The sequence below is a fragment of the Hippocampus bargibanti genome, linkage group LG03 (genome assembly GCF_051943395.1).
Source record: "Hippocampus bargibanti isolate YZ-2025 linkage group LG03, ASM5194339v1, whole genome shotgun sequence".
In the NCBI taxonomy this organism is placed as follows: domain Eukaryota; kingdom Metazoa; phylum Chordata; class Actinopteri; order Syngnathiformes; family Syngnathidae; genus Hippocampus; species Hippocampus bargibanti.
Window position 1 is genome coordinate 10,876,396 of NC_142736.1, and position 55,313 is coordinate 10,931,708.

General features: G+C 41.1%; 2 protein-coding genes across 8 annotated transcripts in view; both read left to right on the plus strand.

Annotated features, from left to right (window-relative positions):
• Positions 1-235: 235 nt before the first annotated feature.
• wdhd1 (WD repeat and HMG-box DNA binding protein 1) lies at positions 236-29,108 on the plus strand. Of its 6 annotated transcripts, none has more exons than XM_088991934.1 (27): positions 236-254; positions 2,704-2,794; positions 3,288-3,399; positions 3,509-3,660; positions 6,227-6,338; positions 7,486-7,536; positions 7,622-7,717; positions 7,793-7,885; positions 9,614-9,720; positions 9,870-10,011; positions 11,357-11,573; positions 12,696-12,883; positions 13,025-13,209; positions 13,759-13,770; positions 13,897-14,138; positions 14,923-15,060; positions 16,836-16,992; positions 17,461-17,575; positions 18,888-19,019; positions 19,102-19,319; positions 19,448-19,587; positions 19,663-19,719; positions 20,103-20,134; positions 20,310-20,474; positions 21,286-21,428; positions 21,653-21,788; positions 27,895-29,107. In XM_088991934.1, exons 2-27 carry the CDS (start codon positions 2,718-2,720, stop codon positions 28,081-28,083), a joined length of 3,408 nt encoding a protein of 1,135 aa, XP_088848060.1. In that variant the 5' UTR covers positions 236-254; positions 2,704-2,717; the 3' UTR covers positions 28,084-29,107. The 6 variants fall into 6 exon arrangements, with proteins under 6 accessions (XP_088848060.1, XP_088848061.1, XP_088848058.1 ...); XM_088991935.1 differs by lacking the exon at positions 236-254 and adding an exon at positions 2,376-2,474 and having other exon boundaries at positions 19,451-19,587; positions 27,895-29,108; XM_088991932.1 differs by lacking the exon at positions 236-254 and adding an exon at positions 2,376-2,474.
• An 8,417-nt stretch (positions 29,109-37,525) lies between these two features.
• The window catches only part of gch1 (GTP cyclohydrolase 1), a 27,613-nt gene continuing 9,825 nt past the window's right edge, over positions 37,526-55,313 (plus strand). For both annotated transcript variants that reach the window (XM_088991940.1, XM_088991939.1), the window contains exons 1-2: positions 37,526-38,216; positions 52,998-53,107. In XM_088991940.1, coding sequence (XP_088848066.1) covers positions 37,856-38,216; positions 52,998-53,107 — 471 coding nt within the window. In that variant the 5' untranslated portion in view covers positions 37,526-37,855. The remainder of the gene's footprint in view (positions 38,217-52,997; positions 53,108-55,313) is intronic.

Consider the following 55,313-nt stretch of genomic DNA (forward strand, 5'->3'; position numbering starts at 1 on the left):
CACAGAATATTTTGAATGATTCCACTTCAAAAAAGAACTGTAAATACGGTATTATTCATGACTGGAGGATTTCAAACATCCCATGAGCATCATTCATTCGATGTGTGTTTTGTGGTTTTGGTACTTTGGAGCTGCACGTCGCTTTTGCGAAAAAATAAATCTTCTAACCGTTGTACTAAATTCATCCTGTCTACTTCGACGAAGGCGGAAGTAGACGCCGAAACATGTCAGGTAATTGAACACCTACACTGTCTGTAAGTAAAGAATCTGCTTTAAATTATAAATCTTCTAATTCTTGTCAATCAACACAAAGTCCTTTCCCGGGTCATGCTTTTTAAATGGGTAGTTTAGATTTGGCCCCGTTGTATTCAAAGCATTTGTCGTTAATTTACTGGTGCATAGAAGTCGAGGGATACATTACAGTATGAATCTAATCTTAAAACACTCCTCTCCGAATATTGGGGTGCATATGATATTACCTCTCATCTTAAACCATATCCATCATCAGAATCAGAAAAACTTTATTCGTCCCACAATGGGGAAATTTGCAGTCCACAGCAGCAATTAGAAAGGGGGATGGGGCAGGGTAGGGAGAAAGCATAGAAAACAAGATACTAAGCAGAGTAAAATAAAAAATGTCAACTATATACTGTAAATGTGCAAAACCGTTTCATAAAAAAACTGTACACAGTGAAAGTATCAAGAAAGTCATATTGATATATGTAGCTGTATTGCATTATATTAATAAACAGAACATCCATCCATCAATTTTCCGAACTGCTTATTCCTCATTAGGGTCATAGGGTACTGGAGCATATTCCAGCCGTCTTTGGGCACGAGGGGGGGGGGAGAAGTAAATTGGTTGCCAGCCAATCGCAGGGCACACAAAGACAAATAACACTCACACCGAGGGACAATTTGTAGTGTTCAATCCGCCTGCCATGCAAGTTTTTGGAATGTGGGAGGAAACCGGAGGACCCGGAGAAAACCCACGCGGGCCCGGGGAGAACTTACAAACTCCACACAAGGTGGCCGCAGTAGGACGCAAACCGGCAACCTCTGCACTGTGAAGCCGTCGTGCTAACCACTCGACTACCGGGCCGCCTCATAAAACAATAAATATAATTCATAATGCTTCAGTGGTATTAGTGTTTCTGAGCTTTACAATGTCGGGATAGAATTAAATGCCATAAAAGTCATACTTCTTTGTTTCCTTGGAAAGAGGTCATATCTGGTAAGAGGGGAGGGTTATAGCCACTGTGACTGATTTTTCTGAAAGCCACTTAAAAACTTTGCATCGATATGTTCCATTCAACAAGCGAATCAAGCCTCTGAAGATGGAGGACACTGAATCGCTGTTGCGACCCCTAGAGGGGAAAAGACGAAAGGAAAAGAAGAAGTTCAATTTTAAAAAGTTCATCAAGGTACGATTAAAAAAAGTACAGAAGTATGATTTATTACTTTTTTTAAAAAAAGTACAGAAGTATGATTTATTATGATTTATTTTTTTGATCAGTTCACTGGTTCACTTATCCTTTTTTGGCCTAAAACACAGTCAGGCAAACACACAACATAAACGTTCTCTGTCGCTTCCTGTATGGTATTAGATTTCACTGATGTGCTTTTTAGACACCCCGGGTGCCTGTCAACGGAGGAGTTCCTGTTGTACAGATCAAATTGTCCCCTGAGGTAGAACTCAAAGTGGGGAGTGAGTGGAGAGTCAACACATGCCGGTGTTGTCTTTTCCAGGCACAGGAAGGACTCAGTCAATATTGTACCGGAATACATACATACATGTATGCATATGGCACTTTGCAAAATTCTTTGGCATTTATATATATATATATATATATATATATATATATATATATATATATATATATATATATATATATATATATATATATATATATATATACGTAAATGTTGATGTCACTGCTTGTTTTACATATTTTTTTCTTTATTTACATCCAAACCACTAACGGGCATGCACTTGTTGTGACACATTTATTTGGAAAGAACACAACACTGTTCTATTTCGTGTAGTAAGTGCGTGTGTGTGTGTTTGTCTACGTGAGTTATTGACAAATATGTTATTTATTTGCTTCCGGTTAATTTCTGTAGATGTACATTCTTCTGCTGCTAGATAACAAAACGAGAAGTAGAAGCCATCACGTGGATAAAATCACAGAATATTTTGAATGATTCCACTTCAAAAAAGAACTGTAAATACGGTATTATTCATGACTGGAGGATTTCAAACATCCCATGAGCATCATTCATTCGATGTGTGTTTTGTGGTTTTGGTACTTTGGAGCTGCACGTCGCTTTTGCGAAGGGGGCGTTTATAATGTGACGTCATCACGCAGTTGGCGGGACTGGGGACGTCGGTTTGTTATTTTCAACGAAACGCGGGAGATTCGGTGGGCGAAGATCACAACACTGAGTCGTCTTCCGGTTGTGAGTTGAAAATTGTACGTTGTAAATGTATCACAAAGCATGCGTAGGCTCGGTTTTAACATCACCTAGAACGGTTTTATGTGTAATGACTGCTCGCGTGTTTTTGTGTTCGTCGTGTTTCTCTGCTAGCTTACCTCAGAAGCAACAGTGGTGATGCTTACCAAATGTTGATGGAGAGTAACATGTAGAATACTGTACAAAAAGTCTGCCAACATTTGATTATTTTGCTCCTGTTCTATTTAGTTCGCTGATCGAAAATGCCTTGTGAAAGGAAGCCGATGCGCTATGGGCATTCAGAGGGACACACCGAAGTCTGCTTCGATGACACTGGAAAGTATGTCAATTTGATTCGTATTTAATATGCTATTCTTTCTGATTATGTGTAATTTACGGTACATGACGATGTTATCGGCACTATCCATATGTATTTATTATTGTTACTTGTTATTTAAACAATAGCGTTATTTTATAATAATAATAATAATAACATAATACCATTGTAACGTAATAATAACGTCACAATATTGAACAATAATGTTATTTTATTGTATTATTATTTGAAATTGTGGCGTTGCACAACTGTTTCCCGATGCATATTTTAACAACTACACTTAATTGGAGAAAATGCAGCACATTTTACGCAAGAAAAAGTATAATATCAATCCTCACACTTTAAGTTTTTGTCTCAATGCCAGAAAGTTTTATCAACACACCATCAAACAAATGCACATAACAGATGTGTTTATTTTGTTGCTCTGTTTCAATTTGTACCACTTTGACTTCAGTCCTCTGCTGCATTAATAAAAGATCCACGTTTACATCCCCAGATTCATAGTAACCTGCGGGCATGATGGAGATGTTCGCCTATGGGAAAATCTGGATGATGACGATCCAAGGTTCATCACCGTTGGCGAAAAAGCTTATTCTTTGGCACTCAAGGTTGATCATTTTTAGAAATGAGTTTTTTTAATTTGTGGAAAAAAACGTAATTGTGTTTTATTTTTATTAAACAATTGATGTGTTCACCTTCCACATGCTCTGTGTTCAGAATGGCAAGCTCGTGACGGCAAGCTCCAGTAACACGGTTCAGCTTCATACGTTTCCGGATGGTGAGCCGGATGGTATCCTTACTCGGTTCACAACCAACGCCACACACGTAACATTCAACACTAGTGGATCCAAAGTCGCTGCTGGCTCCAGGTATGAAAACAAACTTCTTTTTCACACAATTTCAGAACATTGACTCTTTCGAGGTCTGTTTAAAACTGTCATCAATGCGCATAAGCATGTTCCTCATTTTTGAACCGTGTCATTAATTAATTTTATGTGAGAGAAGAGGATGCACAAAACCGGGATAGATGGAGTACATTGATTTGCTGTGGTGACCCCTGAGGGGAAAAGCCGAAAGGAAAAGAAGAAGTCATTAATTAATTTTCTGTGTGTGTGTGTGTGTGTGTGTGTGTGTGTGTGTGTGTGTGTGTGTATATATATATATATATATATATATATATATATATATATATATATATATATATATATATATATATATATATATATATATATATATATATATATATAAAAGATATAAGATATAAGATTTAGAATACTACCTATCCTTATAGATTTATCTCTGGTAGGTTGTCCGTTTCTACAGCCTTGTTCACACTACGTCTCCCAAATCCTGTTAGCATCATACGTACCATTCATCCAAACTTAGTTTATGTATGAAAAGCAAAATAGAATGAACTACTGTACTTTAATATTTTTTCCAAAGTATGCTATATCCATACTACACGCAGAGGTGGAGAGAAATGTAATTCAAATCAGCTGCATCTTGAGTTCAGGGGGTCTGGTCATTCAAAGTGGGTATCAGACCTGCGTCTGCGTCATTCACACAACAACTAACGTCATAAAGACATTTGCTCAAAGCAATGCTATTTTTATCAGCCTTTTCCATCGCTATATCTGTCTCATGTGTTGGCCGAATTGGACCGTAACTCGGCAACATAATAACTTACATGGTGTAAAGTTGTGTCAATTTTTCATGTTCAAATGATAGTTACGTTTGTTATTCACAATCACTTCACTATTCCAGTTGAGTTACTCATTTTAGTAACGCATTGTATTTACCTGTAGTGTGAGCACGGCCTTTTGTTGTTCTTCGTGATTGACTGCTGATGATGAGAAGAGTCACAATGTGACACTGACCAGCTTAAGTGGTCCAGAAAATGAATATGAGGTTGTTATTCTAATGTGAAAAATATACTATTATGGTTGACTACACTGATTCCGCATGTTAAGAGTCTCATTAATGTCAATTGTGCATGTGGTGCCAAGCTTCTGCAACTGTGTTGAAGAATAGAGATAATTTTTAGTTTTGCTGTCACTGCACTTGCTCAGCAGTGACATACAATATTTCGATCTTCTTTTTGTGTGTGTTGAATCACATGTGAGTGTATCCAGCTGATTGTCCATATTCCGTTCTCAGCCTTCCCCCTGGAAATATTCAGGAGAACCAGATCTGAAAAAAGTACAAATGTCACTTTTATTTTGTCAAGCCTGTTTGGTGGCTCGAAAAGGAAATCATTCATGTCACATTAGTTGAATTCAGTTTCGAGCGTCTGATGACTCACCAGGAAATGACGTTTTTATGTTGAAAATTATTCTTCTGGTACAAAATAACCCTCACTTATTGATGTGCTTGAATCACATTTCCCGGACACAGACAGAATAGCACATAGATCGGTATATGATGAGCTCTGATTGGAGATGTCTGCCTGCTGTCACAATTGATTTGCGCAGAGCACGGGTTTTTATTGATGCTGGCATTTTTACACTGGTATTGTTTTGATGCTATATCGATTTTAGGAAATGTAGTCATTTAAAGGACAACTGACGTCTCCGGACAAGTTGTGTCCATAATTTGAAAAATGGCTTCAAATGACTTCTACTGGGCGTATTTTAATAAGATTCCACCGCATATAGCTATATTTTAGGTTTTAAGACTCGCTCTGAATATTCAGGAAGTCTTGTTTTTGAGTTGGTGAAGAGTCCGTACGTGACGTCATGAAGGACCGCCCCCTGACGGAAAAAAGACACCGTACATGCTGTACATGTTTGGTCTGAGAACCGTGTTGCACCCAAAAGCCGCCAGAAGAGGGCATCCAAGCTCCATATAAGGAATTTGTCAGCCTGTGGAAGCGGTGGTGGCTACTGGAGGTCGCCATTTTGTGCGTCTTTTTTGGGTGAGATTTTCCCCCAATGTTGCCTCAAAATGGCACATATAATTCTTTAATCGATTGCAAACATGTATGCTTTGCTCATCAGGACTATTTGAATCATATTCATAACTGGATGTGTAACAAGAAAGCATATTCTCCCAATCTGAAGCCATTGTTTTGATTCACAAGCAATGCAAGACGTCTTGGCGTGATGTCACGAACTGGGGGCGGGAGTTTCTGAAAATGCCCAATTCGCAGCTCAATTTTTTGCAGATTTTGGACACTTTAAGTCATTTTTATTGGTGTTTTGCATTTGAATAAAAATATACTGCGTGTTTTGGGTATTTTAGATGCTATAAAACGTTTTTCTGATGTCAGTTAAAAAACAAAAAAGTGACATCGGTTGCCCTTTAACGCATTGGGCATCTCTTGAACACTGAACTTAGAAATTTTAACTGTTGACATGCATCTTTTTTGTGAAAACCGCATTGCCAGCAAGTTATGAGTCTGCACATCCTGATTTGTCATTTCTCTCCTTTCCGCAGTGACTTCTTGGTGAAAGTGGTCGAAGTGTCAGACAGCAGCCAACAGAAAACCCTTCGAGGCCATGAAGCCCCGGTTCTAAGTGTTACCTTTGACCCCAAAGGTGACTTTCTGGTGAGTACATTTATCCTACTGAGTGTATTTCATTTGCGTATAAATGGGAACAAAATATGAATTTATTATGATGGACATCACACAACAAAAATAGCCATCGGTTAGGAGATTGGGGGGCTTCTTGTGACTTAATTCGACGGGGCCAGAAATACTATAGACTGCCCGTTTGGGAAAAGTAATACATCACAAAACAGCTGATGGCCAACACACCCCCTGGTGCCCATCAAATTACCGAGTGGTGATGTCTAACACTCCAGGTGCTGGACGGCACCTCCCTTCCAACGTTGTTGGTATAACTACTCTTGAGAATGGGTCAGTAATGTGGCCTGGTCTGAACAGTTCCAGGTCCTATTAGGACACTTACTCAAAAAAGTGTGGATAGTCACCCTAATAATTAGATTTGAGTAAGAATCTGATTGCAATCACATTTAACTGCAGTCTGCATGCAGCCCAAAATAAGCTAAAGTTGTAAGTGAATTTTCCGATGGAAACATATGGACGAAATGAAAGCTGCATTACCAGAAGTTACACATTTATCAGAAAAAAAGTCATTTGAATGATGTTGGAATTGTACAAAAACTCCAGATGCCTCAATATTGCAGGAGTGCATCTGGGAGAAAAAGAACCGCTTGTGAGAGAGAAAAAACATGCGACTGAGCAAGTATATGGTAATTTCCAAAACGAACGAATATGTATTTATTGCAATTTTGTAATCTTCCTTCAAATGTTTGCTTTATTGAATAAAGCAAATGTTTGATTTGGAAAAAAAATATTTCGGTTTTTTTTTCCTTGGAAAAGTTGTCGGCCACCCGGGCAGAGACGTTCTGTGAGTTGTACGCCCGGCAAAAGTTGCACACACGCATTCGGGCAGACGTTATTTCAGACACTGAATATACACAAATGAAAAAAAAATTGCCCACCCTTCAAACACCATGGCGTCACCTCTGCCTAAATTGTACCAAAGTACCACAGTTATTTATAGAGTATGATTTGATTGTTTGAGCCACTTCTTTGTGTCTTTAATATTTGAATTTATGATGCTGTTTTACTCAACTGCGTACGATACTTAGCTTGGCTCTTCGGCTCCAGTTTGTGTGCATAAAGCACAGCCGTATCATCAATTTCTATCAACTGCTTCTTTCAACAGGCGTCTGCCAGCTGTGACGGCTCAGTCATTGTGTGGAATATTGAGGAGCAGGTACATGAAAGCCCAACACTTGTCCACATAATGTTGTTTCATTCTGTGCCTGGTCCGTCTGATTGGATTTTGTGCATCAATTCAGACTCAGGTGATCAGCTGGCCTGTTCTGCAGAAGATCAATGATGTCAGCAATGCAAAATCGTTGTGTCGCCTAGCCTGGCAACCTCGCACGGCCAAGGTTAAGAGAACAAAGTGTTTATTTTGTCTTGTTATTCATCTAATGACACACTGTATACACGTTGTTTGTCATTAGTTTTTGGCGGTTCCTGTGGATACCAAAGTTCATCTGTATGAGAGAGAGTCCTGGAATCATGTGACCACACTGTCTGATGATCTGCTTAATCAGGTGAATTTTGCGCAGCTTTTTTGTTTGTTTTATAGTCAGTAAAGAGCTGTCGTTAACAATACAGAGGGACCTTGGCTTACGAACTTAATTGGTTCCCAGACAGAGTGTGTAAGGCGAAAAGTGTGTATCCCGAAAATGTATTTCCCATAGGAAACCATTAAAATTAGAATAATGCGTTCCCAGGTCCCCATAAAACATCATTTTCTACTTTCTAATTTTCCAAACCTTAAAACTACACAAAATATACTTTATTTTATGTATAATAAATGTGCTATAGTATTATGATTAAAGAAATAAACTGTACTGTACAATAAAGTCATTTTATTTACCTTTGTGATTGTCATTAATGGCTTAATCGAATGGAGTGTCCGGTGTCCTCTTTGACAACATCCATAAACCTCCTCTTCGGTCTTCCTCTCGGTCTCCTGCCTGGCAGTTCAAGGCTCAGCGTCCTTCTCCCGATATAGTCACTCTCTATTCTCTGGACATGTCCAAACCATCTCAGTCTGGCCTCTCTGACTTTCTCTCCAAAGGCTCTAATATGAGTTGTCCCTCTAATGTACTTGTTCCTGATCCTATCCAACCTGGTCACTCCCAAAGCAAACCTCAACATCTTCAGCTCTGCTACCTCCAGCTCTGCTTCCTGTCTTTTCTTCAGTGGCACTGTCTCCAGTCCAAACATCATGGCTGGTCTCACCACTGTTTTATACAAGGAGCGTCATCTAATTTCCCCAAAATATTTTTACCTCCTCCCGCCTCATTTTTGTCAGTCCAAGAGGAATCCATCTACACTGAACCGTATTTATCTTGTAGACCAGGGGTCGGGAACTTTTTGACCAAGAGCCATAAAAGTAAAATATTTAGAAATGTTTTCCATATAGACACTCACAAACACTCACACACGTGATTTCAGCAAAATGTCAGAATGTATTATTTAAAATAACTTTGTGATAATACTCACCATTAATATGAATAGTTTTCCGTTCCTCGTGATTGGTTAAAAAAAATCCAGCCAAACGATCGAAAGTCAACTTGCTGGGTCCTGAGGCGAAGTTACTGCTAGCTCGCCTGCACACTGCTCATTAGCTTGCACGCTTGCTTTCTGCTGTCTCTCACAGAAGTATATTGATGCTAACGTTAGCATGGGACTTGTCAAAGTTCCACTGATATTCAACTGTTTCATTCATGGTATTGTTTCATTGCAAATTAGGATCACGGCAGAACCTTTTCTCTCCACAAAGGCAAATCCTTCGGTCCATTCAACCTGAAGTGTACGATTCTCGTCTTTTTTTTTTTTTTTTTTTTACTTGTCAGGCTTATTTAAAAGGGGGCGTTTACCTGTTTTGACATCAATGACCATAGGTCGGTATAATCCAATCAAAATTGCGCTTTCCGCCAACTGCCGCCCAAACAGGAAATGAACAGCGAAAAAGTGAGAATATGTATTGAGTTTTATCGGCGAGCCAGATGTAATCATCAAAAGAGCCATATATGGCTCGCGAGCCATAGGTTCCCGACACCTGCTGTAAACACTATTATTATGTGTAATTGTAATGAAAAATAATAGCAATAAACAACTTCGCATATTTTTTAAAGAATATATTATTATTAGAACTGTCCCGCTGGATGCTTAAAAAATCTATAAAAATGTTTACCTAGACGTTTTACTCCCTGTTCATGTTAAATAAAAAAGGTGTTCTTCAAAATTTTGACTTTATTTACTTTCAGCTTGTCAATGTGGCCGCATGGTCTCCATGTGGAAACTTCCTGGCAGCTGCCAGCGTGGGGGGATTCATATTAGTGTGGGACGTTGAAAGCAAGCTGTGCATTGAGAGGTATGTAATACATGCAACATTGAAATTGAATGAATCAGTATTTTAATAATGGATATTCTTTTCAACTCTTTCTTATTTGAAGCTATTTAGTAACAATGAAAGGTGACCGTTGGAGTTCTTTGGATCAATTTGCCTTGTCTGCTCCACAGGCAGAAGCATGAGAAGGGCTTCACAGTTTGCAGTTTAGCCTGGCACCCATCCGGCAATCAAATTGCTTACACAGACACTGAGGGCTGCCTGGGCCTGCTGGAGGGTTTCAGTGCATCCATGCCTACAACCAACACTCCCAAGGTAACGCTCTGTTGTGCTGAGCATTTGTTTCTAGACCCACCAAAAATAACACTACTGTGTTTAAATTCCATGCCAATGTTCTGCACCTACCTGTAATTGTCATACTTTTGCTTCGAGAGGCTCTGGAAGCTGTTGCGCTACCATAATTTCCATTATTTACCACAAGGTCTCCCATACATAAGGGAATGCAAATCTGAATTAAAATCAAATCAGTCTTCCTCAGTTCTTTGTGATGGAGGAGCCTTGGAGAGGAATAGGAAAATCTATCACATTTTTTTTATAATTGCCTGTAGAGGCCACAACAGTGCAAAACATGACATGGATTCTTTTAGGAGAGGTTTCAATGACTCACATTTCTTTTTCACAAGTCATGTAACCCACTAATACCTCAGGTTTACTCTGAATACAGCATCCAAAGGACGACCGACGTCTCCGGACAAGTTGTGTCCATAATTTGTAAAATGGCTTCAAATGACTTCTACTGAGCGTATTTTACAAAGATTCCACCGCATATAGCTATATTTTACGTTTTAAGACTCGCGCTGAATATTCCGGAAGTCTTGTTTTTGAGTTGGTGACGAGTCCTCACCCGACGTCACTGAAGGAACGCCCCTCAGCGAGAAAGGACGTACCTTGCATCACCTCAATGCATTTTGCAATACTTTGTTTGGTCTGAAAACTTTGTGTTGGTCTGTGTTGATAGCGAAATTACAAGGAAAACACATTAATAACGCGATGGTGAATCCTTATGTGTAGCACCGAGCATCTGTTTGATATTCACTGACAAAAATTGTAAGGAATTAATCAGCCCCTTTCCACGGAGGTTTGTCGCCCTGTTCTGCCTCTTTTCGGTGCTACATTTCCCCCCCAGATGACACACATTCGGTGCTACATTTCCCCCCTCAAAATGACACGGAATAAATTCTTTAATCGATTGCAAACATGTATGCTTTCTTCTTCAGAACTATTTAAATCATATTCATAACTGGATGAGTAACAAGAAAGCATATTCTCCGAATCTGAAGCCATTGTTTTGATTCTCGAGCAAGGCAAGACGTCTTGCCGTGACACCACGAACATGGGGGCGGAACCTTCTGAAACTGGCCACTCCCGGTTTCAAATTGAAGTACTTTTTAGACAGTTTAAGTCATTTTTATTGGTGTTTTGCATTTGACTAAAAATATCATACTGCATGTTTTGGGTATTTTAGACGCTATAAAACGTTTTTCTGATGTCAGTTAGGAAACAAAAAAGTGACGTCGGTTGTCCTTTAAAGCAACCTGTTATTAATTTTTCACTAATGTTTTCTTTATGCAACATTTAACTTGTTCTGGACATCCAACAGGTGCCTGCAAAAAAAGGAGAGAGAGGCTATGAAGATCTATTCGACGATGATGATAATGACCAGGTCATGGATGAAGGACTGAGTGATTCGAACTCCCCTATTAAGAAAGAAGTCAGTGGAGTCCATGCAGATGAGGACGACGATGAGGATTTTGTCATACCTGCAACAGGGCGGGTGAAGAACAGAGGAGCCATACTGGATGATGAAAATTCACTTGGTGAGTGTTTGGTACACACGCATGACAGCTCCAGTTTTAGAAGGTATCGGCAGCTTGGAACGCAGAACTGTAAACGGCGAGTAGTTGAGTAGTCGATACAAGTCACGCATCTAAAAAGGTTGGTCGCTAAGCACCCGCGATGTCAATGGTGAAATCAAATTGTATCGTGTGAGCCCATGACTCCTCTCTGGCAAGATATTTGCATTTTTTTCTCTCTTGACTGCGCAACATAACATGTAGCCATCAAACTGGCTGCCGTTGTTCGCAAAGTTAGACGACAGAGTCTTCTGACTGATAAATACATTGAGGTTACATCACCACCATAGGAGCAGAACTCTATTGTAGGCAGCGAACCCCCTCCTGTACTTCAGAATCTGAAAACCTTTATTCGTCCCACAATGGGGAAATTTGCAGTCCATAGCAATTCGAAAGGGGTTGGGGGGGTGAAAGGATAGAAAGCAAGATATTCTATATATTTAGATATTCTTCATGCAATACTATGATAATGCAAAAACACCTTTCGTTTTGTATAATATTACATGAACACCTTGGACTACAGCTTGTGTGAAGTACCATATTTTCCGGTGTATAAGGCGCACCCAAAAGCATTGATTTTCTTCAAAAGGTGACCCTGCACCTGATATGTGAAGTAATATTGAGCCACAACAGATCTCGCGACTACTGTCAGCAACCACCGGCTGCATTTCTCCCTGTAGAATAAGTAGTGCGCAACACCAGCCTCTACTACAGCGCCTTATCATGTGGCATCCCTTATATTTGGAAAACTTTTATGTATTCATATATTATATCTGGAAAACTTTTCACTCATCGAAGGTGCATCTTATACTCCGGTGTGCCTTATGCTCTGGAAAATACGGTACTTGTACATACATTTTGTTGTTTATTATTATTTCTGTAGCAGTCTCTAATTACAGTAAAGTCTCGTTATATCGATATTGGTTATATCGATAGTACTGCTTATTACGATACTATTTCCATGAACGCAAGGAGAAAATTTACATGCCGCAGGATCGGATATATCGATAGTCCAGTTATATCGATATTTTTTCCGACTCCCGAGAATATCGATATAACGAGACTTTACTGTATGTCACTTCACAGATTCCGGCTCATTAAAATTTGGTCGAACTAAATTTGGAGACGATGATGATGATGCTGACAGTGCTGTGATAACTGCTGCTCCTCTTCCCGCCACCTTGCGGCCTGTCTATGAAGGGCCACAACCAACACCACCCCAGAAAGCTTTTCAACCAGGCTCCACTCCAATCCATCTCACTCATCGCTTCATGGTTGGTAACGATGTTGCGTTTTGAACGATTCTTTAAAAGTTTTATTTTCTTAAAACAAGTTTCTGTTTTAACTTAACATAAATGTGTTTCTCGATGTTCTCTCTCTTTCTCTCGCTCTCTCTGTCTTTCTCTCTCTCTCAGATGTGGAACTCTGTCGGCACAGTGCGAGGCTACAATGATGAGCAGGATAATGCCATTGACGTGGAATTTCACGACACAGCTGTACACCACGCCATGCACCTTACTAACTCGCTGGGCCACACAATGACTGACATTTCCCAGGAGGCCGTGGTGCTGGCCTGCCCCAGCACAAATGAGCTTGCAAGGTATGCGCTACTTGATGTCCGGTGTCAGATGGTGTTTTTAAACTGCCAAGTGCAGCCTGGGGTAAGCCAAGTTATCTTTGGGCAAAGCACTCCAACAACTGTTAATTAACTGTTAATTTTATTTTTTTAATCCACCCATTGTGCAGTGCTTCTAAGGAATTGTGTGTTCCACTAAATCTTACCGTGTGGTGGTGGACCCAAGAAAGTCAGTGAAATAGCACAGAATGGCGTTTTAGGAATGTTGATTGCCAGATGAAAATGTATAGAATTAATAACAGATAGATTCTGCTCTGTCTCAACCAATTTGTCGTGAACACTTTCACCCTCAATTGGCCTTTGCCTCAGTTGTCGTTAAAAATGAACACTTACAAAAAACATTGGGATTGAAATCAGTGCATTGGTGTTCTGTTTCACTTCTTTAATCATCATTGGACACAAAGAGGCATTGAGTCATCCAAACTGCTAAAGCTAAGAACACTGCTACCAAACATACAGTACAACACCATTCATTCGCTTTTTTCCCTGTCCTTATCTGCGTTACGGAGGCAGCAGTCCAAGCAAGTAAGGCTCCACTTCCTTGTCACTAGAACCCTACTCTTTTTCCCAGCCTCATTGATTGTATAGGTGTGTAAGTAAATGTCCACTTGCTGTAATAGCAATTTACATGCAGTCTCTTTGCTCTCTTAGTAAAATACACTGCCTTCACTTCTCATCATGGGACACCAACAAGGAGTGGATGGTTGACTTGCCCCAGGGTGAGGATGCAAGGGCATTGTGTCTTGGTCAAGGCTGGGCGGCAGTCGCCACTAGCACACTCATCGTCAGGCTTTTCACCATTGGGGGAGTTCAGAGGGAAATCTTCAGTCTACCGGGACCTGTTGTTTGTATGGCGGGACATGGAGAGCAGTTGCTAATTGTATACCATCGAGGTGCGCGCACACACACGCCAACATGCACATACACATATAAAATACAGTGATACCTCGGTTTTTGACCATAATCCGTTTCAGAAACCTGTTCGAAAACCGATTTGTTCAAAAACCGAAACAGCACTTTCTATTAAAATCAATGTAAAAAATCTTAATCCGTTCAAAGTCTAGAAAACAACTTTTTCATCGCATAAACTGGATAAAAACTTAATACTAGAGGAGGTCATGTGTAAAATTCTATAAAAACAAACTTTTATTTTCACCAATTTTTAACATCAACATTAACATCTGTACATAAAAATCTCTCTATCTTTCTGCCACGGGGCGTGTTGGCACATATCCCAGCTGTCTTTGGGCAAACACAGGGCACACTAACTTTTCAAACCATCCTCTGCTTGCTTTAAAATCATACTATTCAGGAGATCTTAACCAAATATGTCAGCATTTTCGCAAAAATAAAACAACAACAATATTAACGCGTCAGTCACAATGAGACAATGAGGAAGACGTGACATCTAAGACATCACTCGTGTAGTCGAGTGATGCATTCTGAATCTTGTGGAATCTTCAGAATGCACTCAGTTTGGTTGAGAACCAAATTTCGGTTGTATACCGGGGCATAAAAAATATGACATTTTTAGTGGAAAACCGAATGGGATGAGAACCGAGACGTTCGAAAACCAAGGTTTGACTGTACCATATTTTCCTGTGTATAAGGTGCAACTAAAAGTCTTAATTTTCTTCAAAAGCACAGTTGAATATATGTTTCCATTTAAATCATCAGGGACAGGTTTCGATGGTGAGCAGGCCTTAGGCGTGCAGCTCCTGCAATTTGGCCGAAAGAGGAGGCAAATCATCAATGGCGAACCTCTCCCCATCTCTCAGAAATCCTACCTTAGCTGGCTCGGATTTACCGCTGAGGGTAATTATGACATTTGCTTGATTTTTTTTGAACAGATACTCTAAACAAATAATATACATTTTGGCATGAAATAAAGGGAAAGTTAAAAAAAAAAGTCAATAGAAAGGTATGCATATGTGGAACTGTCACGGCTTGACGTGGATTTACGTGGGACAGGAGATGTGAGACAATCTCTTTTGTCAATGTATGGTACGGCTTTGTGTTTGCTTTCAACATTTAGCTTGTAGCAGACGTCCACATTTCACCATGACGTCTCTGATCCACTGGTGAAAAGGACACTTTGACCGTCTCCTCTTTAATCTAGAACTGCTTCATGCAATAAAGAGGGTGCAGAAAGTGCTGAAGATTGAATGACTGTCTTTGTGTTGTCATATTATGTTATTTTTTTTGTTCTTTTGACTTCAAGATGGCGCCGCGAGAGTGGCTGCCTTTCCAGCAGCTCCTGTATTTTGTTGTTCTACATGCTTTCCTCTTCCTTCCATAACTTTGCTGCTGTGAAATGTACATTGGATAATTCAATCCAATCCATTAAACAATCAGGATGATGAGGTGCTGTAGGCTTCTTCAAGCTCTCAAACTCTCATTGGAGCAATTCAAAGCCGAGTATTTCAGCGATTGGGATGAAAATGACAAAGGCCAAATCTGAAATAATAGTCCTCAGTTGGAATAGGGTGAAATACTCTCTGGATTGTGGAAGGGATCTTACTCCAAATGAAGGAGTTTAAGTATCTCTCGGTCTTGTTTATGTGGCAGAGACATCAACAAGTGGATCGATGCATCGTCGGCTGTGATGTGAACTTTGTATCAGTTTGTCGTATGGTTGAAAGAGCTGAACCAATAGGTGAAGCTCTCGGTTTATTGGTCAATCTATGTCTCCAGTCTCACCCATGGTCAAGAACTATGCGTCGTGACCAAATGAATGAGATTCTGGGTACAAGCAGACGAAATGAGTTTTCTCCATAAGGTATGCTGGCTCTCCCTTTGAGATAAGATGAGAAGCTCGGTCATCCGAGATGGGCTAAAATTCGAGCTGTCTCATCTGGCTCCTCTCGATGTGGGGCAGATGCATCTGATTTGGATGCCTCCTGAATGCCTCCCTGGTGAGTTGTTCCGGGCATGTGTATTCACATTCAAAGCAAAGCGTCCATCGTGATTTGGCTGCAGGTGGCGGGTTTGCGCCTCCCCGCTTGTACACACCTGCTGCCAAACACCTCATTATGTCAACGGCTATTTAGGGGGATTCATTCGGTCGTTGGATCGTCAGTGAATTGACGTGCCTCGCTACTGCCATTGCCCAGGATAGAGTTTGTTCTGCTGCACATGTTATTGTGTGTCCCGGTCCGAGCCCCCCAAAGCCCACCCCTAGTATTCTCTATCTGGTCAGAATTGTTGCTTGGTGCACTTACATGTGCATGTACTTTGTAATCCGTTTGTGGAGTACGAGGGTTGGTTCTCCCCTTGACCCCCTACTCGCACTTTGGTTATCTTAATTTTGTCTTTCTCCTGGTCCACATTTGGGACCAGTGCCCTTAGTCTGTTGTTTTTGTTCGATTGGTACGGATACATGTCTTCATTAAACGGACATCTTAAACGGATCTACTGTCTCTGCCGCCTACTTTGTGGATCCAGCTAATTATTTCGTTCCAACGAGGCGATATTCTCTGCCTCGTTCGGAACGTGACATGGATAGAGATACAGTATTTACTGAGCAAATGTATGCCTTTATATTTTCCACTTCAGGATTTAAAAAATGTGCCTCCCGGTGTGACTTTCAGGTACACCATGTTATGTGGATTCTGAGGGTGTAGTACGAATGCTGAACCGCTCCCTCGGCTTCACTTGGACACCAGTTTGCAACACAAGAGACACGTGCAAAAGCAAATCAGACCACTACTGGGTAGTTGGAGTGCATGAGAACCCCCAGCAACTCAGGTGAGTCAATCACTGGCTAAATTATCTCAGTGGATACAAATATTATGGGTATGCATGGTTGAAACGTCTTTTGTTGGCTCAATCAATTAAATGGCAGCTGTCTATGGTCTCTGAGTAACACCTAATACCTTATCTGGTGACATGAGAGTCCCCATTACATTTTATTAGCATTTATTAGCAACAAACCCACACCAAAGGAAGCAAACACTATCTTGGCAGAAAAAGAAGGATCTATTATTAAATCTATCACACGAAATCATCTGAATTGTATTATTGCTTTGAAGCAACTTTGACAGTGATTTGTAAGACTTGTCAGGATTGCATCCTCACTTCTTGTTTGAGTAAGACCAAATAGTAATTGATGCAGGATCTGATCAGATTATTTTGCTGATTTCCAAATATATTTTCACCACGTCTACACACAATGTTAGTGCAATCAAATAAATCAAAATCTGATGTCTTTTTCAGGTGCATACCATGTAAAGGCTCAAGATACCCCCCCACGCTGCCCAGACCTGCTGTCGCCATCCTGCCTTTCAAATTGCCCCTATGTCAAACTACCACAGAAAAAGGACAGATGGAGGTAAACATACCAACATGATCTCTCACTCATGCAGTATTTTCTCCCTTTAATCTGCATCTCTTGGACAGAAATCACAACTCATTCACTGCCGAACATGCGCAAAAATGCGTCCACTCCAGTGCCATGGTTTTTGTAATTTTATTCAAATTCCAGGATATTGAATTTTAGGACTACATAAACATTCAATGCAATGTAAGAAACCTTAGACTGACTCTCTTATTTCTTCAGAAAAAAAGACTTAATTTCTAAATTATATGGGTCTGGAGTTATATGAGCTTGAAATGAGGGTCTTCTTCTTTTCATTTCGGCATTTCCTTCAGGGGTCGCCACAGCGAATCAATGTCCTCCATCTATCCCGGTTTTGTGCATCCTCTTCTCTCACACCAGCTACCTTCATGTCCTCTTTGACCACATCCATAAAACTCCTCTTCGGTCTTCCTCTCGGTCTCCTGCCTGGCAGTGCAAGGCTCAGCATCCTTCTCCCGATATAGCCACTATTGTCCCTCTAATGATCCTATCCAACCTGGTCACTCCCAAAGAAAACCTCAACATCTTCAGCTTTGCTACCTCCAGCTCTGCTTCCTGTCTTTTCTTCAGTGGCACTGTCTCCAGTCCAAACATCATGGCTGGTCTCACCACTGTTTTATACACTTTTCCTTTCATCCTAGCTGAAACCCTTCTATCACACATCACACCTGACATTTTCTCCAGCCGCTCCAGCCTGCCTGGACACGCTTCTTCACCTCTTTTCCACACTCTCCATTGCTCTGGACAGTTGACCCCAAGTACTTAAAATCCTCCACCTTCTTTATCTCTTCTCCCTGTAGCACCACTCTTGCACTTGGATCCCTTTCATTCACACACATGAGCTTGAAATGAGAGTGGCTGTCCAAAATACAAGACAATACATACATAGATTTATATAGCGCTTTAACAACAGCTGAAGCTGGAACAATGCGCTAACATTGAAAACATAGAAATGATGCCCCCTTGTGGAAGAGAAAAAACATTGCCAGAGGTCTGCTAGTGCTTTATCAGTACCCCCAGCAAGAAGAACCAAAACCCAACAAATTGGGGAATGGTGCTCTACATCATATTTTCAATTCCCGAATAAATTTGGGAATGGCAGCGAATTAGTTAATTCCAGGTGCCTGAGATCGAGCATTTCATTTAGTTCTCTATGTCTGTCTGTTCGATATTGGAAATGCATATTGGAAATGGTCAAATATCCATTCTCTTGCCTGATGAGCATTTCTCATTCACATTTGAATTTGATGCACACATTTGCCTCATTGAACTGGTAATCCTCCAGGAACAATATTGGCGTTCGGTGCTCTTCCACAACCACTACAACTTCCTGTCCTCAAGCGGCTATGAAGTAGATGAGCATGGGCAGAGTCTGTCACAGAAAGAGCAGCAGGAGCTCCTGATGAAGATGTTTGCGGTCAGTATCAAAACTTTGAATGTGCTTTATTTTGTCCCCTGGTTGTCTCACTGGCCGCTTCTTTTCATTTTGATTACTCTAGTTGTCATGCAAGCTGGAAAGAGAGTTCCGTTGCGTTGAGTTGGCCGAGCTAATGACTCAAAACGTGGTGACGCTGGCCATTCGATACGCCTCCAAGTCCAAGCGCATGGCACTTGCACAACGGCTCAGTGAGATTGCCCTGGAAAAAGCCAGCCAGATTCAGGAGGAAGAACAAGAAGATGTGACGGAATACTCTGACATCAGGCAGACCTCATCTGGGTAATGCCAAAACAAACAATAAGATCTGTCTTGTGAAAGATCACTTTCGACTCCAACAATCACTATCCTATAGTGTTATCTATGTACATGTCTGTGGAAAACTTGAGTTAATTCACAATCCTATAAAGTAGGGCCATTTATGACCAGATTGACACCAGAGAGAAGCATCACCGCAGACAGACATTGGAGGACGAACAGAGCCAAGAGCTTGAGGAGGAAGAGGATGCGCAGGAAATACAGTCTGAAGATGGCATCGGAGCCCCAAAGCGTCAGTCAGGTTACATATTTTGTCTTTAGGGTAGCCAATTCTTCACATACTCATGGCTTGTGTCTCATTCGGAAGGTCTGAACCCGTTTGCCAAAGTTTCAGGATCATCTTTAGAGCAAGCAGCCCCAATCTGTGAGTAAAGCATTTCCTCACTCGACTGCCATATCACACATTGGATCGTTGTTTAATCCTCTCAAAGTCATACACGTCACTCCTTTTACCAGTTCGTTTCTTGGTCTTCCAAATAATACTTTCAATTCCATCACTTCAAACCTTTTGCACTAGGTGCAGTCTCTCAAATTACCTGTGCTGCCTCTCTATTCTCTTCCATTAACACATGTGACACGGGCCCCATACTTAATGCAATCTTGATGTAAATCACAAATTATACTCAGAATTCTGATGATTTGACATCAATGAAATGATGATAAATACTACCAAAATAATGGTATTCTTGATTAACTGTAATTTCCTGTTGGATAATTTACCATAGATCTCTGAATTTGTTTTTGCAGCAAGCAAAGTTGGGCGCACAAACCCTTTCAAAGTGAGTTCTGTCTTCTTTTCTTTTTAACAAATAAATGGTTGTATGTATCCGTGGTCTACTGCCTGAAGACGGCAGAGGGTGAGGATAAGCGGATCTGATTAATGGATGGATAAATGGTTATGAATGCTAATGAACCTAAAGACTGCAACTCAAGTTTTGGATGGTATGCATGCAGGTCCTTGGTTCGGAGAAGTCCTCTCCTGTCTCTTGTCATCCTCGGGTAACAAACATCCTGGATCACATGACACCCAGCAGGAAGTCTGCTCCACTAAATGCATCTGCAGGGAAGTCAAACAGAAGCCCGGTCCTCAAACCACTCCCCACTCGAGCAAAGGGAAAGGTGCTGTTCTGCTGAATTTCTAGCCTCCTAATAGAAGTAGACAGTACAATGATGCAAAACTTGAAAAAAAAAAAAAACTTCCTCAGCACAAATACTGTACATGTTTATGTTTGACTCTACAAAAATATCCATGCTGTATGGGACAAGGCACGGTGCAATGGACCAAAAGTCACTGGCTTGATCTATATACCGTATTTTTCGGTGTATAAGGCACACTCAAAAGCCTTGATTGTCTTCAAAATATGACCCTGCGCCTTATTTGCAGGTGCGCCTTATATGTGAAGTAATGTTGCTGCTGGGAAATGTAAATTTCTCCACTGTGAGACTAATAAAGGCATATCCAATCCAATCCACACCAGGTCTCGCCAATACTGTCAGCAGCCACTGACTCCATTATCCCCTGTAGAAGAAGTAGCGCATAACCTCGGCCTCTACTGTAGCACCTTATAATGTTGTGTGCTTTATATTTGGAAACGTTTTTATAGCTTTATATATTATATTTGGAAAACCTTTTTCATTCATTGATGGTGTAATATATGGAAAAAGTTTGAAAATCCACCATTCTTTGGCGGGTGCCCCTTATACTCCAGTGCGCCTTATACACCAGAAAATACGGTACACATTTACACCTTTATAATGTTTCAAACATTTCAAAGTAGCAATTTCATGTCATTAATTTTCCAGTCCCCCATTTTTCTTACATCTTTATTATATATGCTTTGCATTATGATATAACCGTTACCTAATACAGAACAGTACAAATAATTGAACACTGACTCACCGGAATCTTCCTTATGACTTTGCCATCCAGGCTCAGTCCACTCTCCTGGACATAACTGGTACAAAAGCAGTCATAAAAAAGACTCAAGAGAACTTGGATTCCAGAGATCACCAAGAGAAGCAAGAGGATCTCCCAACTGCTCCCTCACCAACTGACAATGCTGAAACTGTGAGGTATAAGATACGTGTTTCCAGATCTACATGAAGTCTGTTTCCCCTGAAGAAATCATACATGATGTGCAAAAGAGGATTTTTCCAGTTGAACTTTGTGATGATAATCGGTGTCTTGTAGTGTGTATTTCCAGTCATTATTCCCGAGTGCTTTGTGTTCTGGTAACAAGTTGGGAGAACAAATGGGAGAATATCTTATTCTCACTTGCGGCTTTTCTGACCATCAGACCAAAAACAGGCTTCCAGTTGTGGTTGGAAGAAAACAGGAAGAACATCACAGCAGACCACCCTGACCTGGAGGAGATGGACATCATCAAGGAGGCAATGGGACTCTTCAGGAATCTTTCAGCAGATGAGCGACTGGTACGAACGACTACACTCAATATCCCATTTAGTGGTTGAAATTAAACCACTTTAAACCACACTTAAACCACTAAATTATTTGATCAGCATGGCATCTTTGGTGAGGCTTAAGAATGGCAAAATCAGGGGACTCTGCATTCATCAAATGTTTCTGAATCAGATACATTCACAACCTTCCAAACAGCATCCGATTAATTTGCACTCATTCAGTATTTTCAGGGCACTGGTTAAAAAAACATATTTGTTAGGTGGTTTATTAAAGGACAACCGACACAATTTTTGGGCTCCTAACTGACATCAGAAAACTTTTTACCACATCTAAAATACCCAAAACACGCAGGTTGATATTTTTAGCCAAATGCAAAACACCAATAAAAATTACTTCAAGGAGAACTGACGTCACTTTTTTGTTTCTTAACTGACATCAGAAAAACGTTTTATAGCATCTAAAATACCCAAAACACGCAGTATGATATTTTTAGTCAAATGCAAAACACCAATAAAAATGACTTCCAAAATCTGCAAAAAAATGAGCTGCGAATTGGGCATTTTCAGAAAGTCCCGCCCCCAATTCGTGACGTCACGCCAAGACGTCTTGCATTGCTTGACAATGAAAACAATGGCTTCAGATTCGGAGAATATGCTTTCTTGTTACACCTCCAGTTATGAATATGATTCAAATAGTTCTGAAGAGGAAAGCATACATGTTTGCAATCGTTTAAAGAATTTATTCCATGCCATTTTGAGGCAACATTGGGGGAAAATCTCACCCAAAAAAAAGAGGCACAAAATGGCGACCTCCAGTGGCCACCACCGCTTCCACAGGCGTACAAATTCCTTATATGGAGCTTGGATGCCCTCTTCTGGCGGCTTTTGGGTGCAACACGCTTCTCAGACCAAACATGTACAGCAAAATACATTGACGTGATGGATGCCTCTCCTGGCCGTTCTCCACCTGCTGTCAATTCTCTAATCACGGACACTGGGCATTTATACGGTTCGCGATCACCTTGCCAATGCCGGATGATTGCTGTACCTGCACTCTTCCTTCGATGCGCGAGTGTACCCGGTCCGAGGTATTTTCCCTGCGTCCCGTAAATGTATGTCATCTTCCGGAATTGCGTAATTTTGTACCCTCGTGTGCCATTTGCTTTTTGCCGTAGTAAGCAGGTCGGATCACCCCCTGCCTTCTTACTCGCTGTGTTTTCTTTTATTTGTGAATGAACATCCTGCTTGGCTAGTGCTGCCGCCTGCTTTGGTATCCCAAACATTCCACTACGTTCCGACGAGTCAGCTGCCGTCACTCTCGCTGGGAACGTGACAGCTACGGATGACTCGGCTACAGGATGTTCTTTTCTCTTAAAAATATCTATCCAATGACACTTGCTCTCACGCCCACAGCCATATCACTAGATTTCACAGCCTCCTTATTCTTTAATATCGTACTGATCGTAGATTTCCCCATGCTGTATTCCCTAGCCAGATCAGACACGGGCACACCTCCTTCATATTTTGCGATTATTTCTTTCTTAAATGCAATAGTTGTACGCACTACTTTTCTTTTGACACTTTTAGCAGCACTTACTTTCTTTGGAGGCCTGATGATTAGGGGCTAAAAGTCTTCGTACACCTATATTAAACGCTAGAGCAAAACGCAGCACGTCCGCAAGCGACAATAGTTGGTCACGGAGAGAGCGATACACCCGTACGCTGCTCAGCACCCCACCCTCGCGTACGCACTCACGCGTCGTATTGGCGTTCGAACACCGATTGGTGTTCGAACTACGAGGCAAGAATATCTCGAATATTTTGTTCGAACTCCGATTTGTTCGAACTGTGAGGCATTCGAGAACCGAGGTACGTCTGTATTTTGTGCTTCTGGCAACCTGGGTAGGCTCCAGCATGACTGCAACCCAAGTTGGGGTAAGCGGTTGGTGTAAATGGCTGATGATGATGGATATATGATGACAATGAATTAGGGCCTAAAAATAAAAAATCAACACGTATTTGTGGCATGTAAGAATAATCTGTGAAAAACATTGTAAACACTTTTTAAATGCACATGACAATTTTATTTCCTAATAAATCCTGCTCCCCTTCCATATTTTCTGATGCCAATGCATCTTTTTTTTTAACAAAGGCAGATGTGTACCCCCACATTTTGTCAGTATTTAGAGATGACATTATGAGCGTTGAGGGCAGTAACCTGGTCGTGACCTTCCATTCATCAAGCTTCTTTATCTGCAGCTGGCTGATGCTTCATACACAAGAGGGAGGATGTGGATGTGAAATGATGGGGAGGAGGGGGCATGCTTGTTCCCAGGGAAACCTGTTTTGGGTGTGTTGTGTGTGTGTGTGTGTGTGTGTGTGTGTGTGTGTGTGTGTGTGTGTGTGTGTGTGTGTGTGTGTGTGTGTGTGTGTGTGTGCGCGCGTGTGATGGCAATGAGGGCACAAATCATTGATCTCATGATGACGCTGATTGGCCGATTTTAAGTTTTCTAGGCAGATTTTAGACTACTACTGTGTTCTACTGTAACTGTATGTTGACATAGCTGAACATAGCTGTTCAGTTTTTACTTTTTCATTTTAGCTGTAAAGCGCAATTTCATTTTCTATTTCCACGCGTGAATCAGTTCACGGTATGCAGACTGCCTTGGTGTTTAATCATTTTGAAATTGGATTATTTACTAGACCATTTTAATTAATTCCAATTTGTTTAGACTTGCCATTTAACTCATTCACTGCCAGACGATGTGCAAAAATGTGTCCACTCCAGTGCCAGGGTTTTTGTCATTTTGACTCAAATTGCAGAACCGACAGAATATTGAGTTTTAGAACTACATAAACATTCAATGCAGCGTAGGAAACCTTAGACTCTCTTCTTTCATCAGAAAAAAAGAGTTAATTCCTAAATGATATGAGTCTGCAGTAATATGAGGTGCAAGTGGGGGCGGCTGTACAAAAGGCAAATACTGTGGGGCCTTGGTTTACGAACACCTTGCCTTACGAATTTTTCGGGATACAAACGTTAAATTTATGAAAATTAAACCTTAGCATACGCACTACTTTTTGGGATACACATGGAGCGCCGCCCCAGCATGGCTGGTGGAGTAATCTTCGGCGGAAGAACATCAAACCACACGACCGAACAGCGCCCCAGCCGGCCTACCTTTCCACACCCCTTTTCTCTGAGTGCATACGTCGATCGTCTTCAAGGATTTTTAACTGATGCTTTTGCTGTTATGGGACTGAAAAAGACCCCACCACAGGCTTGTGTTCAGCTGAAGAAGACACAAAACAAAATCACAGTCGAGGAGAAGAAGGAGATCATTGAGAAACACGAGCGAGGTGTGCGTGTGTCTGATTTAACAGCACAGCACCGATATGCTAAGTCCACCATTGCTACCATCCTTTGCAGCAATGAAGCCATGAAAGGTGTGTGTGTTGCCAAAGGTGTTTCAGTGCTGTCAAAGCAACGGTCTCGGGTAATAGAAGATTAACAAAAAGCAGCTATCCGGCGACAGCGTGAATAAAGCAATTATATGCGATAAAGCACGGCAAATTCACTCTGATATCGCTATGCGGCAACCTGGAAGTTCGGCACTTCTTGATGATTTTAAAGCCAGCAACGGATGGTTCAAGAACTTTAAACGCCGTACAGGGATTCACGGCATTAGATGAGACCGGCCTTTTTTTGAAAAAGATGCCTAACCGGATTTTCATAACACAGGAAGAGTAGTCTGAACCCCATTCTATCAAGCCATCAACAACCATCACAAAGATAAATAAAACAACTTTATTATACAGTGCAGTGTATTTCTTTCATTACAATACAATATCACATTTATTATACATAAAATAAGGTATATTTTGTGTAGTTTTAAAGCTTATTTAGTTGAAAATTATATTTTATGGAGACCTGGGAACGGATTATTCTAATTTTAATGGTTTCCTATGGGAAATTATTTTTTGGATTACACACTTTGCCTTACACACTCTGTCTGGGAACTAATTAAGTGCGTAAGCCAAGGTCCCACTGTACTGCCCCCTTCTGGGAGGGAAAAACATTGCCAAAGGTCTGAGCAGCGCTTTATTCACCCCCTCCCAAGAAAAAACAACCCGAACAAATTCAGGAATGGTGCTGCATATCATACTTTCAATTCCCGATTAAATTCGGGAATGGCAGTGAATGATTTCAGAAAAAAATACTTTAAAGCTTTTTTTTCTTCACTTTACAAGGTCTGAGATTACACACTTCTATTTTTGCAATAGGAAAATCTACCATGTAACAAAATCCGCCAGCTGTCTTATATTTTTATTCGTGGCTGTGGACGACTATTGTAAATTAACATTGACACTTTTGTCAACCACTGTTTTTTCCTGATGGTGTTGTCTGATTCCGTCATCTGGTTTTGTCAAACAGGAAGTATGCCTCCAGACGTAGATGCATTGAATTCTCTAATGAGTCATTCTAAAGCATATTGGCACTTTATTAGAGTTAAAGGACAACCGACGTCTCCGGACAAGTTGTGTCCATCATTTGTAAAATGGCTTCAAATGTCTTCTACTGAGCGTATTTTACAAAGATTCCACCGCATTTCGCTATAATTTACGTTTTAAGACCCGCGCTGAATATTTCGGAAGTCTTGTTTTTTGAGTTGGTGACGAGTCCGTTCGTTACGTCACTGAAGGAACGCCCCTGACTGAAAAAAGGACACATTGTAGCAGTCCTTCCATCACGTCGGCTGGTCTGAAAACTTCGTGTAGCACCAAAAAAGAGGCAGAAGAGGGCGACAAAGCTCCATGTAAGGAATTAATCAGCCTGTGGAAACGGGCTGATTAATTCCTTACAGGAGCTTTGTTTCCATTTTCTGCCCCTTTTTGTGCTACATTTCCCACCCCCAGATACCTCAAAATGGCATGGAATAAATTATTTAATCGATTGCAAACATGTATGCTTTCCTCTTCAGAACTATTTGAATCATATTCATAATTGGACGAGTAACAAGAAAGCATATTCTCCGAATCTGAAGCCATTGTTTTGATTCTCGGGCGAGACGTCTTGGCGTGACATCACGAACTGGGGGCGGGACCTTCTGAAACTGGCCACTTCCGGTTTCAAATTGAAGTACTTTTTCGACACTTTAAGTCATTTTTATTGGTGTTTTTGCATTTGACAAAAAATATCATACTGCGTGTTTGGGGTATTTTAGATGCTATAAAACGTTATTCTGATGTCAGTTAAGAAACAAAAAAGTGACGTCGGTTGTCCTTTCAATAAAAAAAACAATTCAATCACTGATCATCCACATTTCCATACATTCGACAGTTTCTTTTAGTTTTTCATTCCCATCTGTTAAATAGCTGCATTTTTTTTGTATAGCATCATCCTATATTCCGTGCTTTCAAGTTCAGACATTTTATGAGTTGCTTTTCCCACCTGTTGTGGCAGCGTGTAGACTCATAGTGTAGTGGCTTTTACTAAATAGATGAAACAAACAAATGTTCAATTTTATTCTCTTTTATTGTTAGATTTCTAAATTATTTCAGTAAATCTGGTGATTACTTTAAAATTTTATCAAGGAAAAAAACCTAAACAAATGTTTTCATTTGCTAAACATACTAAGCATATATAAAGTATTGGAAATATTCATGTGAAATGTAGTAAATGCTTACTCATGAGTAAAAATATCTTTTTGAAGGGTGAATCTCTTTGAAATTCAAAAGTGAGGCACGGTCGCTTCACGTACTGTGCTGCTTTGAATATCACTGCTCCATTGGCAAGTGAAGTGTGCGTGGTGCGTTGGTCCTGTCATCACGCCTGGTGATTCATCGTGGGCTTTATTACCGTCAGGAAAGTGCTTCCTTTTGTCTCTGCTCAAAAAGAAAGGAGGAGCGGTGTGAGCAAGACGATGAGAGCCAGCGGGTCTGAAGAGACGTAACCTGTCAATTGTGATTATGCATGACAGGATGCAATTTCCAACCGCATGGCCAACTGTTGCTACGTGGGTTCACTCATTGACATTGAGCCTACAGCCAAACAGATGAACGCTTCCTCTTTTGGTGTGCTCTCATAATTAGAACATGTGTGCCCTCTTTCATTCAGGCATGGGCTGAGCGAGCGAAAGGCCTGACTGGTGATGTAAAGGACCTAAAGAAAAGAAAACGAACCGAAGCTGGAGGAGGTGAAGAAAATGAAATCGGCCAGCTCGAATCTAACGAAAATGATGCCAAGAAGAAGAAAGCGATAGATCCGTCCTCAAAGCTTTCAGCATTTGCCTTTCACAAGAACTGAAGATTTTTAGGCGGGTCTCATTTTGATATGAAACTTTTTAATTTTTTTATGTGTTCAATAAATTCAGTTTTGAAGCCCTCTTAATCTTAATCTTAATCTTCAGGCTGTCTTACTGCGTCCTTCAGGAACATTAAAGTTGTTTTAATAAACCCCTCGACATGTTGGGAAAGCGTCACAACATTTGTGATTCTCAAATATTAAAAATACTTCCACTGAAAGCACAACCGTTGTTTCTAATAGTCTTTGTGTACTCATGGGAAATTTAAAGGACAACCGACCTCACTTTTTTAACTGATACCAGAAAAACGTTTTATAGCATCTAAAATACCCAAAACACGCAGTATGATATTTTTAGTCAAAGGCAAAACACCAATAAAAATGACATAAAGTGTCCAAAATCTGGAAAAAATTGAGCTGCGAATTGGGCATTTTCAGAAAGTCCCGCCCCCAGTTCATGACGTAACGCCAAGACGTCTTGCATTGCTTGTGAATCAAAACAATAGCTTCAGATTCGGAGAATATGCTCTCTTGTTACACACGCAGAGCGCAGATGCGTGTATGGAACTGTCGCGGGATGGAATTGAAGCTGATTTATGTGGGACAGGAGATGTGAGACAATCTCTTTTCGTCAATGGATGCTACAGCTCCGTGTTTGCTTTCAACATTTAGCTTGTAGTCGACGTGCACATTCCACCATGATGTCCCTGATCCACTGGTGAAGAGACACTTTGATCCTCTCCTCTTTCATCTGGAACTGCTTTATGTAACAAAGAGGGTACAGAAAGTGCTTAAGAATGAATGTCTCTCAGTGTCTGTGTTGTCATGTTATTTGTTATTTAAGTTTTTTTTGTTCTTTTGACTTCAAGACGGCGCCGCGAGAGTGGCTGCCTTTCCAGCAGCTCCTGTGTTTTGCTTTTCTACTTTCATTTCTTTCATAACTTTGCTGCTGTGAAATGTAAATTTCTCCACTGCGAGACTAATAAAGGCAAATCCAATCCAATCCATCCAGTTGTGAATATGATTCAAATAGTTCCGAAGAGGAAAGCATACAGTTTGCAATCGATTAAAGAATTTATTTGTGCCAATTTTAGGCAACATTGGGGGAAAATCTCTCACCCAAAAAAAGAGGCACAAAATGGCGACCTCCTGTGGCCACCTCCGTTTCCACAGGCTGATAAATTCCTTATATGGCGCTTGGACGCCTTCTTCTGGCGGCTTTTGGGTGCAACACGAGGTCCCCAGACCAAACAAGTACAGCAAAATACATTGATGTGATGGAAGGACCGCTACAATGCGTCTTTTTTACGGTCAAGCGCGGTCTTTTAGTGATGTCACGTACTGACTCGTCACCAACTCAAAAACAAGACTTCCTGAATATTTAGCGTGAGTCTTAAAACGTAAAATATAGCTATATGCGGTGGAATCTTATTAAAATACGCTCAGTAGAAGTCATTTGAAGCCATTTGACAAATTATGGACACAACTTGTCCGGAGACGTCGGTTGTCCTTTAAGCCATGTTTTCCTTTTAATATGAACCATGTCCTAGTATTGTTGAGTCCCCTGTATCCAGTTATGTGTCGAAACCACTTGATCATTCAAATGGCGTTATGGCAGTAAGTATCGCGTTTAGCTGGAATTCCTGCAATTGAATTATTGTTCCACTTGTCTTTTGGCAGCCTGTCAGACAGGTTTTCTTCTAAATCTTAGTCATTAGGTTACTTGCACCCAGCTCGGAGGGACATATTTTTTTCTACCAAGACCATGCCACACGTGTTGCACATGTGCTGCACGCACACATGGTTGTTTACATCATTCATCAACTTGCTTTACAATGACTGAAGAATGAAGGGGAAGTCATTGGTTATTTAGGGGGGCGGGGTGGGCTTTATTCTATCCCATTCCATAACCAATTTTATTATTTATTGTATTATTGGCATTATAGTCCATTGGTTTTCAAATGGGGGAATGTGTACTGCCCGGAGTATTTTATATATTTAAAAAGTATCATCCAACCCCCAAAAGAGCTTGATTGCAGCAGTTGCTTTACCAAAACCAGCCATAAGTGTCCAACGGAGCATATAGAGGAGAAACTGGTTTGGACGATTTGGAGTAGACTTTCTTCCGCAATCTACTGTAGTAGAAAAGGGCTACCTAGCCATGCCACTATCTTTCTGGCATCTTTAAAATAGTTCCACTGAGACTCTACCATCATCTAGTAATTACTATTATAATTGTGAGCATTTAAGACAAAAAACTAAGGACATTTTCCCTGAGTACCTCTCATGCCTGACTCAAATGTGTCACTAAATGCAAAAACAGCCTGGTGAGTGAACAAAAAAAATTCTCCCACTGGATACGGAGGGTACTTAGCTGGGAAAAAAATCACCGGTGGTACATCTGTAAAATATTAGAAAACCACTGCACTCGTAGATTAATGGTTATTAGTCTCGCAGTGGAGAAATTCCCAATTTACAGCAGCTAAATTATAAAAAGAAGAGAAAAGGAAAAATAAGTAGATGAACAAAATATAGGAGCTGCTGTAAAGTCTGCCACTTCCACGGCGCCATCATGAAGTCAAAATAAATACACAATCAAGTTCTTCTTCTCTTCCTTTCGGCTTTTCCCCTCAGGGGTCGCCACAGCGAATCAATGTCCTCCATCTATCCCGATTTTGTGCATCCTCTTCCCTCACACCAGCTACCTTCATGTCCTCTTTGACCACATCCATAAACCTCCTCTTCCGTCTTCCTCTCTGTCTCCTGCCTGGCTCAGCATCCTTCTCCCGATATAGTCACTCTCTCTCCTCTGGACATGTCCAAACCATCTCAGTCTGGCCTCTCTGACTTTCTCTCCAAAGCCTCTAATATGAGTTGTCCCTCGAATGTACTTATTCCTGATCCTATCCAACCTGGTCACTCCCAAAGAAAACCTCAACATCTTCAGCTCTGCTACCTCCAGCTCTGCTTCCTGTCTTTTCTTCAGTGGCACTATCTCCAGTCCAAACATCATGGCTGGTCTCACCACTGTTTTATATACTTTTCCTTTCATCCTAGCTGAAACCCTTCTATCACACATTACACCTGACACTTTTCTCCAGCCGCTCCAGCCTGCCTGGACACGCTTCTTCACCTCTTTTTCACACTCTCCATTGCTCTGGACAGTTGACCCCAAGTACTTAAAATCCTCCACCTTCTTTATCTTTTCTCCCTGGCGCATCATTCTTGCACTTGGATCCCTCTCATTCACACACATATATTCCGTCTTGCTGCGACTGATCTTCATTCCTCTCCTTTCCAGGGCATATCTCCACATCTCTAGTTTCTCCGCCACCTGTTCCCCGTTCTCGCTACAGATCACAATGCCATCTGCAAACATCATGGTCCACGGAGATTCTTGTCTAACATCGTCTGTCAGCCTGTCCATCACCATAGCAAATAAGAAGGGGCTCAGAGCTGACCCCTGGTGGAGTCCCACCTCCACCTTGAATTCCTCTGTCACACCAACAGCACACCTCACAACTGTCTTACAGTCATGATACATGTCTTGCACCGCTCTGACATACTTTTCCGTCACTCCAGACTTCCTCATGCAATGCCACCGCTCTTCTCTGGGCACCCTGTCGTACGCTTTCTCCAGATCTACAAAGACACAATGCAATTCCTTCTGACCTTCTCTGTACTTCTCTATCAGCATTTTTAAAGCAAACACTGCAGCTGTCGTACTCTTTTTTTGGCATGAAGCCATACTGCTGCTCACAAATGTTCACTTCTGCTCTTAGTCTAGCTTCAACTACTCTTTCCCAGAGTTTCATTGTATGGCTCAACAACTTTATTCCTCTGTAATTAGTACAACTCTGCACATCTCCTTTGTTCTTAAAAATGGGCACAAGTACACTTTGTCTTCATTCTTCAGGCATCTGTTCACCATCTAAGATCTTGTTGAATAACCCAGTCAGGAACACCACCACCACCTTTCCAAGACACTTCCATACCTCGATTGGTAAATCATCAGGCCCGAGTGCCTTTCCTCCCTTCATCCTCTTCAGCGCCCTCCTCACTTCATCCTTGCTAATGCTTGCTACGTCTTGGTCCACAACAGTCACGTCTTCTACTCTTTGTTCCTTCTCATTTTCCTCATTTATCAATTCTTCAAAGTACTCTTTCCATCTTGCCATCACACTACTGGCACCTGTTAATATATTGCCATCTCTATCCTTAATCATCCGAACCTGCTGCAGGTCCTTACCATCTTTGTCTCTCTGTCTCGCCAACCTGTAAAGATCAGTTTCACCTTCCTTGCTGTCTAGCCGAGCATACAAGTCATCATAGGGCTCTTGTTTGGCCTTTGCCACCTTTACTTTTACCGTGCGCCGCATCTCCTTGTACTGCTGTCAACTCTCGTCCGTCCTCTCAGTGTCCCACTTCTTCTTTGCTAACCTCTTTCTCTGTATACACTCCTGCACCTCCCCATTCCACCACCAAGTCTCCTTATCTACCTTTCTTCCACTCGATACACCAAGTACTTTCCGACCTCTGTCTCTGATTATGTTTGCTGTCGTTTGCCAGTCATCTGGAAGGACCTCTTGCCCACCCAGTGCTTGTCTTACCTCCTTCCTAAATGTCATGCAACACTCTTGCTTTTTCAACTTCCACCATTTTGTCCTCACTTCAGCCTTTGGTTTCTTCATCTTCCTCACTGCCAGCGTCACCCTACACACAACCAACCTATGCTGTCTGGCTACACTCTCACCAACCACTACTTTGCAGTCACTGATTTCCTTTAGATGGCGCCGTTGACACAAAATATAGTCTACCTGTGTACTTCTGCCTCCACTCTTATAGGTCACCCTGTGTTCCTGTCTCTTCTGAAAGAAAGTATTCACAATAGCCATTTCCATTCTCTTAGCAAAGTCAACCACCATCTGTCCTTCAGCGTTCCTCATCTGGAGTCCAAACCTACCCATCACCTCCTCATCATCTTTGTTTCCTGCGCCAACATGTCCATTGAAGTCTCCACCAATTACAACCCTCTCACTTCTCGGGATGTTCTTTATGACTTCATCAAAGTCCAACCAAAATTTCTCCTTCTCCGCCAGCTCGCATCCTACTTGTGGGGCATACCCACAAACAACATTGAACATCACACCTTCAATTTCTAGCTTCAGACTCATCATTCTATCTGATACTCTTTTTACTTCTAAGACATTCCTAACAAACTCCTCTTTTAAGATAATCCCAACTCCATTTCTCTTTCTGTCTTCACCATGATAGAACAACTTAAACCCTGACCCTAAGCTTCTAGCCTTGCTCCCTTTCCACCTGGTCTCCTGGACACACAGTATGTCTACCTTCCTTCTCTGCATCATGTCAACCAGCTCTCTACCTTTACCTGTCATTGTTCCTACATTCAAAGTTCCTACTCTTAGTTCTATACTCTTGGCGTTCCATTTCTCTCTTTTCCTCCGGGCACACCTCCCTCCTCTCCTTCTTCGACCAACAGTAGTCCATTTTCCACTGGCACCCTGAAGGTCAACAGTACCAATGGCGGTCGTTGTTAATCCAGGCCTCGACCGATCCGGTATGGGATTCATAGGTTTGATTCGCATATTTGTTTTGGCAAAACAATTACGTCGGATGCCCTTCCTGACACAACCCTCTGTATTTATCTGGGCTTGGGACCGGCACAATAAGACACTGGCTTGTGCCCCCTTGTGGCTACATTAAATACACAATCAAGTTAATTTGAACAATTCAAGTCTGACATATAGAATTGTCTATTCCATGCAATTTTCACACTGCTTTTTCACACTGCTCATCCGGGTCGCGTGAGGCGCTGGAGCCTATCCCAGCCGTCTTTGGGCACCAGGCGGGGGACACCCTGAATTGGTTGGCAGCCAATTGCAGGGCACAAAAAGACAAACAACCAGTCACTCTCACACTTAGGGACTAATTTGAGTCTTCAATCAGCCTGCCATGCATGTTTTTGGAATGTGGGAGGAAACCGGAGGACCAGGAGAAAACCCAGCGAGAACAAGCAAACTCCACACAGGAAGGCCGGAGCGGGACGCAAACCGGCGACCTCTGCACTGTGAAGCCAGCATGCTAATCACTCAACTCCCGGGCCACGATGTACAATATATCTACCATAATTCACATCAGATGGAAACTCCATGTGCTGGAAATTTGGTCCGCTCTTTGACTTCACAGAATCATACTTTCTTAGTATACTGTATTTTGCTTAAACCCCCCCCCCCTCTCCATTTACTAAACCTTGAATTCACCAAGTGTCACATGATACAGATCTAATCACCCTTTTTGCTTCCTGACATAAAACTTACATTTGCAATCCAGGCACTCAAGAATTTCAGACACCATACACTTCTCACCAGCATGCTTTACTAGAGAAATAAAAAAGACTATGGAATGAATCATTTCCTTTTTTCTTCTCTGTAAGTCTTGGTGGCCCCACCATTTTTTTCTGTTTTTTTTCCCCCTGTGTGTTGGCATCTTGACAACTCATCTGTGTAAGCGCTCAGTCGTACAGGAGTGGTCAATCGAAAAAGTTTCTTCAGCCGTCATCTGTACTTCTTCGAAGGTGTCGGACGTTTCACTTCTTATCCAAGATGTTTCTTTAGCTAACTAAAGTCTTACTGGCCCTATATATATATATATATATATATATATATATATATATATATATATATATATATATATATATATATATATATATATATATATATATAGAGAGAGAGAGAGAGAGAGAGAGTAAAATAAGCGATTTTCATAAACCAGCTAAATCCTTCATTAAACCGAAATGGTGGTGTGAGGTTCAATTTGGATCGTTCGTACAACAGCCTGTGTGACAACTTAGGCAACATAGGATTAGTAATGCTGATGAGGTGATACCAGAGGAAATATGGCAATCATGCCAGTCAGGACAATATATATATATATATATATATATATATATATATATATATATATATATATATATATATATATATATATATATATATATATATATATATATATATTAAAGTCTCGTTATATCGATATTCAAGGGAGTCCGAAAAAATATCGATATAACCGGGACTATCGATATATCCGACCCTGTTTGCATGTAATTTTCTCCGTGCGTGCATAGAAATAGTATCGATATAACCGGGACTATCGATATATCCGATATCGATATAACGAGACTTTACTGTACATATCCCTACTGTCCAGACATGGCAGTGCCGGACTCTGCTATGATAGGTCCCCGCTCTCAGGTTGGGGGGAGCAGAGGACCACTCCCTGCGGCTCCACTGAGTGCTCCTATTGTCCTGACTGGCATGATTGCCATATTTCCTCTGGTATCACCTCATCAGCATTACTAATCCTATGTTGCCTAAGCAGGCTGTTGTACGAACGATCCAAATTGAACCTCACACCACCATTTCGGTTTAATGAAGGATTTAGCTGTTTTATGAAAATCACTTATTTTACTCTTCTTTTACTCCCCTTTCAAACCAGTATTATCTAGGCATCCGACGTAAAAGCTTGGCCAAAACAAACATGCGGATCAAACCTCTCAAGATGTAGGACACTGATTTGCTGTGGCGACCCTTTGAAGGGAAAAGCCGAAAGGAAAAGAAGAAGAAGATTATCTAGTGGGCCTCAATCGGCAGTACATATGCACCTATAAGCTGGCAACCACTCATTTGACGACAATGGGGTTAAAATCTTAGCGAAAAAACATAGATGGCTTGAAAGGGGAGTAAAAGAAGCAATTTTGTCTGGACAGTAGGGATATATATAGGGCCGAAACTACCAGTAAGACTATAGTTTGATGAAGAAGCGTCTTGGATAAGAAGCGAAAAGCGTTCGACACCTTCAAAGAAGTACAGATGAAGGCTGAAGACACCTTTTCCCAATTACCCACATGACAACGTTTGTCAATTGATGAACAAATTGTACCCTATGAAGGAAGATCTTCACTCAAGCGGTATCTAACAAATAAACTAAATAAATGCGGGTTCTAGTTGTTTTTGCTGGCAGGTTATGATGGCTACATGTCAGACTTCATTCCATATACAGGAAAGATAGATCCAGTCAGTGATTGCATGGTACGCGATTTGAAAGTAAGTTCAAATGTTGTGCTCCATTTGGCTCAAAACATCCAACCAGGAAAGAATCATCGATTGTATTTTGATAATTGGTTTACATCTCTCCCCTTACTCCAACATTTGGCACCAATAAAAATCTGGCGTTGTGGCAGTGAGGCTCAATCGATTGGTCAGCTGAATCACAAGCTAAAAGACATTGAGGTTCTTTTCCCTCCGATGATATTTGGTTTGACAACATAGCTGATGTTCCATATGTTGCAAAGAACCGCAACAGGTGCAAGCATGGAACATGCTCAGGGGGAAAACTAATATTTACTGCAAAAAATGCAATGTAAATCTTTGTTTGAATCATCACAAGAACTGCTTTGCATTATTCCATTGTTATTAGCAAGTTTTCTGCATCTGTAAAGGAACTATGTATTTTTATGTAACTATTTTATATCAATATTTTATGTGAATTATGTATGTATTTTATGTAAATATTTTATGTATATTTTAATGTAAATAAAAAACTGTCATATGGATAAAAGTCTAGTCTTTGAAGTTGAATTTGATATTAAAATAATTTGGGCCGTAAAAGGTCAAACATTAAAGACACAGGCAGACGACAGAGAGAAAGTGACAAAAATGGATAGAAAACAGTGAAATTTGGACTCCTTTCAACTTGAGACACTTTATGCAAAAATCTATCTATTCCATCAAGCCAACAACGACCATCACAAAGGTAAATAAAATGACTGTATTATACCGTACAGTTTACTTCTTTAATTATAATACCATAGCACATTTATTCTACATCAAATAAGGTATATTTTGTGTAGTTTTAAGGTTTAAAAAATTAGAAAGTAGAAAATTATGTTTTATGGGAACCTGGAAACGGATTATTCTCATTTTAATGGTTTCCTATGGGAAATTAATTTTTGGGATACACACTTTTCGCCTGACACACTGTCTGGGAACCAATTAAGTTTGTAAGCCAAGGTATCATTACTTAACTCCACTCTACTTGATAACAGAAACACAGTGTTTATTTGATTATTTCTGAGCCGGGATTTTAGAGCTAGAATATACGTCAAAAAAATAAAAATAAATAAAATGTTATAACCAAGACACGTTGAAAACACTCACATTTCTTGCACTGAATCCATTTGAGTTGCTTCTGCTCAATTCGCTTGCGAAACAAGCTGCCTCCAGCTGTTCTGACGCATATGCGAATAAAATGAGATAGCCCCGCCCATTGGGAGTCTGGCAGCCAATAAATACTCATCAAGGGATAATCCGCAGGTATAAAAGGCGAGGTTTCCTGACTATCATTCAATAAAACAATACAAGCTTGTTGTGCTGAGCGCTCTCACTCAACAAGTGCTTCAGCAGACAGCGAACGAGAGAGAACGAGAGAGAGAGAGCTCGAGAAAGAGAGCTCGAGAAAGAGAGCTCGAGAAAGAGAAACAGAGAGAGCCAGGGAGAGAGCGGGAGACAGACAGAGAGACACACAGAGGGCGAGAGATAGACAGAGAGAGAGAGAGAGAGAGAGAGAGAGAGAGAGAGAGAGAGAGAGAGAGAGAGAGAGAGAGAGAGAGAGAGAGAGAGAGAGAGAGAGAGAGAGAGAGAGAGAGAGAGAGTAAGAGGAGAGAAAGGTGGAGGGGCAGACAGTCCCAAAAGTGATGGAACACACAAGGCACACTGAGTTCACCCCGAACGACGAAAAAGACACGAGAGACACCACTTTGGTGGCCAACGGACACTGTGACGGAGTCGTCAAAAAGCCGCCCGCTGCTCTCCAGAGTCCGGCCACAGAGTTCGGGTCGCATCGATCGGTAGCCTGCGTGTCGGAGAGCTGGAAGGATGAGCACGCCAGGAGCGTGGAGGATAACGAAGTGAGCCTGCCGTCTTTGGCCGCAGCTTACGCCACCATTTTACGCGGACTTGGTGAAGACCCACATCGCCAGGGGCTCGCCAAAACTCCATGGAGAGCCGCCACCGCCATGCAGTTCTTCACCAAGGGCTACCAGGAGACTATCATTGGTGAGTTTTAAATCACACAAAGCATCTCAGAGGGACATTTAGGATTGTACTGCTGTGATCCGGTCAACAGGTGGAACGAGCTAAAAGACCGATCCACTCTTTATTAGCTGCTTTTCACACTAAATTGAAAAGTCACTAATTGGATTTACATGTTATGCTCATATTAACTCTTTACTACCTGAATTATTTTCTATTAGAATTTTTTTCTGTTCAGTTTTTATGGTCATTGATGTATATAATAACATACTAGTAGCTTAATTTTTATTATTTTCCAATAATAAAGAAAATTTGAAAATGTGCCTAAATAGGTACAATCGTCATGAAAGACCTCAATTGAGTGGGTGCCTTTTTTGGAACATGTGTAAATTGCAACTTCAAAGACTAGACTTTAATCCATATGACAGTTTTTTATTTACAGAAAAAAATACATAAAATATTTAAATAAAATACATACATAATTTACATAAAATATTTGTATACAATATTTACATATAAATACATAGTTCCTATACAGATACAGAAAACTAGCTAATAACATGGAATAATGTAAAGCAGTTCTTGTGATGATTCAAACAAAGATTTACATTGCATTTTTGCAATAAATATTAGTTTTCCCCGAGCATGTGCCATGCGTGCACCTGTTGCGGTTCTTTGCAACATATGGAACATCAGCTATGTTGTCAAACCGAATATCATCGGAGGGAAAAGAACCTCAATGTCTTTTAGCCTGCGATTCAGCTGACCAATCGATTGAGCCTCACTGCCACAACACCGGATTTTTATTGTTGCCAAATGTTGGAGTAAGGGGATAGATGTAAACCAATTATCAAAATACAATCGACGATTCTTTCCTGGTTGGATGTTTTGAGCCAAAAGGAGTACAACATTTGAGCTTACTTTCAGATCGGGAACCTTGGAATCACTGACTGAATCTATCTTTCCTCTATATGGAATGAAGTCATACATGTAGCCATCATAACCTGCCAGCACAAACAACTTGAACCTTATTATTGAAATTTATTTAGTTTATTTGGTAGATACTGCTTGAGTGAAGATCTTCTTTCATAGGGTATAATTTGGGTAATTCTTGAAACTTCTGTCGCAGGTGATTTATTATTGGCCTTTGTGCAAGGAATCATAATTTGGGCTTCCTCAATTTCCTTGTTTTGTGTTGTCTGCTACATACAAGTTCCTTTTTATAATTTCGAAGCGATCCCTTGACATACATTCTGCAGCATAATCACTTAGTGGCGATAGCTTTCGAGCCCAATGCTTGGTAATTTTGAGATTGGGGATTACCTGGCATCCCCGAAATGTGCATCCATGTGTGACGGCATGCTTACTGAGGTCAAGTGCGGCCAAGCAGATTGACACACACTCTATGCATCTGGCCATCAGGGCCTGCATTTTTTTAAAGTTGCAAAATACGATGTTTGGTGTGATGTTCATTTTTGTTTCAAACCTACCTGATGCTACTCAGTCACACATTCAAAGAGGTTTCAGCAAAAGATGATTCCACTTTGCCACCTTTTGGTACATTAGAGTTAAATCGGGTTTCTGACGTCCTCATCCACCTCTTTTAGAACCCATCTGGGGTTAATTTAGCTGTACTGGGGCTTATGTTATGTGCTATAAGGCTTAATTAAAAAAATGAATCTGCATTGAGTAAATAATGGCAAAGTCACAGAGAAACAGCTTCAAGCGCAAGAGGACACACACCAAGTTCATCTTCACCTATGACCAGTGGAGAATGAAAACTGAACATAATATTTAGTGTATGCATAGAGTATGTTGCTCTTAAAGGCCTGCTTTTTCCTGATTGGTTGGTTCGAAAGCCTCCCCCTTGAGTTATTGAAAAACAGAACACACACACTTTGGAATGGATCGCAGGATCTTTATGAAGCGTTCAGTGGGAATGACTGGACTGTTTGATCATTGTGTTTATGTGTGTGTATGCATGTGCATGTTTGTGAGTGTGTGTGTGTGTGTGTGTGTGTGTGTGTGTGTGTGTGTGTGTGTGTGTGTGTGTGTGTGTGTGTGTGTGTGTGTGCGTGTGTGTGTGTGAGCGCGTGTGTATGTGCGTGTGGTCATGTGTTCAGCTTTTAACAGCATGGGCAGAAATCCCTTGTTGACCATCACATTACCAAAAGCAATGCATAGATTTAATGGAAAATACGAGTTTGTTTCTCCTGGTTGATCAAAATTGTTACTGTTTATTATAAATGTACTTTGTGTCACGATTTGCAAGGTGGTGGTGTTGGACTCCGAAAATGCAGGCAGGAGGAGCAGGGTGTGTTTGCCAAATTGTATTAAATAAAGTCAGCAGGAACAAACGCTCAAACAACACAGTCATCAGAACAGAAGAGTCCAAAGTAGTGAACAAAACCATGCGTAAAACATGACAAGATGAAACAAACCTGACAGGGTGAAAAAAACAATGACCCGACACGGAATGGTCATTCCGGGAGTCTTTTTAACTCATTCACTGCCATTCACGAAATTATTCGGTAATTAAAAATATGACGGAGAGCACCATTCCCCAATTTGTCTGGGTTTTGTCTTTTCATGCTTGGCTGTTGATAAAGCGCGGGCCATATCCTCTGGCAATGCTTTTTTTGTTTTCCATAAGTGGATAACATTTCCCTTTTTCCATGTTAGCGGTTTGTGTCAGTTTCAGCTGTCTGACATTGAACCGGTCCGTGGGGAAAAAAAGGTTGGGGGCCGCTGTTCTACAGCTCTATGGCCCTGGCAGGGTCACCGATGGCGAGTAGCTGCGAGATGAGGGACCAGACAAAGGATTATGATGAACATAATTAGTAGATACCGTTTTACAGTATGCCAGGACAGGGAGCCAGACCTCGAGGTGGGCTCGATGGGCTTAGCCCGACGACCTATGGTGGGTCCCTCCTTCCCAAGCACTATAGGAAAGCCAGGAAAGTCGGGTACAAAGAGAACTGGGTGGTGGCCGAAGGCCATCTATTTTGTCGATAAGAAAGTTGGCTTCATAGAGGTGGAATATCACTCCTTCTTAGGGTTGGACGATCATGGAAATTTGATGATTGAAATTACAAGCACACTATTATTCATTGACTTCAAACCTGATTTTCATGGCACATAACAAAAGTGATGGCACACCATCAGCTATTGCATCACCATGTCACACGCCTGCAGTTAGTCACCTGTGACTCATGGAAGCTTGATTACTCTCTAGACCAGGGGTCGGGAACCTATGGCTCGCGAGCCATATATGGCTCTTTTGATGATTGCATATGGCTCGCCGATAAAACTAAATACATATTCTCGCTTTTTTGCCGTTCATTTCCCGTTGGGGCTGCAGTTGGCGGAAAGCGCAATTTTGATTGGATGACACTGACCTAGGTTGGCGGAAAGCGCACGTTTGATTGGATGATACTGGCCGTCAGTTGAAACAGGTAAATGCCCATTTAAATCAGTCCGACAGTAAAAAAAAAAGACGAGTACGCTCCAGCTTGAATGCATCCGACGATTCGCGATTCTAATTTGCAATGAAACATTACCATCGATGAAACAGTTGAATGTCAGTGATATTTTAACAACCCCCATGTTAAAGTTAGCATCGACATACTTCTGGAGAAGTGGATTGCAGATAGCAAGTATGGAAGCTAATGAGCCGTGTGCAGGCTAGCTAGCAGTAACTTCGCCTCTGGACCGGCAAATTGAATTTCATTCCGATCGTTTTCCTGGATTTTCACCAAACACGAGGAACGGAAAACCATCCATGTTAACGGTGAGTACTATCACGTTATTTTAACACGTGATATACTATCACAAGTTATTTTAAATAATACATTGTATGTATGTGTATGTGTGTGCGCGCACGCGAGCGTTTGTATGTGCGCACGCGAGCGTTTGTATGTGCGCACGCGAGCGTTTGTATGTGCGCGCGCGCGTGCGTGTGGCTCTCGCTGAAAAACATTTCTAAATATTTTACTTTTATGGCTCTCTTAGTCAAAAAGGTTACCGACCCCTGCCCTAGACATTGTGCCATTGAATGTCAACCCACGTTTGTCAGCCGGCAACGGTTATGAAGTCCAAGGAGCTTTCAGAAGACCTCAGGAAGAAAGTAATAGAGAAGCATAGCGATGAGCAAAGCTTTGCAGTCATCACAGGTTCAGTTTGTGTGCCAAAATGTACTGTTGCATCCCACGATACATAAAATAAGGTATATTTTGTGTAGTTTTAAGGATTAGAAAATAAGAAAGTAGAAAATTGGATTTTATGGGGACCTGGGAATTGATTATTCTCATTTTTATGGTTTCCTATGGGAAATTAATTTTGGGGAAACACACTTTTCGCCTTACACACTCTGTCTGAGAACTAATTAAGTTCGTAAGCCAAGGTATCACTGTATTATTATTATTATTATTATTATTATTATTATTATTATTATTGTGTTATTTGTTGTACTTTGTCTTTTTTGTCTTGTGTTTTTGTACTTCAAAAACTGTGAAGCCAGCACACTGGCTTCACAGTGCAGAGGTCACTGGTTCGCGTCCCGGTCCGGCCTCCCTGTGTGGAGTTTGCATGTTCTCCCCGGACCCGTGTAGGTTTTCTCCGGGTCCTCCGGTTTCCTCCCACACTCATGGCATGCAGATTGACCACTCCAAATTGGCCGTAGGTGTGAGTGTGGGAGTTACTGTTGTAAGTCTTTGTGTGCCCTGCGATTGGCTGGCAACCAATTCAGGGTTTCCCCTGCCTCGTGACAGCTGAGATAGGCTCCAGCACCCCCCGCCACCCTAATGAGGAATAAGCGGTATGGAAAATGGATGGATGGATGGATTTTATTCCACGCTTTGAGGTTCCGACACTTCTGGAACCATAACAATGAGCATTTTGCAAATAAGACCTTTCAAGGCCTGTATGTGGTATGTGTGTGTGGTAAAATATTTGAAAGACACTCCAACTATGCGGGAAGGCGTGATCTGGTCAGATGAAATGAAAATGGTACTGGGAACCCTGGGAAATATGTTTGCCGCTAAGGTAACACAACTGATGATCCGGTTCATACCATACCTATTTTGAAACGTGTATGTGGGAACCTCATGTTGTATTGGATTGGATTTGCCTTTATTAGTCTCGCAGTGGAGACATTTACATTTCACAGCAGCAAAGTGATGAAAGGAATGAAAGTAGAAAAACAAAATATATGAGCTGCTGGAAAGGCAGCCACTCTCGCGGCGCCGTCTTGAAGTCAAAAGATCAACAACAAAAAAACCTAAATAACAAATAATATGACAACACAAAGACACAGAGAGTCATTCATTCTTAAGCACTTTCTGTACCCTCTTTGTTACATGAAGCATTTCTGGGCCTGTTTCATTTCCTTCGGCATGAGCTAGTCTGTGTATAATTACTACGAATAGTACCGAATACGTTAACATCGTAGAGAAGAACCTCAAGTCTGCCTGAATCATGGGATGTACAGTTTCATCTTTCAAGGGGATAATGATCCTAAACCGAGAGCTGCAGTAACAACAATGGCTCAGAAATAAGAACGTGAAGGTTCTTCGACAGGTCAAGTCAAAAGCCAGATCTCAACCCAATACAACAATCTGTGGTGGGATCTGAAGATTAGAGATCACAGAAGAACCTGACTAAGCTGGTTTGGTATTGCGAAGAGGAGTGGGTGAAATTGTTCACATAATACTATGCGAAACGCCTTGATGTTTGGAAACTGTTCTTGCTGCAACCAAGTAAAATACTGAATATGATTTGATGGTGTGAATAACTTAGCAAATATGAAATGCAGCATTTGCAATTGATCTCTGGTTATTTTTTTGTGCGTACAAACAAAAGCAGCAATGGATTGTTTTCTTTATGATGTTTCCTTTCATCATTTCACAGCACGACAAACAAGCATACATGATACAGGTAGGGCATATTTTGATCTATCAGCGAAAAGGGCATCTATCAGTTGCAGGATCAGAGTTTTAGGGGTTCATCAGTGATTGGAAGGTTTGAAAAAAAGAAACAGATATACTTGATCACCACTTTGATCAGAAAATGGAGCAAGCGATTTACTCAAACAACTTGTATATTTACTCTACCGCTTGTACATTTTTTTTTAATTTACTCCACCCACTCAAATCTGTTTATTGAGATGACATGCCAGCTTCTAATTCACATCCACCCATCCGGCTGTTTTTAGAAAACAGTCAATGTTTCCTAAATGAGAAGATTATATTGTGGCTGCAATGAAAAGACCATGATTTTCTGTTTAGAAACCATACTGTGTATGACAAAGAATAAAACAGAAGTATTTGAACTGTTTGCTCTCAGCGAGATGTGATAATCATCATAGGGGATGATGAGTAAAACTGTCATTACCTGACGTGCGCCCTCCATTCCGTGAAGCTTTCATCAAAGCTGACAGTTCTCACCAGTTGCTTAAGCTTGACTTAACCAAACTATCACACACTATCAACTCAAGCACTCAAAGTTCAACAGATGCGTAAAATGGAAAGGTCTGTATTACCCCCAAAGCACGTTTGCAATCTTTATATTTTTAGCTCATTTGTAAACTTGTTGGCATTTTGGTAAACAGCTACAATCTCAGGAATCCAAATGATCTATACCACTGGCTTTGTTTTAGCTTCGATAAACTTGGGAGAAATTAGGTGTTATTAGCTGCTACATGAGCCGGGACTTGACCAGAAAACACACCAAACATAATTACCAGTTGATTACAGCCAGTGGCAACCACAGAATTGCTTTTACCGTCTGAGTGTAAATAGGAAACAGTGATCGGAGCTGCTATGCTAACATTATAACTTTTCAAGAAAGCAGATCATCGTTTCTCTTATTCAGCATGTTATAAATAATCTGATTTCAGTGAAGCTGCGGCCTTACCAACAATCTAAATGTGGTGCGTCACAGCAAATTTAATGACCAACCGTGTTTGCTTCTTTTGAATTCACGGTACTGATGAAAGGCTTGCCTGGCAACATGACAGAAACATAATCAGACAGTTGATGAAGATTGTTCAAATGAGCTTCTCAAGAAGCCCTGAATGTGTTTCCTTCCCCTTGTCTTTTTACCTGGCTGCATGTTTCCTTTACCATTCTACAATAAGCAGCAGCAACAAGTCGATGACGTTCTCCCTTGTTGTTCTTTCACTGCTGCTAACTGATTGTCAGTCAGGAAATTAAAACCTGCCGTGGTATGGCTGTGAGATGTCTGTGTCGTCACAAAACGATAGAAGCGCTTTATTGAACGCTGGTGACTAACAAAAAAGAAAAATGTAATAAAACAAGTTCATAGGAGCAACGCTAAACGTCTGTGTAAGCTCTCAGTCGTACAGGAGTGGTCCATCGATGAGAAGGTTTCTTCAGCCGTCATCTGTACTTTTTGAAGGTGTCGGACGTTTCGCCTCCTATCCAAGAGGCTTCGTCAGCGAACTAAAGTCTGACTGGTCGTATCGGCCCTATTTATATAATAATACATTTTATTTCAAGCGCCTTTCAAAACACCCAAGGATTTATATATCCCTAATGTCCGGACATGGCGGCGCCGGACACAGCTATGATAGGTCCCTACTCTCAGGTTGGGGGGAGCAGAGCCCACTGATTGTTCCTACATTCCTGACTAACGACTGGCCTATTTGCCCCACTCCCACCGGTAACACCTCATCAGCATTACGAATGTTGCCTAACCTGTTTTGCTTAAGCAGGCTATTGTAGGAACGATCCAAATTGAACCTCACCCCACCAGACCGGTTTAATGAAGGATTTAGTTGTTTTATGAGAATCGCTTCTTTTACCCCCCTTTCAAACCATCTATGTTCTTTCGCTAAGATTTTAACCTCATTGTCGTCAAATGAGTGGTTGCTAGCTTGCTAGCAGTGGTTGGTAACACAGAATATCACGTAGAGAACACCACAGGGTTTCTCGAGAGGATCAAAGACCTCATATTGGAACCTGAGGAAACTTTGGCATCTTACGATGTGACTTCTCTCTTTACATCTGTCAACCCCAGCAGCAGTCTCAGTGGTGAGGACGAGAGACTGCTGGCGGACGTTTCTCTGCATGAAAGAACCAAACTTACACATCTGAAAATCTGCCTTAATACTACATATTTTCAATTTCGCGAGAAATTTTATAAACAAATTCATGGTTGTGCTATGGGCTCACCAGTTTCACCCATAGTGGCTCATCTGTACATGGAAGAGATGGAGAAACAGGCCCTCACATCCTTCCCGGGGACAAAACCTAGACACTGGTTCAGATGTGGACGATACTTTTGTCATAATTAAAAAACAAGAAATTCAATCCTTCACAGATCACCTCAACTCTGTAGACATCAACATTAAATTTACTCGTGAGGACATTAAAGAGAACCAACTAGCCTTCTTGGATTGTAAAGTAATTATAAAAGAGGACAGAGCGCTAAAAACAGAAGTCTTTAGAAAGGCTACACACACTGACCAATACTTACTTTTTGACTCTAACCACCCGTTACAACACAAACTAGGAGTTATCAGAACCCAACAGCATAGGGCTAAACTAATACCAACTAGCATTGAAGGTAGAGAAAAGGAGTCAAAACATATCAGGAGAGCACTCACTAACTGTGGGTACCCTCAGTGGTCATTCAACAAATGTCAGAAAGAAAGAATAGGGAATGAAACCAAAAATTCTCAAGATACAAAAAGGAGAGGAGTAGCAGTACCCTACATTGCAGGAGTTTCTGAAAAATTACCGAGTCCTTTGGCAACACAAAATTCGTACTTATTTCAAACCGATAAACACGTTAAGGCAAAAATTAGTGCATCCAAAAGATAGGCTTCCAAATGAAAAACAAAGTAATGTAGTTTATTCAATACATTGTAAGATGAAAACTGTAAAGAGCAGTACATTGGGGAGACAACAAATTCTCAAAAAAAGACTTTATCAACATCGCAGGGATAATACTAGTGGGCCTCAATCGGCAGTACATTTGCACCGAAAAGCTAGCAACCACTCATTTGACGACAATGAGGTTAAAATCTTAGCGAAAGAACATAGAGGTTGGAAAGGGGGGTAAAAGAAGCGATTCTCATAAAACAACTAAATCCTTCATTAAACCGGTCAGGTGGGGTGAGGTTCAACTTGAATCGTTCATACAATAGCCTGCTTAGGCAAAACAGGTTAGGCAACACTCGTAATGCTGATGAGGTGTTACTGGTGGGAGTTGGGCAAATAGGCCAGTCGTTAATCAGGAATGTAGGAACAATCCGTGGGGCCACAGGGAGTGGTCCTCTGCTCCCCCCAACCTGAGAGTAGGGACCTATCATAGCTGTGTCCGGCGCCGCCATGCCCGGACATTAGGGATATATAAATAGGGCCGATACGACCAGTCAGACTTTAGTTCGCTGGCGAAGCCTCTTGGATAGGAGGCGAAACGTCCGACACCTTCAAAAAGTACAGATGACGGCTGAAGAAACCTTCTCATCGAGCAGCACTAAAATAAGATGCTCTAAAAAATTGATGATAAAAATATTGCCAACGGTGGGAGGAACATCTCTTCTTTGGATTAAAATCAGGCATTTTCAACAGCAAATTTTAATCAGAATAGGCTTGACAGGTGCCGAAACATATTTTTGTTGCTGATTAAAATATTTGTTTTACTTTATGTCAATAATGATAATATTGGGGTGTCCCGATAGTTGAGTGGTTAGCACGCTGGCTTCACAGTGCCGAGGTCGTGAGTTCAAGACCCGGTCTGGCCTACGTGTGTGGAGTTTGCATTTTCTCCCCGGGGTGGGTCTTCTCTGGGTCCTCGGTTTCCTCCCTCATTCCAAAAACATGCAAGGCAGGCTGTTTGAACACTCCAAATCGTCCCTAGGTGTGAGTATGAGTGCAGATGGTTGTTTGTCTCTGTGTGCCCTGCGATTGGCTGGCTACCAATTCAGGGTGTCCCCCGCCTGGTGCCCGAAGACAGCTGAGATAGTCTCCAGCACCCCCCGGGGTACTGAAAATAGATGGATGGATCAATAGTAATACTGGGTATTATTATAATTATTAATATGAACACGCAAACCAGATGTGCTACAGAAAAAAACAGACTCACTTCCAAAAACATATCTAAAATAGTTTGTTGACCAATGTTATTTTAAAATCTTAAGACACAATGGACTTAGAAACCAAATTCTAGTACATTTGGCGCATTGTGTGAAACAAATATAAATTCTATGCAAATTGTAATCATTCTATATTTAATAGAAGACAAACAAACACAAGATAATGAATTTTCTAACTGATAATGTAGTTTTTTTTATAATTATGAACTTGTATGGGTGCAATAGTCAACAAAGCCAGGACAGGGTCATGTTGATCACTTTGTCATTCAAAGAATGTTTGGGAGACTCATTGTTGATGCTTTGTCGGTAGAATTGTTTTCACTTTCTTGCGTGATGCACAGCTTCAGCTGTTCATGAGTCTCCAATGTTGTCTTGCCAAAATAACAAGATGCCTCCATGAAAAATACATTTCTTGACAGCTCCATCCCATCACAGAATTTTCCAAAACATTTTGAAAAGTAGCCGTAGCAGAGCTTATATATAGTACTGTTGTTCAACACTAATTTAAACCACGGGGAAACATAAGAATTGTGACCTCGAAACGAAGTACAAGGCAATAGTGGCTGTCGAGGAGAATCCAACAAGGAGCAAATCCTCCATCGCGAAAGAGTTCGACGTGCCGCAGAATACTTCGTCAACGTAAGTAATGTAAACGTTGCAGTTTTTGTTTTCCATCCATGTATTTAATTGTGTTGTATTCAGATATCTTTATCAGTTGCAACAATCACTGTTTTTCATGTTTGTACATGCTGGCGTTAGTGGTTTCGTATGTATAAAACAACGTGATTTTGCATTGGTTGCATTTTTTAAGTAGTTAAGGAAGTAGTCATTAAAAAAGTGTTAAGAAGTTTTTATTTTATGCATGTTTATTTTTCACTTCACTACTGTACAAAAAGCATGCTAAATATGCAATCCATGAACCCAATGATAAAATTACACGCCATATCAAAGATCCCCCATTTACGTATCCTCCCCACCCCCCTCTTAATGCAGTTTTCCGACTCCCAAGAATATCGCTATAACGAGACTTTTCTGTATACTTTCTTTTAATTGTATTTTATACAATTACGACAGTCATACAATGACTACTTAGCGAATTAGATTTCCAACAGCACTGATTGGCCAAGCAATGTCATGTGATCTTCTGCAGGCAGTGATGGCCAAGTGGGTGAGTCATAAATAGTGAAAAAACTCTCAGGTCCGATTGAACCGTGGTTAGTGTGAACCGCGTGATGTGCTCATACCAAAGAACTCTTTTCCTCATTGCATTAGTCCATCTTGGATGAACTTGGGCCCAGAGAAGCCGGCATCATTACTCTGTGTTGTTGTTGAATGGCTTTTCCTGTGCAAAGTACAGTTTTAAATTGCAATGATTGGTGTAGCACCGACTGGACTGGTTTTCTGAAGTGTTCCAGAGCCCATATGGTGATATCCTTTACACAGTATGTAGATTTTTGATGAAGTCACAGTAATGGTTTTCTGCCTTGCCACTTACATGCATTGATTTCTCCACATTTTCTTCCCATTTTCATGAAATTATACACCAGAAATGTACGTTGTCCTTAAAATGTTCCGCCCTCTTCTCAGACAGCTGTTTACAAAGAGGCATTTCAGAGAAGCTCCTTTAATACCCGATCATGACACCCACCTGTTTTCAGTTAGCCAGTCCATGTTTATGTTCATTAATGTTCCAAACAGGCATTTAATGAGCATTCCTCAACTTTATCAGTGTTTTTGCCACCTGTCTCCGTTTATTTGCAGGCATAAAATCCTATAGGTGGGCAGTGCAGTAGTCAAGTGTTTAGCCCATCGACCTCACAGTGCAGAGGTCCCACGTGCGATCACGGCTCCGGCCTTCCTTGGTAGAGTTTGCATGTTCTCCCCGGGGTCTGCGTGGTTTTCCTCCCACATTCCAAAAACATGCATGGCTGATTGAACACTCCAAATTGTCCCAAGGTGTGAGTATGAGCGAGAATGGTTGCTTGTTTCTGTGTGCCATACGATTGGCTGGCAAAGGGTTCAGGGTGTCCCCCGCCAACTGCCCAAAGACAGCTGGGTTAATTAAGCTCCAGCACCCCTTGCAAACCTTGTGAGGATGAAGCGAGTCAGAGAATGAATGAATGAATGAATGACATTGTGATCTGTAGCGAGAATGGGGAACAGGTGGCGGAGAAATGAGAGATGTGGAGATATGCCCTGGAAAGGACAGGAATGAAGATCAGTCGCAGCAAGACGGAATATATGTGTGTGAATGAGAGGGATCCAAGTGCAAGAGTGATGCTACAGGGAGAAGAGATAAAGAAGGTGGAGGATTTTAAGTACTTGGGGTCAACTGTCCAGAGCAATGTAGAGTGTGGAAAAGAGGTGAAGAAGCATGTCCAGGCAGGCTGGAGCGGCTGGAGAAAAATGTCAGGTGTGATGTGTGATAGAACTGTTTCAGCTAGGATGAAAGAAAAAGTGTATAAAACAGTGGTGAGACCAGCCATGATGTTTGGACTGGAGACAGTGCCACTGAAGAAAATACAGGAAGCAGAGCTGGAAGTAGCAGAGCTGAAGATATTGAGGTTTTCTTTGGGAGTGACCAGCTTGGATAGGATCAGGAATGAGTACATTAGAGGGACAACTCATATTAGAGGCTTTGGAGAGAAAGTCAGAGATGCCAGACTGAGATGGTTTGGACATGTCCAGAGGAGAGAGAGTGACTATATCGGGAGAAAGATGCTGAGCCTTGAACTGCCAGGCAGGAGACCGAGAGGAAGACCAAAGAGGAGGTTTATGGATGTGGTCAGAGAGGACATGAAGGTAGCTGGTGTGAGAGAAGAGGATGCACAAAACCGGGATAGATGGAGGACATTGATTCGCTGTGGCGACCCCTGAAGGAAAAAGCCGAAAGGAAAAGAAGAAGAATGAATGAATGAATGAATGAATGAATGAATGAATGAAAATACTGTAGGTGATGTTAAGTTGATGATTTTGAAGCAGTGGATCCTAACCACGGTTCAATCGGACCTGAGAGGTTTTTCACTATTTATGACTCACCCACTTGGCCATCACTGCCTGCAGAAGATCACATGACATTGCTTGGCCAATCAGTGCTGTGGGAAATCTAATTCGCTAAGTAGTCATTGTATGACTGTCGTAATTGTATAAAATACAATTAAAAGAAAGTATACAGAAAAGTCTCGTTATAGCGATATTCTTGGGAGTCGGAAAACTGCATTAAGAGGGGGGTGGGGAGGATACGTAAATGGTTGTGCTATGGGCTCACCAGTTTCACCCATAGTGGCTCATCTGTACATGGAAGAGATGGAGAAACAGGCCCTCACATCCTTCCCGGGGACAAAACCTAGACACTGGTTTGATATGGCATGTAATTTTATCATTGGGTTCATGGATTGCATATTTAGCATGCTTTTTGTACAGTAGTGAAGTGAAAAATAAACATGCATAAAATAAAAACTTCTTAACACTTTTTTAATGACTATTTCCTTTAAAAAATGCAACCAATGCAAAATCACGTTGTTCTATACATACGAAACCACTAACGCCAGCATGTACAAACATGAAAAACAGTGATTGTTGCAACTGATAAAGGTATCTGAATACAACACAATTAAATACATGGATGGAAAACAAAAACTGCAACGTTTACATTACTTACGTTGACGAAGTATTCTGCGGCACGTCGAACTCTTTCGCGATGGAGGATTTGCTCCTTGTTGGATTCTCCTCGACAGCCACTATTGCCTTGTACTTCGTTTCGAGGTCACAATTCTTATGTTTCCCCATGGTTTAAATTAGTGTTGAACAACAGTACTATATATAAGCTCTGCTACGGCTTTTTTATTGTGCTCGCGTATGACAGTTCAAAACACGGAAGCTGGTAGAAAATGGCATCTGCTACACTGCGCAAGACACGGGAGCTCGTCACGTGACCAAGTCACGTGACCAACGGTGCGACCGATACAGATTTTGATAATGGTGATACTGTATAGAAACCCCTAAGCAAATATCGATTCACCTTAAACGGCTTTTGTATCGATATAAACATAGCAAAATAGCCGGCGGGAGATGAAAAAAAGCCCCGTAATAACCGGATTATCATAGTAACAATGAATCGTACTAAACAGAACTAATTATACATAAAAAGACTAAAAATTTGCACGAGAAATGAAATTAGTATCGCAATAAACAGTATTATCAATATAACCGATATCGATACCAGACTTTACTGTATTTATCTCTTGATATTTTATTTACTTGTTTTCTGTTTTTTTTATAAATGCATTTTTCATGTTTGTTTTCTTTTTTTAATATAAACTGTATTGCATTGTATCTACGTATTTATTTTTCACTCATGAAGGGTTCGGTGAAGGTACATATTAACTGTTTGGGTTCAAGATCTCTAAAATGGTTACAGTTAATCAATTTCAACATTAAATATGTTGTCTTTTCAGTGCACTCAATTAAATGGAGGTTGAACATCATTTGCAAATCATTGTATTGTGTTTTTTATGTATCATGCAACATTCCAAGTTCAATGGACCTGTATTTGTAAAATATCAGCTTTGACAGTTACCAAATATAACCGTCAAGGGTACTCGTCTAACATACCCGGAAATCATTGACAGTGTCAACTTAAAAAGGAAACAATGTAATGGCTACTGTATTTTTTCTGTGTTCAGATGTGGTGAATGATGCCATTTTTGATGAGGATCACGATGAGATGGTGATCGTCAAAGATATCGACGTGTTCTCCATGTGCGAACATCACCTGGTGCCCATCATTGGCAGGGTGAGCAATGTCATCATGTGCATGTACACACCTTTTCCAATCATAATTCTCACAGTGGTCGTCTAGAGTTCTGATTAACGAGTCAACATTTTTGAGTATTGAGTTATGTGTACATAATGTAATGGCTCTCTTGAGTTTCCAGTTATTTCTATAACTGTGATTTTTCTCTGGTAGAGTGATTGGAACAGATACTTTTTTGTCAGTAAAAACATTCATGAAGTTTGGTTCTTTTATGATTTTAGTATGGGTGAACAGAAAAAAGTGATAACATCTGCTGGGTCAAAAATATACATACAGCAGCGCTATTTGGTAACATGTCCCTTGGCCATTTTCACTTCAATTGGGCGCTTTTGGTAGCCATCCACAAGCTTCTGGCAAGCTTCTGGTTGAATCTCTGAACACTCTTCTTGACAGAATTGGTGCAGTTCAGTTAAATGTGATGGCTTTCTGACATGGACTTGTTTCTTCAACATTTAAGTCAGGACTTTTGGAAGGCCATTTGAAAACCTTAATTCTCGCCTGATTTAGCCATTCCATTAACACTTTTGATGTGTGTTTGCGGTCATGATCCTGTTGGAACACACAACTGCGCCCAAGATCCAATCTTCGGGCTGATGACTTTCGGTTATCTTGAAGAATTTGAAGGTGATCCTTCTTCTTTCTTCATGATCCCATTTACTCTCTGTAAAGCACCAGTTCCTTTGGCAGCAAAAGAGCCCCACAGCATAATACTACCACCACGTCCTTGACGCTTGGCATGGTGTACTTGGAGTTAAAGGCCTCACCTTTTCTCCTCCAAACATATTGCTGGGCATTATGGCCAAACAGCTCGATTTTTCTTTCGTCTGACCACAGAACTTTCCTCCAAAAGGTCTCATCTTTGTCCCTGTGATCATCAGCACACTTCAGTCGAGACTTAAAGTGCCGCTTTTGGAGCAAGGGCTTCCTTCTTCCTTCAGTCCATGGATGCAAAACACGCTTGACTGTGGACACTGACACCTGTGTTCCAGCAGCTTCTAATTCGAGGCAGATCTACTTTTTCGTGATTCTCGGTTGAATCTTCACCCTCCTGATGAATTTTCTCTCAGCAGCAGGCGATACCTTGCGTTTTCTTCCCGATCATGGCAGTGACATAACAGTGCCACGCACTTTATACTTACAAACAACTGTTTGCACTGTTGCTCTTGGGACCTGCAACGGCTTTGAAATGGCTCCAAGTGACTTCCCTGACTTGTTCAAGTCAATGATTCGCTTTTTTTAGATCCATGCTGAGCTCCTTTGACTTTCCCATTGTAGCGTTTGTGGGCGTTTGCTATAGTCACCAGCTATAGTCACTCATAATCACTTAGAAGTTAAGGGGCCGTGCTATGAAGCTCATTTCGCTGACACAACTTTCTAAGTCACCAAAATTGCTAATTTGTGTTGCTGTATGTATATTTTTGACACAGCAGTTTTGATCACTTTTTCTGTTCACCCATACTAAAGTCATAAAAGAACCAAACTTCATGAATGTTTTTGTGCCAAATAAGTATCTGTTCCAATCACTCTATCAGGGGAAAATCAGAATTGTAGAAATAACAGGAAACTCAAGAGAGCCATGACATTTTTGTCTTCACAAGTGTATGCAAACGTTTGACCACAATTGTATGTCCACTATTTGTGAATTTGATTGTCTCTTAAAAAACAAAAACAAAACTAAAACACAAAGCTAAATGTTATCTCCGCATTGCAGCAATTTGTTGTGTGTGCATCTGTAGGTTGTACTCACACTCTCGTTTTCCAATGCTCACAGCGGCCACGGCTGCCTTTAGCTTCTCGTCTAAACCAACCATCAAATTTAGACCTCTCTCCCTAAACCGAAAGGATAGGCTCTACTGATTTTTCAACAATGACAAGCATATCATCATGCATATTAATGTTTGTAATTATTTTTATGAATATAATAAACAACAAATGTAAATGTTCATCACTGAAGGAGGAAATATTCTCACAGTGCACATCTGGTCATGTAATATGAGTGACGCCATGCATGACTCAGTCATGCATGGCGTTGATACCAAATGGGCTGGTGTTTGCAGGCCACTAGTGGCAAGCACTTTTGTCTTTCTATTCTTTACTGATAAATGCACACATATACAGGCACGCACGCACGTACACACACACACACACACACACACACACACACACACACACACACACACACACA

Excerpts from the sequence above, each read along its gene's own strand:
- wdhd1 (XM_088991934.1), top strand. The coding sequence starts at position 2,718 with ATGCCTTGTGAAAGGAAGCCGATGCGCTATGGGCATTCAGAGGGACAC. Across the intron at positions 6,339-7,485 it reads ACCCCAAAGGTGACTTTCTG|GCGTCTGCCAGCTGTGACGG; the intron begins GTGAGTACATTT and ends TTCTTTCAACAG. Across the intron at positions 19,320-19,447 it reads ATCAGGCAGACCTCATCTGG|TAGGGCCATTTATGACCAGA; the intron begins GTAATGCCAAAA and ends AATCCTATAAAG.